General features: G+C 44.4%; 4 protein-coding genes across 5 annotated transcripts; 3 read left to right on the top strand and 1 right to left on the bottom strand.

The window, feature by feature from the left end:
* Positions 1 to 19,476: 19,476 nt before the first annotated feature.
* Positions 19,477 to 21,232, bottom strand: LOC123187045 (glyoxylate/hydroxypyruvate reductase HPR3). Its single transcript, XM_044598808.1, has 2 exons — positions 20,663 to 21,232; positions 19,477 to 20,322 (listed from the first exon to the last, which is right to left on the bottom strand). Exons 1-2 carry the CDS (start codon positions 21,155 to 21,157, stop codon positions 19,783 to 19,785), a joined length of 1,035 nt encoding a protein of 344 aa, XP_044454743.1. The 5' UTR covers positions 21,158 to 21,232; the 3' UTR covers positions 19,477 to 19,782.
* Positions 21,233 to 26,030: 4,798 nt separating this feature from the next.
* LOC123187043 (glyoxylate/hydroxypyruvate reductase HPR3-like) lies at positions 26,031 to 27,198 on the top strand. The gene has a single exon (XM_044598805.1). The coding sequence runs from the start codon at positions 26,073 to 26,075 to the stop codon at positions 27,045 to 27,047; it is 975 nt and encodes a 324-aa protein (XP_044454740.1). The 5' UTR covers positions 26,031 to 26,072; the 3' UTR covers positions 27,048 to 27,198.
* A 687-nt stretch (positions 27,199 to 27,885) lies between these two features.
* Positions 27,886 to 29,822, top strand: LOC123187044 (glyoxylate/hydroxypyruvate reductase HPR3). Of its 2 annotated transcripts, none has more exons than XM_044598807.1 (2): positions 27,886 to 28,416; positions 29,174 to 29,822. In XM_044598807.1, the coding sequence occupies exons 1-2, from the start codon at positions 27,988 to 27,990 to the stop codon at positions 29,693 to 29,695; spliced, it is 951 nt and encodes a 316-aa protein (XP_044454742.1). In that variant the 5' UTR covers positions 27,886 to 27,987; the 3' UTR covers positions 29,696 to 29,822. The 2 variants fall into 2 exon arrangements, with proteins under 2 accessions (XP_044454742.1, XP_044454741.1); XM_044598806.1 differs by lacking the exon at positions 27,886 to 28,416 and adding an exon at positions 28,449 to 28,994.
* Positions 29,823 to 33,430: 3,608 nt separating this feature from the next.
* LOC123184336 (sodium/hydrogen exchanger 8-like) lies at positions 33,431 to 69,998 on the top strand. The gene is made up of 23 exons (XM_044596482.1): positions 33,431 to 33,663; positions 33,753 to 33,803; positions 33,891 to 33,982; positions 34,563 to 34,640; positions 34,716 to 34,873; positions 35,165 to 35,266; positions 35,345 to 35,462; positions 36,661 to 36,713; positions 36,792 to 36,857; positions 37,613 to 37,657; positions 37,820 to 37,875; positions 56,232 to 56,416; positions 56,549 to 56,599; positions 56,676 to 56,783; positions 64,341 to 64,572; positions 66,263 to 66,565; positions 67,012 to 67,109; positions 67,465 to 67,596; positions 67,714 to 67,932; positions 68,057 to 68,263; positions 68,854 to 69,112; positions 69,223 to 69,449; positions 69,541 to 69,998. Exons 1-23 carry the CDS (start codon positions 33,513 to 33,515, stop codon positions 69,892 to 69,894), a joined length of 3,345 nt encoding a protein of 1,114 aa, XP_044452417.1. The 5' UTR covers positions 33,431 to 33,512; the 3' UTR covers positions 69,895 to 69,998.
* The last annotated feature ends 1,775 nt before the right edge of the window (positions 69,999 to 71,773 follow it).

Here is a 71,773-nt window from a genome sequence, read left to right as displayed (position 1 = left end):
GAACCTTGAGAGGTTGAACAAAATGAAAGAAAGAAAACAACGAAGATGAACAAAGTTGAAAACACTCCATTAGAAAAGAGGAACATGGGATACGACGAGAACCAAGAGGTTTAGTGATAAGATAGATATTGAAACCACTCCGGTTAAAACTAGATAGAGAAGGAACAAGATTGATAAAATCTGGACAGCACTCCGACTGAAAATGGAAGGAATTAACATGAACTTGAGAAGATGGGATGATACTTGATGAAATCAAGGACACACTGCCTCCGGAACTATTGAAAAAAAATGGCACAAGGGGTAAGAACGATTTCAGACCGCACTCTGGTTGAGGAAGGAGGCAAAACTTGATAAGAACAGAGAGCTCGAATGAAAACACGACACCCCGGTTAAATGGATAAGCAAGGAAAAGAACATGAACTCCAAAATAAGATGATGGGTCGAAGAAAACATCACAATGCCTTCGGGACAAAAGAAAGAGTGGAATCAAGAGAACAGAGAAGAGAACAACAACTTCTATCACAATTGAATTTGAAAGAGCCTCCTTAAAAAGAAGGATTAAACGGAGTTGTTGGAAAACCAACAACAGAAAGAATAAGCTTGTAGTGGACTTATGGAAACATCTCAACATTTTGAGGTGACAAACGGCCACTAAAGGAAGCCATTGCTTTGAGTGAGAGCACCAAGGCGATGAAAAAAACTTCTTTCACCAAGAGGATAGGAGAAAACTTGGATCATTGATAAGCACCATCATAGCAACATTCCTTAGGGAAGGCTTTAGGTGAATCATGACACAAGATAAATCCAACGAGGAGATTGGTGGATTTAAAATATCTCATTCTTGACAACTTGGATCACGAAGGGAAATTGTCAATAATGACATAGCACCACCTCAAAAGATAAGATAGAAAGAATTGCACTTCGGAATGCAAGATGAAGAAAGCTTGAACTCCTCAAACACGAATAAGATTTACTGTATGTTTATCCTTCATCAACTTAAATTGATGACAAGCAAAGAATTTGGCATACTACTTATTCTCGTAGAAAGGATTAAGATAGATATGGCGCAAACTTAGTAAGGTCTTCAAGGAAGCACCGGTAAGATTTGGAGAACGAGAGCTGAAAGCTGGATTGAATAATTCTGAGATGATGGGCTCTGGAGGAAAGAAATGGGAACAACTCATGAAATGCTCCGGATGGGTGAAAATAATTCTCACAATCTAAAACAATTATGAGAGGATGGCATCAAGCTAGAACAATGAATCTTGAAGAGAATGGAGCAAAATTTAAGAGAAACTCTTCTTCGGTCTTCAAATGTTGAGAATGACGATGAGAAACACCACCATGAATTGTTGAGATACTCCTAGATGAAAATTGGAAAGGTTGAACCAACGATGAAAAGAATATGAAAGCTCTTGGGGAAAAACATTTGACTGATGGCAATTCATTCTTACGTCAAACTTCGAAAAGAATTTGGGAATAGCTTTGGGAAAATTAGAAGAGTCAGGTAAGATCCTGGGAAAAGACATGTGGGTTAGGGCCCACTTAAAAGATACACCATTGAATGATTAAAAGAAAGATTGCACCGGTAGAATTAAATGGCTCAAAAGAGATAACAACCTTGAGATAGCTTGAACGGATTGAGAATGGAAATGTGAATCTTCTGAGATATCTTCAGCAGAGGTGAATGATTAATTGGTGCACCGGAATGGGAAAGCATTGTGAAAAGATGAAAATGGATAAGATCAACACCGAAATCTTGAATTAAATCCACCTGAGAAGAAAAAAGAATGAAGAATGATAAACTTGAAGCACCGTTAGTATCTTCATGGGAAATCACCGGATAAGAACATTGAAAGAAAAGAATGACGAGACTTCTCACAAATAAAGGATACATGATTGAGAAATCTGAGTCCTTGAGAAATGGTGGGAGGGTGGGAAAACAAAGGCAACTTCGGACGGATGAAGCAAACACCGTTGCAAAGAACTGAGAATTGATATCGCGAATGTTGAAATGATCGGATCCACTTGAAAAAGAGCACGTCGGTTGGAAAAGAATTGGCATGATAATCTCGATGATCAAGAAGGATTGGTATTCACATAGAAGTATGAGAACACCGCTTAGGAAAGGTATGGAATCAACACTTGACTTCGAAGCAACTCGAATACCACAAAACAAAACAAAAACAAAGGATTTGGCTTGCAGAATAAGCCGGAACAAACGCATGATAGAGATTTCACCCAAAGTGTTCGTGGTGGGGCCCACACGGGCACGACGTACAGCGGACGTCACGAATGACAAACAAGACGTCCCCGAATCAGCATAGCCAAGGATTCTTTAAGACGCCTCGCGACCACTTTAAATTGACCGTGGATGGGCGGACCACTAGACGTTGGACCCCAATCTCAAATCATACATCAGTCGGAAAGATATCCTATAAGCTACTAGAATTCCCACTTATAAACTCCCGAAACTTTCTGGTTATGCAATCAGGTGTTGGGGATACAGGGGACACAAAATATATCACCCAAACTAACAATACCTAGATCCAGCTGTATCCATCCTTCAACACATAACCAAGAAACCTTCGGAAATCGTTTACCTCAACCTTCGAAAAGCATCTGTTATACGAGTTATGGCAATACTCCCGCACTCGCCTCAGTACTGGGCTATCAGGGTTATCTCAACAACAAATGTACAAAAGAGATTTTCGATGTCGGCGAAACTCAGGTATTCCAGAACTGCAACGATAAAATTGTGACGACAACACCTCAGAGCTCAACTCCCCGGGACACCTCCACTAAACCCCTGCTGACAGGAGGCACCAAGACAATGTTGTCATCACAAAACCATCAGAACGATTCTAAGATACCCGCGTGATCCTAAATTTTTTTTAGTGAAATTTGAGTAGAGGAGAGTCAAAACTCTACGTCAGGAGGCCTCACCAGAGCGACGAAGGGACTGGGGAGTAAAAAGAATCCTACTCTCTGATATATATAATTCTAAGACTCAAAATATTTTTCTAGACTCAACAACGCCAGCGATTCGATCAAGCAGGGGGGGCTCCTAAGTCGGGGAAGGCTCTAATACCAACTTGTAACGCCCTCGATGCGGCTATATCTCCCACGTGTTGAAGCAGGACTTAGAGGCATAACCGCATTGAAAGCAATGTCGCAAGTGAGGTAATCTTCACACAACCCATGTAATACATAATTGAAAGAGATACATAGTTGGCTTACAATCGTCACTTCACGCAATACATGAGTAAAGCATTACATCAAACAGATACAATCAGGGTCCGACTACGAAACCAAAATAAAAGAAGACTACCCCAAATGCTACACAGATCCCCGATCGTCCCAATTGGGCTCCACTACTGATCAACTGAAACGAAACAACACAATGAACAAGATCTTCATCGAGCTCCTCCTTGAGCTCGGGTGTGTCACCTGCACGGTTTCATCTGCACCTGCAAACTGGTTTTGGAAGTATCTGTGAGTCACGGGGACTCAGCAATCTCACACCCGCGAGATCAAGACTATTTAAGCTTAAGGGAAGGGTAAAGGTATAAGGTGGAGCTGCAGCAAGCGACTAGCATATATGGTGGCTAACATACGCAAAAGAGAGCGAGAAGAGAAGCAAAGCACGGTCGAACAACTATGATCAAGAAGTGATCCTGAAACTACTTACGTCAAGCATAACTCCAACACCGTGTTCAATTCACGGAATCCGCCGAGAAGAGACCATCACGGTTACACACGCGGTTGATGTATTTTAATTAAGGTCAACTTCGGGTTTTCTACAACCGGACATTAACAAATTCCCATCTGCCTCATAACCGCGGGCACGGCTTTCGAAAGATAATACCCTGCAGGGGTGTCCCAACTTAGCCCATTATAAGCTCTCATGGTCAACGAAGGATATTCCTTCTACCGGGAAGACCCGATCAGTCTCGGAATCCCGGCTACAAGACATTTCGACAATGGTAAAACAAGACCAGCAAAGCCGCCCGATGTGCCGACAAATCCCGATAGGAGCTGCACATATCTCGTTCTCAGGGCACACCGGATGAGCCAGACGTCGGGTTGGCATAGACCCTGGTTGCCTAGGGGGCGCCGGACATCGCTCGGTTTGGACCAGCACTCGAAGGAGAACTGGCCCGGGGGTTAAAATAAAGATGACCCTTGAGTCTGCAGAACCCAAGGGAAAAAGGCTTAGGTGGCAAATGGTAAAACCAAGGTTGGGCCTTGCTGGAGGAGTCTTATTCAAAGCGAACTGTCAAGGGGGTCCCATAAATCACCCAACCGTGTAAGGAACGCAAAATCCGGGAACATAATACCGATATGACGGAAACTAGGGCGGCAAGAGTGGAACAAAACACCAGGCATAAGGCCGAGCCTTCCACCCTTTACCAAGTATATAGATGCATTAGTTAAATAAAAGGTATTGTGATATCCCAACAAGTAAACATGTTCCAACAAGGAATAACATCTCCATGTTCCAACAAGGAACAAACTTCATCTTCACCTGCAACTAACAACGCTATAAGAGGGGCTGAGCAAAGCGGTAACATAGCCAAACAACGGTTTGCTAGGAAAGGATGGTTAGAGGCTTGACATGGCAATATGGGAGGCATGATAAGCAAGTGGTAGGCATCGTAGCATAGGCATAGCAAAAGAGCGAGCATCTAGCGAGCAAAGATAGAAGTGATTTCGAGGGTATGGTCATCTTGCCTGAGATCCCGCAAGGAAGAAGAACGAGTCCATGAAGAAGACAAACGGACGTAGACGAACGAATCCTCACAACTCCGGAACGAAACCGAAGCTAACGAGAGAAGCAACCCGGAAAGAAACAAGCAACATAGTAAACAACCACCACATACACATGGCATGATGCACAAACAAGTATGATGCATGTCCGGTTAAAATAGGCATGGCATGGCAAAGTGCAACAAACAACACTACAAATTAAGTGGAGCTCAATATGCAACAAGATGCATATTGACAAACACCACATTCAAGTTATTTAGTTCTCTCTCGTTTATGTACTCATCAAAATTAAATGTTGGTTAGCATGGCAAGGGGCGAGGCAGAAGTAAACTACACAATCTAAGCAATTTAAATGGGGCCGGAAACATCAAACAACAATTTCGGTAAATCCCCATATGCATTTAGCAATTTAATGCAACAACAATTTAAAATATTTTAAATGGTATTATCATGATGCGGATGACATGGGCAAGTTTTATGCAATTTTTATGAAAAAGTTGATGTGAGCTTATTATGAAGCATTTGTCATCGTGGTGGAAGAAAGGGGTGCCACGGCAACGAATCTGAAAATGATGCCACGGCAACATATCGGTTCCGGTAGCTCATGAAGATACCAGTGCAAAAGGAAGCGTGCGGATGTGCGAAACATGCTAGAGATGGTGGGGTGCTCCCGACTACCGGGTTCCCACGGGTTAGTGGCATGGAAACGAGTGACAACTTGGACACGATGCAAACATACGGTGCAACTCATACAACACATGCATTAGGTCCACGGCGGTCGTCTCGGCGGTTATACCTTCGAAGCGTGCAAAAGATGGTTCTCGTTCGGTGCAAAGTAGACGAAGTAGATGTTCACGGGTCGTTGTGGGAAGTAGTCGTTCTCGGGCGACGGTAGTCGTACATGTATCGTCGTGGTACTTGGCGGATCCGTGTAGTCGGTCTTGCCTGTCCCGGTCTCGGCAACCTAGTTGCACCAGAGCATCATCGAACTTGCCGAATCCAAACTCTTCAAGGGCCGTCGTGGAATTTTGCGCTTGCGGTCTTGACAGCTCGAAGGGGTTGCTTGGTGTCCTCTGTCATGCGGGTCGTGGTACTTGGCCTGGAGGTAACCATCGGGTTGCCGTTTGTTGGAAACAAGCTGCACCAGGGAAGATCAAAGCAGCGGCGGCAGCAACAGAGTTGGCCGAAAGGGACGGCTCAGGCAGGAGCTCCATAGCACAGCAATGGTGCCGACGGAGATGCAATAGGGGATGGGCGCGGAGGAGGCAAGAAGGCGCGGTGGCGACGGGCTTGGGGTGCAGGGGTGCGCGGGGTCTGCTGGCGAGGTGCAGCAGGACAGAGCTCGACGGAGCAAGGTGGACGCCATGGGGCGAGGCGGCGTTGGAGGTGGCCAGAGGAAGCGAGGAGGAGGCGGACTTGACGCGAGCTCCCGGCGACGGGGAGTGATGTAGGGGAGGCAGACGAGGTCTCGGACGGCAGCTGGGGTGGATCCGGGCGGCGGCTGCGCGGCGAGCTTGAAGATGACGACGGGAGGGAGCAGCAGCGGATGTGGACGGGGAGGTTGCGGCTACAGGCGCGATGCAGGAGGCGTCGGCAGCAGGACCTGGCGCAGGGCCTTGGCAAAGGCGTGGCCATGGACGACGACGAGATGGGTCGAGGGCGGCGGCGCTCCTGGCTCCTGGACTCCGGTGACGAGGAGGAGGCAGAGGGGAACGAGACGAAGGCGCGTCGCTTCTCTCTCTCTCTACGACGGTGCATCGAGGGAGGAGGGGATCGAGCAATGGGTTCTGGCGGCGGGCACGGGAACGAGATGGAGAGATGGGGAACGAGTGAAGGGGATCGGGGTAGCTAGGGTTAGGAGGGAACTGGTGGGGCGGCTGGGCCTTGGCCTTGGGCCGACGCGGGAGGTTGGGAGGCCCAGGCTGCTGGGCTCCTTCTCTCTCTCCCACTGTCTTCCTTAACCGAAAGAAATAGAGAAAAAGGAAAAAAGAAGGGGGGGTTAGGGAAAAGAGTTTGAGCAGGAGGACAATTTTCCTGGACTCCTAAAAATAAGCAGGACCACAGAAAAAATAGAAGTGGCAAGATTGCAGGAATGAAATTCAAACTCATTTGAATTTAATTCAAATGGGTTTGAACTAGGACTAGGTTTGGTGTAGCCAAAAATGTTGAGAATTTTGGTAGAGCTCCAGAAAAAGGATGAAAGAATAAAAGACAAGGTTAGAGGTCGAGAGTTGTGATAACAAAGGCATTGGGATTATTTTGCAAGTGGGTTATGGTTAATTCCAAATAAATGGAATAATTTTATTATAGCTCCCTAATAATATTGAGGGGCTTTAATATGTTATAAAGAGAAATCACGAGTGAATTCCCTCGATTTAAATGGACCAAAGATTCATGCAATTTATTTAGTTGAGTTGCAAAAGATTTATGAGATGATGGCATGATGACATGATGCAATGCAAAAATAAAAGGGCAGGCACAAATGAAACACACGGCGAAACCCGGAATAGCTGGAAGTCTTCTGGAGCGTCGGTCTCGGGGCGTTACACATCGGAAAAGAGTTAGAAGATGTCGGCGACAAACAAGAAAAATGCTGCGAAGAAGAAGCTTCACCATCGCACGGGGTCAGGTGGCTACCTCGTAGCCCGGCCTAAGTGGGCCAAGGCTGAGAATGATCTGGTTGCAAAAGGGATCGAACCAGAGACAATGAGCTGGCCAGACCGTTGTCGGACTTGGTTCTTCGGGGCCGGCGGAACCTTGGACCCTGTAACAGGGAAGTGCATTTGGACGGACGAGCAACTTGACATACCCTTGAAGAAGCTTCAGTACTATATCGCTGCAGCGCAGAAAGGGACGTTCCTTCCAGACAGAGAGAACGACGAGCTCACATCGGCCCTCGGGAATCCTGAGCACCCTGGACGGACACGAGGCACGCCAGGCTCCATTCCATGGAGGGCTGGGTTTCCGGACGCAGGCGGTTACAAAAGCCAGGAGAGGAGGAAGAAAGTGCAGCAGTCCGAACTGCAGGCGCTTAAAGCAAGGGTACTCGGGATAGAGGAACGAGAAGCAAATCGTAGCAAACGAACTGCTGAAGCTTCCCCTGAAGCTACCCCGCCATCTCAGCGGAGAAGCAGCGTGGCTTCCACCGAGCTGCTTCAGCCGGAGCTTGTCTTGACGGCTCCTGCCAGCTATCCCGTGGATGCTATCACGGAGGCTCAAATTTGCCACCTTATGACGCAATGGATGAATATGAAGGTCAAGGCGGCTGTTGGCTCTGTTTTTCCTAATGAACCCGACACAACTTTTCACTGCCAGCCGATTCCAGAAGGATATGCTAAGGTGATGGTGGATGAAATAACGGAGGGATTTGAGGACCTCCCGGTTGACCACCCTACCGGAGAAGGGGAGACTCGGCTGGGCTCTGCTCTGAAGACTCCATGCCTATGGCAGAAAGAGCTCATCAACCTTCCAAACTGGACGCCTCTGCCTCCTCCTCCTCCTCCGGCGAGTCAGGGCACTCCGCCTCCACCACCGCCTCCTCCTCCGGCGAGTGACGATCAGGGCCCTCGGCCGGCTCCTTCTCCGGCGTGTGGTGGCACTCCGCCTCCTTCTCCGCCTGTGCCAGCACGCCCGAGCAACCAGCCTACTCCTTCTCCGCCTCGTAAGCAAGGGTGGAAGAGACCCGCCGCCGCTCCGGCAGCTGCTCCGACGCGTCGTAGTACTTCTCCTCCGCCTCGTAAGCAAGTCAAGAAGACTGCCGCTCCATCTGCTCTGCCGGCGTCTAGCAGTACAGCCAGAGGCGGGAGGAAATACAGATTTGGTTCTTCTCTGAAGACTCCAGAGAAGTTACCATACGAGAGGACCCCGGAGGAGAACGCGAGGATCGCGCAAACCGAGGTGGATGACTGGTTTCAAGGGTTGAAAGCAAAGATACATCCACCTCCGAAGGAGAAGGTAGATCCGGTAAAAGTGAAGCGCACTCTGGCTGCCCTGGCAAAACCACCCAAGTCTCCGCCGAAAGGCAACTATGAGCGCATTATTGGAAAGGCATTTGCCGAAGCGGAGCGGTCGGGAAGTACTGTCAGTGATCAAAGGATGAAAGAACGACGAGCTAGGAAACAAATTGCCCAGCTCCGCGAACAAGCAAAGCAATCGTGCCCCCCGCTCAAGGTGCCTAGCGTCGATCCGAGGATGGTGCCCGGTTATAACAATCTTGACGATTACCTGCCCGACGATGTACATTATGATTTCCTGGACGTGCAGATACACAGATACGAGTACGGGAAGCCTCTTGTCAAAGATGAAAGATCTCTATCAACGATGATGCGAAGATTGCATGATTGGTACATGAAAACCTGCAGAGAGTCTGGGGGGAGGAATACTTTGTATATGAGAGTTAAAAAGGAGCATGACCTCGTTGGAATTGAACTGTTGCATGTTCCATTTGAGGAGTTCTTTCAGTTTTTCAATCAATTGGCCCTCGATAAAGCAATGGTCACCTGCTACTGTCTGTAAGTACTACTAGTTCTGTCATTAAGTCTCTCTATATAGCTCAGCTCTTTCATTGCATGTATTTATAATTATCCTCACTATATTATGCAGATTGAAGATCACCAAATTGAAGAAAAGACAAATCGGTGATATTGGGTTCATTAACACAAATCTCATAGATGCAGTTCATGTTAAAGATCATGCTGCAGAAACCGAGGCCAACTTGCTACGGTCATTCAAAATAAATGAACACAAAGATATAATACTCTTTCCTTACAACTTCAAGTGAGTGTTGTCTTGTGCATATTCGGTTTCCCTTATATATTAGTCCAGGTTATAGTAATGTAATTGATGAGTTATGCATGCGTGCGCAGTTTACACTATATTCTCCTGGAGATTAGGCTTGAGCAGGGAGTAGTAACTGTCTTGGACTCGAGACGAAAAGATCCCCAGGAGTATGCGGACATGACTGAAATCCTCAAGAAGTAAGTTAAATCAATCATTATCCACCATATCAGCAAATTTGTTCATTTCCTGATATCAAGTAATTGTTTTCTTTTGTCTGGCAGGGTTTGGAGAAAATTCAGCACAAAATCCCCGGGACTCCCGAAGGAGCTGGAATTTAGATACCCGAAAGTAAGTACTATAGTACCATGTTCCGCGCGTCTCCTAGCTATTGATTCAAGCGCTAGTTTCATCAATACCATTTGGCATTCTTGCTTATCTGTTTGATTGACCTCTATTTCTTGTAAAGTGGTTGTGGCAGGAACAAGGGAATGATTTCTGTGGATACTACGTCTGCGAGTCCATCCGCCACACGACCTGTGAGCGGGGCTACTCTGACAAACAATATGAAGTGCGTAAGAAATAATATTCACAATTTTTTTATTACCATCATTTGTGTTGAGTTTCATTCATTCATATATATATGTATTGACCCCCTTCTTCAAATTAGATGTTTCGGCAGCGGGATGAACTCCTAGAACCAGATCGCATGCGAGCAATTCAAGAGGAATTGGCGGCATTCTTTCTTGACCACGTGATCACTGAAGACGGAGAATACTATGTGGACCATGCGTCCATAATTTAAGAGATTATATTTGTAAAATATAATTATTGTATATATGTAGCCGGTAGTGTCGGACGATAGATATACGAGAACTTGTTGTTCGACCAATCTCTCGGAGAAGGAGAGGTGGTCGATATCACTTCTCTCTGTATGCATATATGTTCATGACGATCTTCTGTTTCCTTCGTTTGCTTACTAGCTAGTTAGCGTGCCTAGTCCTCTCTATACGTATGTATAGTACGTAGCGTCGACCAAGTACGGACATAAGAGAGGACACTTCTCTCTATTAATTAGCTATCTAACACAATATATGAAATACCTAAATTAACCCCCCAAACCCCCCCCCCCCCCTTCAAAAAAACCAAAAATCCCAGCCACAGAAATGCTAACGTGTGGAGGTCTATTGGTCCCGGTTGGTGCCACCAACCGGGACCAAAGGTCCTCCTGCCTGGGCTCGGCGCACATGCCACGTGGATGCCCATCTGTCCCGGTTCTGGTTTGAACTGGGACTAAAGGGTGAGGGTATTAGTAACGACCCTTTAGTCCCGGTTCAGGAACCGGGACTAAAGGCCCTTATGAACCGGGACAAAAGGCCGGTTTTCTACTAGTGCGTCCTCGTACACTGCAGAATTCGACACCCGTTCGCCAGGGCCTGCGTCCCTCTCGGCCACTCGAGTGGCAACTCCAGGCCAATGCCACCAACGCCATCTCCTACAATGCATCCTCCCCTTGCGGTGGATGGCGGCGAGGCGCGTTGGATTCTTCTAATCTCGGCAAAGACCACCATGGTTGCAGATCGGAGGGGGGCGGCGGTTTTGGTGGGTCTGTGTGATGCGGCGGTGGCCTCGTTGCAAACTGAAGTGGCCATCGAAAGGATTAGCTGAGGGTTCCGACCTCCATATCCGGTGGCTGGCTTCGGCGGAGAATGCAAACTATAGATGAAGGCTTGACGCAGAGGAACGGTTATGCAGCTTGCACACCGCATGTGGCTGCTGGGATCGTGGAAACGTGGTGGCGACAACACATGAGGGACTTTGATGGTGGTGCTACTCGAGCACCCAGTCTCGAGCTTCGGGGTGAAAGCCTAGGTACGACCCATGTTGGTTATACCTGGCAATGGCGATGTTTTTATATCGTTACCTTGATGAAGGCATTGCTCGGACATACTCGGCCTGATTCTTTAGGGTGAAAACTTCGATTCTGGCCTTGGGTGGTTGAATCCGGTGACGGCAGTGCCGAGCATCAATTCCTTCTTGAAGGCGTTGCTGTTGAAGAAACATCTTTGTCCGTGTGGTGTCATAAGATGGTTGGTGCGGATATGGTCATTCTTGTGTAGTTTGCCGACCGCGGATTAGGTTTTTTTTTGCCATCATGGTCTTATATGACTTTGCTTTTTTATGGCATTTTTTGTGTGCGTGTTGATGTTGGCTGTGTGCATCCTAACTATGCAGAGACCGGGTGTGGGTTCATTGTGTTTTGTATCCCCTTGATGCTTCATATTGAGTCAATAAAATCTGCCCTTTATCGAAAAAATCTAAGTGGAATTTTGAATGGCCAAATAATTTTGGCGTTGGGAAGAGCTAATCCCCGTCTCAACTTATCATATACTCACTCCGTCCCATAATATTAAAGTTTGACACTACACTATCAAGCAGACCAACAAGATATTTTTCTACATTGTGTTTTCGGCTTGGCAAGATGAGGAAGTGAGTGGTTTTCATTTTGGCCCCAGAAACTGTCTTTAGCACACGTTCTTGGGTGCATGTTGGTGAGAAATTCCGTGTTGGATACAAATATATACGAGGTTCATATTGCGCCGGAGAGTTATGGTTTCCACAGATGCGGATTCGATGTGGTCAAAAAATATCTGAGATATACAACTATTAACCCGGCCGGTTGCTAGTGAGCGGGTGTTCCTTGTTTTCTTTTTTTTGAGGGAGGGTGCTCCTTGTTTTCACATGCATGGTAACCAGTCAATTGTTTTCGGAAAGAGCCTTGCTTCATTACATCCTCTTCACAAACCGTATAAGGGCAATATGGCCCTTTTTTGTTTCTTTTTTAACATTCAAAAGGTATGTGCAAGAGGTGGGATTTGAACTCCCAACCTCTTCTTGTACTTCCACCTGAAGTAACCTACTGACACGGCTCACTTGTTATGTCTGGTTACTTTTTTTTATTCTACTTGTTGTGCATCTTCTCACTCTAGTTTTCTTTTTTCCGGTATTGTTTGACCTTTCTTTTCTACGGTTTATTTTTCTTTATTTCTTCAATGTACACACACCCGTGACCTCACCTCCTATGTCTAAGTCCTTCTTTTCATTTTTTCTAGTGCATCAAATATAATACTTAAAAGAGAGACTCTAGTTTTCCTTTTCTATCGGGCTGTCTTGGTCGATTTTTTGTTTTTCTCGGGTTTTCATATTATTTTTCTTTTTTTCGAGTTTTTTTCAAATGTATGACTTTCCTGAAAATTTGAAATTTTCCAAAAATCGTGAACTTTTCTTAAATTTGTGAATATTTTTCAACTTCGTGAACTTTTTTAATTTTTTCACATTTCATGAACTTTTTTTCAGTTTTTTTCTAACACTTTAGTGAAATTTTCAAAGCCATGAACCTTTTCAGTTTATTTTGTACTTTTTTCTGAAACCCATGAACATTTTAAAAATTCAGGAATTATTTTTTAAATTCATGAATATTTTTCAGATTATTGAATTTTTTCCAGAACAACAGCGTCTTTTTCTTTTTTCTGCTCACATTTTGTTTCTTTCTCATTTTTCATTGTCGCTTCTTTTTTCTTTTCCAAAAAATGCTCGTGCTTTTAAAGATTTGTTCAAAATTTCAAAAAATGTTCATCTTTTAAAATTTTGTTCAAAAATAAAAATTATTTATATTTTAATAAATTGTACATACATTCCAAAGAAAATGTATGTGTCTTCAAATATTGCTCAGAGTTACAAAACATGACCATTTTGAAAAAAAAAAGAGCAAACAAATTTTTAATCATGAAGATTTTTTGAATTCTTTTGATCATTTCTGAAAAATATTAGTAAATTTGGAATTTCAAAACAAATCAGAAAATATGAAAAAGAAATTGAAACCATTTTGCTATGAATTTCCGTGAACATTTTAAGTATTTGTTTAGAATAGCTTTGAAAACAGGAAAAAAATTCCAAACGAATATTGAAAGCCCGATCATTATTTGAAACTGCCCAAATATTTTTTGAATCTTTGAACAAGTATTGAAAAAAGGAACATTTTGTGAATTTGTGAACTAATTTGAAAAAGGGGGAATTATTTTTGAATCAGTGAACTTTTTTCAAATCCGCGAGCGCTAGGCCGGCCCAACAAGTGACCGATGGGAGCGATGTCGTCGCCTAGATGGGCCAAGCCCTAAGCGTTTTTTCTAATTTTTTTTCAATTTTAATTATGTTTTTAGTTTTTTTCTTCAAATATTTATTAAATTCTTTTTAAAAACATTTACTATTTAAAGTATGGTTTTAAATGCTTTTATAAATTTGGGGTCATTCTACGAATGTAAAAAAAACACCATGTTCAACGTATGGTTTGTTGGTAGGCTAGAAGGCTCCGTTTAAGAGCATGTTATTTATCAACATCCGTCAAATGTCTCCAAATTTTTCAATATGATTTTGTGACCAATTCAAGGCACCATGCCAAGTTATTTTTGTTTTCGGCAAATTTTGCATTTTCTGAGAGCACGTTGGGGTCATTTGAAGGATGTCCAAACATAGACCATGTTCAATGGAGGGTGTTCGCGTCTGAGAGCACGTTGTTTTTCAACATCCTTGAAATGACCCATTTTTTTCCATGGCCTTGTGTGACCAATTCAAGGCACGATGCCAAGTTGTTTGGATTTTTGCAAGTTTTATATTTTCTGAAGTTTTCCTGGTGAAAAAAGGTCGATAAATGGTCGGATGTGTCGCAACTTGCATACGTTGTGGAAAATCGTTCAAACTTGACATGGATGCCTACCATGGCTGTGCTCAACTTTCTGCAAAAGTTGGATTCATTTCATGGATGTTCAAAACTAGACCATGTTCAACAGAAGGGGTTCGAGTAGGCAGGAAGACTCCGTGTGAAAGCACGTTGTTTTCAACATCCTTGAAATGGCCCCAATTGTTTCCACTAGCTTGTATGAAAAATTCAAGGCACCATGACAAGTTGTTTGAGTTTTTGACAATTCTTTCATTTTCTGGAGTTTTCACAGTGAAAGAAGACCGATAAATGGTCAGATGTGTCGCAAGTTGCATACAGTGTCAGAAATCGTTCAAAGCTAACATGGATGCCTACCATGGGCATCCCCACCTAATCGCAAAAGTTGGGGTCATTTGAAGGATGTCCAAACATATGACATGTTCAAAGAGTGTGTCCGGGTAGGTTAGAAGGCTCTGTCTGAGAGCACGTTGTTTCTAGACATCCTTGAAATGGCCCTATTTTTTTGCATGGCCTTGTATGACTAATTCAAGGCACCATGTCAAGTTGTTTTGTTTTTGATAACCTTTGCATTTTTTGAAGTTTTCTCGGTCAAAAAGGCCGATAAATGGCCGGACGTGTCGCAACTTGCGTACGGTATCGGAAATTGTTCAAACCTATCATGGATGTTTACCATGTGCAAGCCACCCCCTTGAAAAAGTTGGAGTCATGTAAAAAATGTACAAAACTAGATCATGTTAAACGAAGGGTATTGGGGTAGGCTAGAAGAGTCCATTTGAAAGCACGTTGTTGTTAACATCCATCAAATGGCCCCCGATGTTTTCCACTACCTTCTACGACCAATTCAAGGTACCATGCCAAGTTATTCGAGTTTTTGACTTGCATTTTCTGGAGTTTTCTCGGCGAAAAATGGTCAAACGTGACGTAACTTGCATATGGTGTCAGAATTCGTTAGAACCTGGCATGGGTGCATATGAACATTTTTTTTGAATTCCAGAGCATTTCTTAAATTTGTGATCAAAAATATAAAAAGGGCACATTTTTTGAAATTCCTAAACAATTTTTAAAATTGTAAACAATATTTTAAAGCAACAATTATTTTTGGTATATTCAAATTTTTGAACAGGTTTCAAAAAGAATGATAAAGTTTCATTGGTTATGCATGCAGGCCGCGTATCACGTTCGCGCGGGCGACGTACTTTAAAGAAAGACCATCCTACCATTTATTATGAAAGGGTATGAAGAGATCTACCATTGATATGTTTCGGGGGGTGTACCGAAGCTTTCATACCAGGAAACTATGGTGACCATCGCCCCAAGTTCAAGAAGTTTTAGTATGATGACCGAACTTAGCTACCTCATGAGCCACCACATTTGTTTCCCATCAACAATGCATGAACTTCAGTGTCATAGTGGTCATTGACGTGTCCACACAATCCGCATAAATAGCAGTGGCCGCATTCCACCAGCTTGCCTGCCCTGTGCACAAGTTAATAACCTTTGTCAAGTCGGATTCTGCCCGTAATCTTTCTAAACAAAGTGCATACACCAAATGGAGTCCCTTTTTCATCGCTAGAGCTTCCATTCTTGTTGAATCTGCTACGTTGGGGTAGAAAACACATTGTGTTGCTACAAACAATCCAAATGAATCTCCCGGGATCGCGGCCATAGCTCCCACCCCATCATCCTCATGGAAAGAGGCATCAAAATTAATTTTCATGAACCTTACTGTGTTTTTTTCCCATTTTACCTATCCCATGTTCCATGGGGAAGACGTTCAACCCATGAAGCATTTGCCGCAATGGCAAGAATAGAAGAAGTCCATCGCCCACAGGGCGGAATGCGCTCAGCTCGAGTGGTTTGTCATGAACCACCATAGGTACCAAGGAGCCACAACTATAACTTCCGAAACACTCACACATGGGGTGACATCGGCTACGTTGGTCCATTGAGGAGAGATTCCAACATTGCTGATCCTGGTCGATCCGCCACAAACACTAAATTTATAGTCTAAAAAATCCCCAGTCTACACCATAGATTTGATGCTTGACCGCAGGTTAACAGAAGGTGTGAATGCCCTCAGGCCCTTGTTGGCAAACAAACATTGATCATCCATACCTATGTGGCTATCAACAATGATCACTTTATGTGGGAGGGTGTTATGGAGAGCTCTCCAACAAAAGCTTTGCACTTTGCGTGGTATTTTCATTTTCCATAGAGCACTCTAGAGTGGGTTGTTCATAGATGCGTATGGTGCATGCATATTGATGGCACCAACATGCTGGTGTTTCCATTCCACATGATATATCGTACGAACTAAGAAGACACCCAGCTTGGAAAAGTGCCATGAGATAGAGTCAAAGAAGGAATCATAATTTGATGGAATTTGCTTGATCCTTAATGCATCCACCAAGAAAAAGATGAATTGGACCAGGGCCTCACCAAGAAAAAAGATCAATGAGGTCCTCAACCCTGGAGATAAGAACTTGTCGGTGCACCACGATAATCATTCTGCTTGGGCTTGAAGGGGTCCAAGGACCCTTCTAGATGTTTATGTTGTGTGCATTCCCTAATCTCCAAATACGACTTTGCTTAAAAGTTTGAATCCCAACCACCAAGCTCTGCCAAATAAGTGAGGGGACCTTCTTGGGACCATCCTGAAGGATATCTCCATCCAGATAGTACTTTGCATGAAGAACCTTTGCACACAGGGGCTGGTATCGTGACAAGGCGTGATACTTGCTTGGCTAACATAGCTAAGTTGAAACAGTGAAGGTCAAAACTCATACCTCCCAACTATTTTGGTATGTATAATTTCCATCGACCATGCCAATGCATTTTACTTTCTACTCATTATCACCTCACCAAAACCCAACAATAATTTTCATGATGTCCTTGCAAATTTCTTTTGGAAGTTTGAATGCTCACATCGCAAGTCCCTCATTAGGCCCTGCTTTTTGTATTTCTCTTCCCATCAAAATTCTTCATAGATGCTAGTAAAGCGCCGGGAATCCATCACCACCTTCCACTCAAATATCAATATAGTTTCTGTCCGAGAACAAGAGAGATAACTTTATTTCCTTTCTCCAGAATAAAGCAACTCCTCCTTTCCTTCCATCACTAGGGTTAACCATCACAAAATCTATTTTGAGAAGATGTCACAAACATATGGGGGATTGCCACCCAAGTGAGTCTCCGAGAAAAAACAATACCATGGGAGTGTGTCTCCATTGGACATCCAACATATAGCTTGAACTGCCGAGGCATTCCCTAGTACCCAACTATTCTAGGGTAGAGCTCTCATTGTTCCCTGCACAACTCCTCGAAGGAGCCCAGCAATTCTGAGTGTGTAGTTAAAATTGAGTTACCACTTTCTGTCTTATGCCTCCTTGATGCCTCACTATTCTTCCTCATATCATCCTCATTACATGCATCAAGTCTATGAGCATCGGGACTGTGGGAGTCAGGTCCCTCATAGCTGGGTCAGTGTCATCAACCTCCTCTAGAGCCGGTCGCTTCTTGGCATTCTTAGTCCTTGTACAATGCAAGGTGCTTAGGGGAGGTGCTTTTAGAGAAATAAACCAGGCTTTCCTTAAGCACCGGTGCTTACTTGTACAGGATAGACAATTAGTTAAGCGTCTCTCCTCTAGAAATAGGCACCGGTGCTTCACAAAAACCCGATTTATTTTTCTAAGCACCTCCCTAAGCACGTAGCATTGTACAAGGCCTTATCCGCCTTGGCACATCCCTAGGCTTCACAGGGCTGCTTTGTGTGCCATTAAGTTCCCTTGTACCATTGTTCTGACCACCCTGGTTCTGCTTGGGGCAGGTATGCTCCTGGTGTAATCGCCAATCAAAGAACTCAGCATGCCCGTGTCCTCTACCTGCATCATCATAACCCCACTACGACCTCTAGCATCGAATCCTCTGCCCCTTAAAGGGCATCTCCAATGGTTGTTGGTAGACTTTGCCACATAGGATTTTTGATGATGTGTTATACAATAAATGAGGGAAGAGAGGAAGGTTGTATGTACATGAACCAACACCCCTTGCACAAGCTCCAATGTAAAATGAGAGAGCACCTCATTTATTATCTCACATCCTATTGGGCAAACTAGATACAAATCATTGGAGTTGTCGTATGTTAAGCTATTGATTGATGACATGACATATTTTACCAACAAGCTAATATACAAACTGTTGGAGATGCTCTAAGACGGCTCCTCAACCCTACCATGTTTCATGACCAGCGTTAAGCCATGGCACCATTTGAAGTCCTTCGTCTCACGCTCGTCTGTTCCACATTCAAGGTGTGAATGTCCGCTTTGCCCGCCCGTCTCGCAAAATCACGGAACGTTTTCATACTTCACTTGAAAAATATTATGTTCCCTTCCACAAGTGATAGTAACAATTTTGTGAGGGCTTTAGGTACACTAAACTTAACACGAGCCCACATATAATTTCCAATTCCACCTTATCCTCGCGCCTAGAGCCTTCGACTGGTAACCATCTAACAAGGGGGAAACTTGTCCAGGACTTGGGAACAGTGAGTGAATGATGACCACCCCCACAATGTACCCAGACTACAGATCACTCTACCTCCTTGAGCAATGAACCAGAAGCAATTTGCAAAACTTACCCTACAATTATTTCTGAAATGGCACGGTTTTGCTGATAAGGGGCAGAACCAGGCAGGGTTCAGAATCTGCTGCTTGAGCAGCGACCACCTAACCTTCGTCCTTCGCCTGATCATAAGTTCACCATTCATCCCCGATTGGCATGTACATATTTCTGAGCGAGAAATCCTCGCCTTCAGAGAGTCATGGCGATCTTTTGTCGGTCGAGTTTTGTATCAGATTACAGGAACATGGAAATCCCATAAGGGCAGCGAGCTCATTTACTGCATACCTGGGCAGCTAGCCAGTTACCACCACCTGACCAGGGAGGTGTTCCTTGCTTTTATCCTGCCACATGGATGGAGTTCAACTTTAAATTTCATCACAAGTTTCTGCCAAATTTCACGGGCATGCATGATGTACATGGCTCCGCAATCAAAATATCTGTGGGCTGCTACGTACATGTACACACCTGGTTCTTCAGAGATGCAGCAGCTACTGGAGCGAACCAGACGTGACATTCATGTTCAGCTACATGGGATTTGCATGCATGGTAGACTGGTAGTGATCAGTAAAACATTGAGCAGTCAAGTACTTCACATACTTATAGACCAAGATATTGGATATTTGGATTTCTCCATCATCCTTTTCTAATTACAGACCATGCACATTTCTTATAAATGTCCCTTGCTGCATTTTAAGAACCGACACTAATAATGCTGGCGCGGCCCTTGCTTACTCAGAGGAGGAGCAATATATACTACTCCCTCAGTGTCAAAAAAACGTCTTACATTATGGGACGGAGGGAGTACCTACTTGTCGCATGTAACATCAATCACAAATGTCATATGAAACCTGACGTGGTCTGATCTGTTGTTGTATCATCTACAGCATTTGCTCCGGAAGCACCGGCGTGAGCAATGGCTTACCTTGGAAGAACGCCTCAAGGTTTCCGATCATGAGGTCTGAAAGATCAGAGGCCGACTCCACAGTGAAGACGGCCTCATGCGCTGTGAGCACCACATTTTCCATGGAGAGTAGCTCTGCCGGCACCTCAGGCTCCTTCTCAAAGACATCGAGGCCCGCGCCTGCTATCCCCCCTGCCTTGAGTGCGCGGATCAGCGCCGCCTCATCGACGTTCCCTCCGCGGGCAATGTTCACGATGACGCCGTCTTTCCCTAGCGCCTCCAGGACTTCCTTGTTGACAATGTGCCGTGTCTGATCGTTGAGAGCGCACGCGACGACCAGCACGTCGGATTCGAGAGCGAGGTTGATGACAGTGGGGAAATATTTGTAAGAGATGGTTGCTGAATCCTTGGCCCTTCTGGAGTGATAGGAGATGGTGCAGCCGAATGCCTGGAGCCGCCTCGCGATCAATGTACCGATGCTCCCCAAACCGATGATGCCTACTCGCTTGCCACTGAGCTGGTGCACCACAGGAATAAGTATTGACATCAGTTTCTGTTTGAGATAAATAAAAACATATGTATGATGCAAAGAACAGAACTTGGGGGAATCAATATGAGGTACTCTGAATTCTAGCACTCTACTGTTGTTCTCGTTGAGCAATTTGTAAAACAAATGGCAAGATGTGGATTCAAATCTTGTCAGTTCAATCAAATACTCTGGTTGACAAGGACCAAAATTTGTTGTGATTTTCAGTTGAATATAAAATTTATTGTGATTTCCGGATCAAGAAAAGTGAAGACTTCAGAAACAATGTGTCTGCTGCTACAGTATTTCAGTAGAGAAGGAAACCACGGACCTTGGAGCCAAGCGGGTAGTCCCCGCGGGCCGGCCAAAGCCCGCGGCGGACGAACCGGTCGGCCGCCGAGACGCGCCGGAGCACGTCCACGAGGAGCCCGACGGCGTGATCCGCCACGTCAGTGGAGAATGTCTCGCCGGCGCCGGCCACGGCGACGCCCCGCCGCGCGCACTCGGCGAGGTCGACGTGGTCCAGGCCGGCGGCGGTGGTCACGACGCAGCGGAGGCACGGGGCCGCGTCGAGGAAGGCGGCGTCGACTTGGATGGCGCCTCCGCCGACGACGACGGCGGCCCTCGGGGGCTCGCCGGCCCCCGGGGCGGCCGCGGACGCGGCGAGGAACGCCAGGAGCGGAGCGCCCGAGTCGTAAAGGCTGTGGACGCGGTAGCGCGCGCGCAGCGCGGCGGCGAGGCCGTCGTCGGCGCGGCGAAGGTAGAGGACCGAGGGCTTCCCGCCGGTGGCAGGCCCCCGCGCCGCGGCGCCGACGGTCGATGCCATCGGCCGTTGCTCCGAGGGGAATTTTGCTGATCCAGAGCTGAACTGATTCTTGTGGCCAGCGACTTGGATAACCAACAAAACTTGTGTCTTTTTTTTTATCATGTCTTATAGTGAACATATACAAAGGTGAACATGGCACGCGCACCCACGTGAATAGTAAATTTTAAAAATATACTAGAAAAATTGAAAAATCTGAAATTTTGGGGTAACAAATTTGTTCGACCGTTCTACTCACGTGTGAAGTTTCATGAAGTATTGACATGCGTGGTATTTTTAGTGGAGAAAATACAATTAAGACCTTACAATTCATTAAACAGTGTTTTTTTCTAAAAAAAGTGTATTTTTAATATAGTTTTGATTTTGTCATTTTTGCCCAAAATAACAAGGATGTAAATTCTTTGTGAAACTTCATACGAGGGTATATCGATTGATTAAATATGTTACAAAAATAATTCAGATTTTTTTGTAGTAATCTTTTTATATTTACTATTCATAAAAGGTGCGCGTGGAACCATGTACACAAAATCCGCGTCCCATGTCTTAGAGCAACTCTAGCAGACCCCGCAAAATCCCGACCCGCAAAACGTGTTTGCAGTTTGGCGAAGATCTCGTTCGCGGGTCGAGAACGAGCGCGGCCGAACAGAAACCGTAGATGAAACAGCATAATTTGAAAAAACAGTTTCGCAGGAGAAATTGCTCCATAGTAGTTCATCACGTACTACATATATTTACATGGTCAAACACTACAAACACTAGTTCATAGTACATATTACATCAGTACTAGTACTAGAGGGGTGGGGATCTCCCGGCGGCGACCTCGCGACCATGGACGACGCCGTGGAGGAGCTCAATCCTCCTCGCCGGAGCTGCCGAGGTCGATGTACTTCGCCCTCTGCTCCTCGCGGATGCGCCGCCACTCGTCGTCCTTCTCCTTGGCGGCGAGGTTGGCCACGACCGCCTGCCGGAACTCGAGGTCTTCGAGCTCCTCGTGGTGGCGCCGGCGCTGCGCCTCGCGGAGGAGAAAGACGCGACAGAGGACGGGGTACGGCCGTGCCGACGGTCGTACTCGTCCGTCTCGCGGACGCGGAAGCTGGTCCACTTCCTCGCCCCGCGCTTCCTCGTGCCGTCCGACCGGACGCGCCGCTCGCGCTCGGGGTCGCTGCCGCCGCCGGATCTGCTGCCAGAGCTGCGTCCGGAGCTCCACATGCGGCCCCACATGGCGGCTGGAGGCGGAAGGGGGTCGCCGGCGGCGAGAAAAGTGGAGAGGGGTGGGGAATTGCGTACCTCGGCGGCGGCGGGGGGATAGGGTTTTGACCCGCAAACGCGTCGCGTACCCGTAGATATACTAGTCGGGGCGTGCGGTTTGCGGGCCGCGGCAATTTTTTTACGGGCCGGGTGAGTATGCAGGGTCTATTCTGGCCGGAAAATTGAGTTGAGCCCGCATACTCGCCGAAATTTTGCAGGTTCGCGGCTTTTGCGGGGTCTGCTAGAGTTGCTCTTAGTCGTTTTTTTGTATCACTTTTTGAGACTTGGATGAACAGAACTTTGTTTTCTGAAAATACTTCATCTGCCACTGACAATTTGTGTCTTTGCTATTTCTCTCACCGAGTTATTTAAAAAAAAAAGTAGTTTCGCGAGATTGGAAAATCTCTTTTTTGTAGCCAATCAATTGATAGCCACATTTTTTACTTACAAAACATTACCTGGCCAATGTTTGACAACCAACTAGTCATGTTCATACTCGCGGCATGTTACCCTCCCTTTTTATTTTTGTAGATCAACAATCATGTTTTTGTAAAGCTGGCAGAAGAAATGATTTATTATGAAGCCTAAAAATAACGGTAGCAAATTTTATCTCACTTTGATTTGTCAATGAAGTGGACATTGTATGTACATTTAAAATACAATTGAGATGTATGAATGAAAAAAATGATGCTTGTCTACTGGCAAAGTCGAGGTTTTGGCTACCCTACTACAATATCAGACATATGCCTTTCAAGTTTGGAGAGTATCTCACAAGCCCTTCATCAAGGTTGCTTCGGCCTCTTCTTACCATGATGAGGTCTGATTCGGCACTAATGAAGGGCTTGTAATTGTCGCGTCGTCATATTTGTTGGCTCTCTTCTGATCTTAGCAGTTGGTGTGTCTATCAAGAAGAACAATTAGCTATTGTATTGATGCTTGAATTTTGAATCTTAATGTACACACTGTGAAAAGGTATTTTTATCCATATATCGGTGCAATGCGTGATTGCTGGAAGCATTGAACTTTGGGGAATGAGTACTTACATAGACATTGGACTAATCTAAGCTATGGCCTTCATTAGTTTGAAGTCGCATAATGTTGTTAGTGTTTTGGCGGATGTTTCTCTTTTGCTTGGCTCCATGTTTTCTTATAAACAGTAATACTATAAATGGTATAAAAATATATGGCCCTTATTCGACACCCTGCTGAGAGATATCCTTTCATAGTTCAATCTAAAATTAGATGAACATGTTCGGCACTACCTAATTTGTTCTTGAGCTTTTGCTAGGGAGAACTGAAGAATCACAACTGAGCAGCAAAGTGAAGTCAAAATTGGTCCTTTGTGGTTTATCAAGCAGCATGACGAAGCTTTCTCATCTCGAGCTCAACATGCTCCGGGCATGAATAGAACAATCAAAAAAAATTTACTCCCTCCGCCCATAAAATAAGAACGTTTTTTACACTAGTGTGAGTATATACTCCGCGTCTGCAATATGATATAAAGCATCCTGAGTATGTATTGCTTCCTACACAACTTAAAAGCATATTTGGTTTGGAGGAATTTGATAAGAATTCCACATGATAGGATTTCTATAGAAAAATTACCTTTAGATCCCTTTGGTTTATAGGAATGGATTTCTATTTCTCTATAGGATTGATTCCTCTCATCGACATTTTAAAAGAAAATAAACATTAGCCTAGGCTCAATGGAAAAAAAATATCCCTTGAACCAAATGACACCTCTTTTCCTATTCCTATTCATAGGCTTTGAAATACATCATACATGATTAGGCTCGGAGAGGTGACCCATGCGCTATGACTTGTGGCCATGGACTTACGATATGTGTCTCTTATTTCCAGTGTACTCTTTGCACTCCATGTATGTCATGTTTCTGTTATGTATGTGACATTCAATTTTGTTTGTTCAACTCAATTTCGATGGATGTTTGATAAGGACCCTGCAATTGTTCAGCTGCAACACCTCACGAAGTTCCGCATTTGGTTTTATGACACTGAAAGAACGAGAGCCAAATGGTCTGCAAAACAATCAACCAACCTAATACACCCCACCTCAATACACACTTTCTTACATGAACCAATTTTTGATATAGCTTTTGCCATGTTTTATTCTTTTAAATATGAGTTAGAAATATAAAGAAGAAAAAAATATACGAATATCTCAGTTTCAGGGTGAAATATACCATTTACTTTAATTATTTCAAATGATTTATTTGGAACATTTTCAGAGGTATTTTTTTTACTTTTTAAAAAGTAAACTTCTTTTTCGAAAGATTACCCATGTCTTTGTTTATGCTTCGTATGAGAGCAAATGACTCTAATTCATCCACGCCTACGAATTGGTCGGCATTTTGTACAATTTTTACAAATGAAAGCTCTTATTTTCATATTTTTGTATCTTTCTTAAACTATGAATCTAATCTTTTGAAAAAAAAGTCTCTTCGGTAGTTACAAGGTTAAGAATGTAGTTATATGGTGTGCTAGTGTGGAATTTTGGGACATGGGTGTAGGCGCACCTGACTAAGCAAAATTATTTTTCGAAAATAGTAAAGAAATTTGAAAGAATGTGAAACTTTTTTTGCGACAAACATAATCTAGCATAAAATTCACGTTTAAAGTTTCGGCACAAAATGAGCTATGTATTCTGAACGGAAAAACAAGAGTGTAGTTATAAAAAGTGTGAATAGTAGCATTTATATAGTACTCCCTCTGCCTTGAATTACTTGTCACCGAAAAAATTAGTAATGGATGTTTCTAGTCTAAAATACGCCTAGATATATCCATATCCGCGACAAGTAATTCGGGCCGGAGAAAGCATTGATTGTGTTGCATTTTTCCAATATGGTGCAAATGATTTTGTCCCAAAACTTTTATCGTTAGTATTATACTAGATCATGTATGTTGTCAAAAAAATAAAAAATATTTGATTATTAATTCAAAATTTTAATTCAGGTACGCCTAGAATAAGATTCCACAGGGTATTTTCCGATGGAATGCCTTTTGCAAAGTCCCATATGTGCGTATGATTACATGTGTTTATTTATTGCTGGTATTTTGCAAGTTTGTTGGCCCCATGTGTTATAGTATTAATATAAAAGTAAAAGTAGCTGGAGAGAGTAAGCTGACCTTTGTTTTTACTCTAACTAAAAGAAAAGAAAACCACTCCATCCATTTCACATAAATTGTGCCTAAAATAGATGTATCTAAACGTATTTTAATGCTAGATACATTCGTTAAAATGGATGTTTTGACGAATTTTAAAAATCAAATGTTATCTGGAGCACATGCTCCCATATGTTCAATACGTAATTATCGGTGACAAAGTCCTACTCTAGTTTCTTTCGCAAAAAAAAGTCCTACTCTAGTTTTCTTGTCAATTTGGAATCAAATTTTACAAATCAGACGTTGATTTTGAATGGAGAGAACATGCTCCCAGATGCCCAATACGAAATACAGTAATCAGTGACAAAGTCCTAGTTTTCTTGTACATAAATTTGGAAAAATACGTTTAGCCGTTGGATCCACTCGGCTTTCCTCGTCATTTCCGCATTCTTTATCGCAACAGAAATGGAGTCGGTTCCTAACAGCAACTGCAGCTCCAGATCAACTACTTGGCCGCCCTTCACGCCCTCTTCTCGCGCGGCAACGTACGATGGCAGCGACGCGGCGGGTGCTAGTGCTCTGCCGCCTCTCGCCGGCCTCCCTCGCCGCCCTCGCCGCCCGCTTCAGCCTCCTCGACCGCCACGCCTCGCCGCTCTCGATGGAAGCCTTCCTCGCCGCCGCGGCCGCCGCCGCCGACCCACCGCGCTTGGCCCTCGTCCCGGGCGGGGGCGTCCGCGTCGATGCGGCTTTCCTGGACGCCCTACCGTCGCTGCGCTGCGTCGTCACGGTCAGTGCAGGCCTGAACCACATCGACCTCCCCGAGTGCGCGCGCCGCGGCGTCGCCGTGGCCAACGCGGCCGGGGTCTACTCCTCGGACGTCGCGGACCACGCCGTCGGCCTGCTCATCGACGTGCTCCGGCGCGTATCGGTCGCCGACAGGTACGTGCGGCGGGGGCTCTGGCCGGAGCGCGGCGACTTCCTGCCCCTCGGGTCCAGGCTCCGCGGGAAGCGCGTGGGCGTCGTCGGCCTCGGCAGCATCGGGTCGGCGGTCGCGAGGAGGCTGGAGGCATTCGGCTGCGTCGTCTCCTACCACTCCCGCCGCCGGAAACACGACGTCTCCTACTGCTACCACCCCGCGGTGCGCGACCTCGCGGCGTGCTCCGACGTGCTCGTCGTCGCGTGCGCGTTGACGGCCGAGACCCATCACGTCGTCGACAGGCGCGTGCTGGACGAGCTGGGGAGCGGCGGCGTGGTGGTGAACGTGGCGCGCGGCCCGAACGTGGACGAGGCGGAGCTGGTGAGGGCGCTCGCGGAGGGCAGGCTCGCGGGCGCCGGGCTGGACGTGTTCGAGGACGAGCCGGACGTGCCGGCGGAGCTGCTGGCCATGGACAACGTCGTGCTGACGCCCCACCGGGCCGCGTTCACCCCGGAGTCCATAGCCGACCTCGACCGCCTCGTTGCCGGCAACCTGGAGGCCTTCTTCGCCGGCGCACCGCTGCTTACGCCCGTCGTCGTCTCCGGCTGAGCACAAAGAATGTCGATCGTCACTGACCGCGAGCTCTTCACAAAGAATAAAACTGGCATCGATTAGTCCACCACCAACCGATGTCTGCTGGTGGCTTTGTCCCTCCAAAGCAGCAGGTACGATGAGACCATGCACAAATCTAAAAGCAGCAGGTCCCTCCGGTTCGTCTTGGTCGTCGACGCTGATTCCTCGACCTCTAGCGCGAACCAGACCTCCCGGTTGGCCGGAGAGTCCGACACGTACGCAGGGAGCCGCCGCTGCTCCGACGTCAGTAACTCACGGCGTCTACGCATCTCCTCGGCGCCGACCGGGGCACCGCCGACATTGAAATACGGTGCGGGTCCAGATGCCAACAATGGGGCAGGTTGACAACTGGATAGGCCAGCGGCTACCGGTACTCCCAGTGCCACCGCGCCTGTTGCATCGGGATGTATAGCGCGCTGCCTTTTTTGTGGCGGCCCACCGCGCCAAGGACTCGGTTGTGACAGTGACGACCCCGGGACGATATGGCGCCGGGTCAGAACTTTCGCTTGCCCTTGCTGAAGAACCCCATGGCGAGCTAGGTTTTGCCTGTCACGGGCGAGGGGGCAAGCTTGGTTAGATGTGGACGGGGTAGGGAAGTGGATGCGGTCAGCACCCCGCATGCGAGCGGTGATTGGGCGGCCGACAGGTGGGACCGAGGTGGTTTTGCCGTCTATTTCATGTTCATGTGAATGCAAATAAGGTGTAAATTTGCGTCTGAAATACGTCTAGACGGACATTGATGACATCGCGATTGGTCCGCGGGTTAGGCCGGCACTTGTCCGTATCGGTTGGAGTTGTTCTTAGGAATAGCCATATTTGGTCCAGGAACCGATGTCTGCTGGTGGCTTTGTCTCTGTCCTCCAAAGCAGCAGGTACTCCGTAGGCGATAGCTTACCATTCCCTCCTCCACGGAGCGATGGAGAACACGACGCCGCCCGCCGACGAGAGGCCGCTGGTGCTCCTGGGCCAGCCGCTGTTCCCTGAGTTCGCGGCCGCGCTGGCCGGGCGCTTCCGGTTCGTCCTGGTCGCGGACGCCGACGCCGCGACCCTGGCCCAGGGGAGGGCGCTGCTCATCGGGCTCAACCCGGTCACGGACGACCACCTGGCCGCGCTCCCGGCGCTCGGGCTCGTGGCGGGCATCTCCGTGGGCGTCAACCACGTCGACCTCGCCGCCTGCCGGCGCCGCGGGATCGCCGTCACCAACGCAGGCGCCGCCTTCGCGGTCGACACGGCCGACTACGGCGTCGGGCTCGTCGTCGCCGTGCTCCGCCGGTTGGCCGCTGCCGAGGCCCACGTCCGGGCCGGCAGGTGGGCGGCCGACGGCGACTATCCTCTCACCACCAAGGTAGATACTCCAGTAGTAGTTAGTTGTCTAGTTCTTGGCCACCACTGCTCTGGACGACTCTGTTTTTTTAGTAGTACTCTGTTCTTCCCCTTCGCTTGGCTCACTACCTACCGAACCCACCGCCGATTGAGGAGATGCGACCGCCGGCGCGAACCCAAGCCGATGCCTCCAACTCCAAGCCTGTCGTGCTCCTGGCCGACCCCATCATCCCGGAGTATGAGCTGGAGCTCTCAGCTCGCTACAGTCTCCTTCCTCTCGCTGATGTTGACGCGGACACAGCCGCCTCGGTGCGGGCGCTCCTTACAGTCGAGCTCCCGGCGGTGACCGCGGAGCTGATGGGCGCGCTCCCAAAGCTGGAGCTCGTACTCGCCTCGTCCGTCGGCGTTGACCACGTCGATCTCGCCGCCTGCCGCCGCCGCGGGATTGCCGTGACCAACGCAGGGGGCGCGTTCTCTGACGACGCGGCCGACTACACCGTCGGGCTTGTTATAGCCGCTCTCCGCCGCGTCGCCGCTGCAGACCTGTACGTCCGACGCGGCGGCTGGCTGGCCGGCGGGGACTATCCCCTCGCCTCCAAGGTTAATTTAGTCGCGGATCCCCATCAATCGCGGTAGCTAGAATTAGTTGTTCTTGGTCATCCGAACATCCCCGCAAAATTTATCCAATTGCAACTTTTGAACGCATCCAAATTATTCCATAGAACGCGCACATGAGGAGAATTTTGATCAGCAGAGTCTAATGATGCAATCGATGGCAGGTGAGCGGCAAGCGGGTGGGGATCGTGGGGCTGGGCAACATCGGCTCCCGCATCGCGCGGCGGCTCGCCGCCTTCGGCTGCGCCGTGTCTTACAACTCGAGGTCGCCCAAGCCGTCGTCTCCATACTCGTTCGTCCCCACCGTGCGCGAGCTCGCCGCCGGCAGCGACGTGCTGGTGCTCTCCTGCGCGCTGACGGAGGAGACGAAGCACGTGGTGAACCGGGAGGTGATGGAGGCGCTGGGGAAGGACGGCGTGCTGGTGAACGTCGGCCGCGGCGGCCTCGTGGACGAGCCGGAGCTGGTCAGGTGCCTGCAGCAGGGTGTCATCGGCGGCGCCGGCCTGGACGTGTTCGAGAACGAGCCGGACGTGCCGCCGGAGCTCTTCTCCATGGACAACGTCGTGCTTTCGGCGCACAGGGCCGTGGCCACGCCGGAGTCCATCCGCGGCACGATCGAGCTCGTCGCGGCCAACCTCGACGCCTTCTTTGCAGGGAAGCCATTGCTCAGCCCCGTGGAGCTCTGAAACAAGGACACCATCTGTCTGCGGTTCGATGTCCTCTGAATAAATTTGCAGAATTCGGTCATGTATATGTAGTTCAGTGTAACCCAGTCTCTTGAGTGAATAAAATCTATGAGCAATCGGTCAGTAATTCAGGTTCGTTAAGAGCAAGTGTTACTATTACATGACCATATCTTTATCAATACGGGGAAAATATCATATGAAACCAACATTTGATGGAAACGAGTGAAAACCACGCGAAAATGATGTTTCAAAGTCCTGAAAAAATCTAAAAAAAATACGGGATGTTAAGAGAGTGATGTTCTATTGAATTGCAAAATTTTATGTTCAAACACATTACTAGATATGAGCTGTGAAAAAACAAAAACAAAATCAGCATTGAATAGTGCTGAACAGTAATGTCACTTCATTATGATATTCTCCCATCAACACGAGACCATGAGGGTCCGTTAAATTGATGCACTGTGCCTCAAATAGCTTTTATTTGTGTGTCTTTAATTTATTGTTCCTGGGGTTTCTTGTGTGTCGATTGAGAATCTTGCTAAAGTTTCTACTCTACATGTTCCTAAATCTACTTTATTTCTTGTGAAACAGTTTGTTCTTACTCATCCATGTTTAATTCCTGCAATTGACACAACTTGTAGACACAATGTGTCGAGGTGATGATGTATTCAACATTTTCCTTCTGTGTAAAAGACTCTCATTGTGTTCGAAAGAAAAATATTTTCCTGTGTAGCACGCGATAGCCCCGGCCGCTCACTTGGGCCGGCCTGTTTAGCATGGTGCTCTCGCCTCGTCTGTGTTTGTGTGGTTTCAGATTTTTTTTGTGCTAGTCCAGGATTGCAGAGAGCCCTTATTTGCTGGGAATGTATCCAGTGCACCCACACTTAGAGTGTTACAGGTGTACCGGATGCCGTAGGACATTGAGAAAACCCTGAAAGCAAATCTAGCACATTGACACAACATCAATCTATGTTGTTGCAAAATTCATATCAAAATCAAAATATTTTTTAAGATACAAAAATGAATAATTTAACATGAATGTGATAATGCGTCAAATCTAAAGCCCAACTTATGTTATGTACTATTCAATGTTGAATTTGTCATTTTTGTTTTTCGGGCTCTGCTTCAAATTTTGATTGAAATTCCATGACAACCTACATTGTGTTGTGTGAATGTGCTGATTTTTTCCAGAACTTTTTGAATATTTTCAAATGTGTAACGTGAATTCCGTGCACTGGTAGCACCAGAGGCATCGTACACTAGATATTCTCCCCTTATTTGCCACCCGCAAGCGGTAATAGTGGAGGCTTCGCTAAATCCTGGAGGGAATGGGTGCGGAGGTCGCCAAGTAGCGACCTTGTACGTACCACCTGATCCCCGTTACATACGCTAGATCCGCCTACCTACATCTGTCTCGGTTTTAGGAAGGTCCTAGACCTTCCTAGACCGGTTTTTGTGTGTGCTTTTCTTTCGGGTTTTCCTACTATTTTTCATTTTCGTTCTTTCCTTTCTTTACTTTTTTTGTTTTTTATTTTTTCTACTTTTTTGTAGTTTCCTATTATTTTACTTTAACTTGATTCATTTTTTATTTTCGTACATCTTTCAAATTCATAATTTTTGATAGAATCGTAAATGTTTCTTGACACCATCAAATGTTTTTGAATTTATGAATTTTTTCAAATCATGAACATATTTAAATTTTTTGAATATTTCTTTTAAATTAGCGAACATTTTGTTATTAATCATGAATAGTTTTTGAATTCTTGAACATTGTTTGTGAACTCATAAACATTTTTTGAATCGATGATTTTTCTTCAAAATTTCCAACAATCTTTGTAATTCACTAACATGTTTTGGTTTTGACAATTTTTTTGAATCAGTGATCATTTTTGAAACTGTGAACTTTCTTCGAATTTCTGAAATACATGTACATTTTTAAATTCTGAGAACTTTGTTTTAAAATTTTCATGAACATTTCTTTCATTTTTAAACATTTTTTTAAATTAAGGAATATGTTTGAATACTGGAATTTTTATTTTCAAAATCGTGAACATGTTTTGATTCCCAAACATTTTTCTAAATCATGAACATTTTTTGAATGTGAGAATACTTTTACAAAATCATGGAAAAGAATTTAACTCCCGCAAATGTTTTTTCAACATCGTGAAGATTGTTTTATATGCTATTTTTTTTTTCAAAATAAAGAATATTTTTTTAATCCACAAACAGTTTTGAAAATCATGAACATTTTTAAAATTCACTAGAATTATGGTTTCTCAAGTTTTTTTAATTCACATTTTATAAAAATTTCATTAATAATTTAAAGAAGAAAAAACAAAAAAAAAGAGATCTCAAAAAACTGAAAAGAAAGAGAGCTTTTTTTAGACAAGAAAAAAATAGCTAAAAAATGAAATGAATGAAACTGGTGTTCCTACCATACACATGGGCCAGCCCAAAATTGCGCACGGGAAGCGATGGGGTGCGTTGGCTGGTTTCCCAACACACATGGTGCCAAATAGGAGCTCCCGTCTGGGATCACTGCGACCCAGTACAGATTTGTGTTTTGTAATTTCGATGAAAATTATAGATTACAATATGTTTAAATAATTAAAATATTCATGTATTGTAAAATAATGTTCACGTATTAAGAAAAATGTCCACATAATTTTAAAAAGCTTGCGTAGGTTTAAAAAATGGTTCATGTAATTTTAATTACACAAACAGGTTTGTCATTTCCTCCAAGCTAGTATGCATGTGTCCTCCTCGGTCCAAACAAGGTCGTCGACTCCTCCAAGCCTCAGCGCATCGCAGACTGACCATGGTGGAACACGTTGGGAAGAATAACAGTTGAGAGAGAAGATGAAGAAATGAGCAATTTTAGAGGTTAATTTGTCAAGTGTCTTATAATTGGCACCCGGCCAAGATTGCGCGGCATTCTGAAAAAGAAAGAAAGAAAGAAAACCTTTGGTGAGTCCCGTCTTTTAGACACGCAACACTTAGCAAACAAGACCACACCGTAACCCCCCGTTAACCGAGGTGAGCAAGGACACGTCTCATTGCGTTTGCCGAGTGCCCATCTTTTTGCCGAGTGTTTTCTGGCCTCCACTCAACAAAGCACAGGCTTTGCCGAGTGTGCATATTTTGCTGAGTGTTTTTGAACCGCACTCGGTTTAGGTTTAAAAGGTCCTTTCGCGATTACCTGACAAAAAACACTTAGCAAAGAGTTGTGCACTCAATAAACTCGCCGATTCCAGTAGTGACTAAGCGGTATATAGTTTTCCGTGGTTACATAGAGGCAATTTGACGGCCAAAGTAGAGCTAGCCAAGTGGATCGATTCCCGGCCGGCAGCTTCGATATGGAAAGAATGGTCCATTTTAGCGTGCTACCAGCACCGTTGGAATAGCAAAGCATGGTATGCACACCATTTTCAAGGGAGAGTTCAATCTGTCTGATCCATATCAACATCGTCCCACCATTAGATAGCAAAGCATCATATGCACAGCATTTCCGAGGGGTAGTTCAATTTGTATGATCCATGTTACCAAAGCATCGTATGCGGTCTGTCTCCAACGCGCACATGCATCATTCACTAAGCATAACGAAGCAACGGTCGTGAGCGATACGTAAAGCAGTGCGATTCCTCAGTTCCAAGGGGAGAAGAAAACAAAAGCGTACAAATGATCTATATATGCATGAAGCCAGCTCGTACGTGTTCTTCTCCAGGAACTGTGGAAGAGCACTAGAGAAAAGAACGGAAGTGGCAGTGCTGCTCTCCTCTCCTCGGTTTGCTTCTCCTTCCTCGGCGGCGAGGCGACGATGGAGGAGCCCGGGTCCAGCCCCGACGACGCCGTGCTGTTCTTTGGGGTGTCCCTCGTGCTGGGCATCGGCTCCCGCCACCTCCTCCGCGGCACCCGCGTCCCCTACACCGCCGCCCTCCTCGTCCTCGGCGTCGCCCTCGGAGGCCTTGGTCTGGCCCCTCTTCCTTACCCTTCCCACCTCCCGACCTCCGCTTAACGCCAGCGTTTAACTTCTTTTCTCCCCTCGATCGATGCTCAGAGTACGGAACGAAGCATGGCCTGGGCAAGCTCGGAGCTGGCATTCGTATCTGTAAGCCCACCCTGGACTGGACTGGACTGGATGTATATATAGTATTTTCTCTTCTACGGTTACCACAAGTGCTGATCGTGCCTGCAGGGGCTGCCATAAATCCTGATCTTCTTCTGACTGTTCTCCTTCCCGCCCTTCTCTTCGAGAGCTCCTTCTCCATGGAAGTGCACCAAATCAAGGTATATCCATCCAGTTGGTGTCATCAGCTTGCTAGCTGGTGCTTTGTTACGTGAGTTTGGGCCTTGATGGCTGACCGCGGGCACGGTCACAGCGCGAATTGGATACAGGCCACTGCCGCGACTTGGGTGGGGACTCATGCATGCGATTTCTCCCTAGAAAATGTTGTAAATTTTGAAAGTTAAAGCTGAATATTCTAAAAGTTCAACATTTATGAAGCATGCATGCTTTTCTTTTGGCTGCTTTTGCGCTTGCCAAAGTGATACTGCTCCACGCGCCAGGTGGAATACCGGCACTAAACCAAAAGGGAATAGAGAGGAATTTTCCCAGAATGGAAAAAAGTGTCGTAGGGTGACCCGCCCCTTAGTACGTCCCTCGATGCAGATAATCTTTGATAATCCTAATCCACACCTCATTCTTTGCTTCTCTAATTTTTCTTGCAGGCAAGATCTAAAACGTCCGTAGTTTTGGTAGTATTATATACCTACCTCTTGCCTGCCAATTATTTGTTCCAAAATTGTTATATAGCACTACAGTTGTGTGTATGTTTGTTCAGCGTATGCTAAAATATTTACTTTGCAGAAATGCATGGCGCAGATGGTGTTACTTGCTGTTCCTGGTGTGGTGATCTCAACAGTTTTGCTTGGAACTGCTGTAAAGGTATGTACATGGATAAATAACGGACTAAGGCCATTGCTTTCATTGTTCTGAGACTAGCCACTCAATTTTCCACAGCTTACTTTTCCATATGATTGGAACTGGGAAACATCATTCCTGTTTAGTGGACTGCTTAGTGCAACCGATCCCGTTGCTGTGGTTGCACTTCTAAAAGACCTAGGAGCAAGTAAAAAGCTCAGTACAATAATTGAAGGAGAATCCTTGATGAACGATGGGTATGGTACTATGACCCACGAATTGTTCATCTTTTGATTCTTAGACGGCATGCTTTTTTCCAGTTTGTCTCTCTGTTCCTCTATGTTTTACTAGGAGCAATTCCATTCGGGAGAACCAAAATAGAATGAGTTACTCAATATACAGATTACAAGTTTTTGTGTTATGTTAGATGTGTCTAGAAATTATTGGGAGAAACATTTTAGAATGTATGCTTCACACCAAATTTTGAAGTATTTATTATACAAGTACAATTGCATGTGAGATTACTAAATGACCTTGCATTTTCATAGGACTGCTATTGTTGTCTATCAGTTATTCTATCGAATGGTGCTTGGAAGAACTTATGATGCAGGGTCCATAATAAAGTTCTTGTCAGAAGTTCCATTTGGAGCGTATGTGAAAAGTATATAAGTTTGAACTAGATGATACAAAGCCATGCTACTATGCTAATCAATATTTTCTTTGACCAGTGTTGCTCTGGGCCTTGCGTTTGGAATTGCATCAGTACTATGGCGGAGCTTTATTTTCAATGATACAATCATAGAGATTTCACTTACTCTCGCTGCCAGCTATATTGCTTTCTTCACTGTAAGATAATCTGATAAGAAACATCTCAAACTCTCATATTTATCTAGCAGGACATGATTTGCTCATTGTTATGAAATAGTTCACTGCCTGAAAAAAAATTCTAGTTCCAGTCATGGAATGATTGTCAAGTAGTTATTTTTGCATGGAATGTAATTTTGCCTATAAACTGATCTCTCTCTCTCTCTCTCTCTCTCTCTCTCTCTCTCTCTCTGGAAGTTAACACCCCCGGGCTCCGCATCAATTGATGCATTTTTATAGGGTTTGAGGGGGGGGGGTGGTGGTGGGAGGGGGAGCTGAAACTCTGAAAAAGAATGTTGGCTTTTCCTGTAAAAATCACGAGGGATAGAGTTCTAGATTTTTTATATACCAAGAGATGGTTCAGTTGTCATTTCTAACCTAGTCCAATCAGTTTACTTTCTTCCTAGCTTTTGGACTCATTGACTGTGTACCATTAAACTGAAGTTATCATGCTTAAATCCATATATGAGCTGTCAAGTTTGTCTAGGATAAATAAACATCCGTATTCTTGATTGGAGCTTTTCATTGCTTGTGCATGATTGTTTTTCCTTTGGTGTCTACTGCAAGACAAATTGGAGCATATAGACAGTTCATCCATCTCTAGTTCATGCAATCAAGAGATATATGCATACTGGCCATCATCTTGCTTCTGAGAGTGCCATGATCCTTTCGTTGCCTCCGAAAGTTGGTTCTATCAAGTATTGAGGTCCAAACACCTAGACCATCACAGTAGAAAATCCGACCATGGTTTTTTCGTATGTGCTCTCAGATATACGGAGGTACTCGACCCACGAATCTATGGTTATGACATATGCATGCGTTTGCAATGTAGCCGTGCATTTCTGGTCACCAGATAATTCAACTCTTCCTATGACATCCTTCTTCGGGATGAAGTAGTCATCGTAGGCCGAACGCCATTTTAGAGGCAAACAAACACATTTTTCCGTATTCGAAAGCACTGGCGAAAATTGTCCATGAATAGGGCATCAGGGGCAAAGTAGTCACCCATCAGAGTCAAATGCCACCTTGCCCAATTTTGATTCAACACTCGATGATCCTTAATCGATCCCTTAAAATTGAGAGCATGCTCTTCCGCATGCTCCGCGTCTAAAAGGACCGCCTGCATCAGACCTCCAGTTTTTTTGAACTATTTTATGTTACTTATATTTGTTGGTATCAGGCGCAAGATGCATTGGAGGTCTCTGGTGTTTTGGCTGTCATGACCTTGGGGATGTTAGTAAAACTTGTCTTTACATTCTGATTTGCATATTTTACACCTCCCCTCCAATATTAACTTTGTTAGGTTGACAGGTTGTATGCTGCTTTTGCACAAACTGCTTTTAAGGGTGACAACCAGCAAAGTTTACATCATTTCTGGTATGTTCAGGCAATATATGTCACTCTCTATTGTCATCAAAGATGAAAGTTCTCAACATATTATCAACTTTTATACTCCTAGTCAAATATATTAATTTTTCCATTGTTCGTCATGTATGAAATCAGTTCCATGAAGCTGTTGATCCTGTATTTCTATGAGCATAGCCTGGAATTCAGTAGATTTATATTTAAACCATCTGCTCTCATAAATATAGTAAATGAGAGTTGACTAGTAGAAGCTTGTTATTTGTCTATGTATTGTCAAACTTCAGATTATTATAAATAGTTGTTAATTACCATGTAATTTCATCATTAATTGCATGAAATGGCATTCACAACCTATAGCCGAGTCCCTAAATACCAAATTAAATTGCATGATTTTTTTAAATGACACCCAGAAGCATCAACAACAAATTTTATTGTTTACTGGACAATGTTGGTATTATATTGTTGTCTCTTTCTTTTCATAGAAAATTTGGATATAGACTGTACATTGGGATCTTTCAGTTCATAGTAAATTAGGCAGTACTACAAATTCTCATTCAAGACAACATATATTTGACTTATTAATTCTTTTGGAGTGTCTTTGTAATGGTAACTTCTATGAGGGCCAAAGTGCAAACCTATGGTAATAAAGATGTGTGCTCTCCCTGTTGGAGGGACACAAGATTTCCCAATTAATGCTAGATTTTATTTCTATGTTTTATGAGATGTGTGAACTTCATGTCTGATTACTATTTTGTACTTGTATTCAGGGAGATGGTTGCTTACATTGCGAACACACTTATTTTCATACTAAGGTATCAATAACTTTTTTGAACTTTTCTACATGTCTAAAACATACTTTCTGATATTTATGTTTCTTCCTAGCTAAACTAAACCATGTTTGCTTTTGTTTGGTATGATTAATGTTTTTAATATGGATATTTCCATAATGTTTAATACATCTGAATCCCCTCCAGTGGGGTTATTATTGCAGATGGTGTACTACAAGATAATATCCATTTTGAGAGGCAAGGTATGGATATTCATGTATCTGTATCTACTTTTCGTTGTTAATCAAAAGGCACTATGTAAGCACTTCCACTAGACTTTCACAAGATTTTTGTTGTTTTCTACTGTCATGTGTGAAATCATTTAACCATTCATCACGATATTGCAAACAAATAAATACATGACACATATGTTTGGAACTTGGGCTTTTAAGACATGTGAGGTTTTTTGAGCTTCTCCACCATGGGACAAAACTGTTGGGGAACGTAGTAATTTCAAATTTTTTCCTACGCACACACAAGATCATGGTGATGCATAGCAACGAGGGGGAGAGTGTTGTCTACATACCCTTGGAGACCTGAAGCGGAAGCGATCACAACGTAGAGGAAGTAGTCGTACGTTCTCCTCGCGATCCGACCGATCCCGGCGCCGTTACTCCGACGCCCCCGAGTTCTTGGCACACGTTCAGCTCGATGAGGCTCCTCGGGCTCCGATCCAGCAAAGCTCCAGAGAGAGAGTTTCGTCAGCACGACGGCGTGGTGATGATCTTGATGTTCTACCGGCGCAGGGCTTCGCCTAAGCACTGCAACGATATATTCGAGGTGTAATATGGTGGAGGGGGGCACCGCACACGGCTAAGGAACGATCACGAAGATCAACTTGTGTGTCTTGGGGTGCCCCCCTGCCCCCGTATATAAAGGAGCAAGGGGAGGGGGCCGGCCGGCCAAGCTAGGCGTGCCAGGGGAGTCCTACTCCCACTGGGAGTAGGATTCCCCCCCCCCCCCCAATCCTAGTCCAACTAGGTTTCCCGGAGGGGGAAAGAGAGAGAGAGGGCGCCGCCCCCTTCTCCTAGTCCTACTAGGACTAGGGAAGGGGGGAGAGGCGCGCGGCCACCTTGGCCTGGCCCTTCCTCCTTTTCCACTAAGGCCCATGAGGCCCATTATGCTCCCGGGGGGTTCCGGTAACCTCCCGGTACTCCGGTAAATTCCCGTTTTCACTCGGAACCATTCCGAAGTCCAAACATAGGCTTCCAATATATCAATCTTTACGTCTCGACCATTTCGAGACTCCTCGTCACGTCCGTGATCACATCCGGGACTCCGAACTCCTTCGGTACATCAAAATACACAAACTCATAATAACCGTCATCGAAACCTTAAGCGTGCGGACCCTACGGTTCGAGAACAATGTAGACATGACCGAGACACGTCTCCGGTCAATAACCAATAGCGGGACCTGGATTCCCATATTGGCTCCTACATATTCTACGAAGATCTTTATCGGTCAGACCGCATAACAACATACGTTAGTTCCCTTTGTCATCGGTATGTTACTTACCCGAGATTTGATCGTCGGTATCCAATACCTAGTTCAATCTCGTTACTGGTAAGTCTCTTTACTCGTTCCGTAATACATCATCTCACAACTAACTCATTAGTTGTAGTGCTTGCAAGGCTTATGTGATGTGCATTACCGAGAGGGCCCAGAGATACCTCTCCGACTATCGGAGTGACAAATCCTAATCTCGAAATACGCCAACCCAACATCTACCTTTGGAGACACCTGTAGTACTCCTTTATAATCACCCAGTTACGTTGTGACGTTTGGTAGCACCCAAAGTGTTCCTCCGGCAGACGGGAGTTGCATAATCTCATAGTCATAGGAACATGTATAAGTTATGGATGAAAACAATAGCAACACACTAAACGATCAGGTGCTAAGCTAATAGGAATGGGTCATGTCAATCAGATCATTCAACCAATGATGTGACCTCGTTAATCAAATGACAACTCCTTTGTCTATGGCTAGGAAACTTAACCATCTTTGATTAACGAGCTAGTCAAGTAGAGGCATACTAGTGACACTCTGTTTGTCTATGTATTCACACATGTATTATGTTTCCGGTTAATACAATTCTAGCATGAATAATAAACATTTTATCATGAAATAAGGAAATAAATAATAACTTTATTATTGCCTCTAGGGCATATTTCCTTCAGTCTCCCACTTGCACTAGAGTCAATAATCTAGATTACACAGTAATGATTCTAACACCCATGGAGTCTTGGTGCTGATCATGTTTTGCTCGTGGAAGAGGCTTAGTCAACGGGTCTGCTACATTCAGATCCGTATGTATCTTGCAAATCTCTATGTCTCCCACCTGGACCAAGTCCCAGATGGAATTGAAGCGTCTCTTGATGTGTTTGGTTCTCTTGTGAAATCTGGATTCCTTCGCCAAGGCAATTGCTCCAGTATTGTCACAAAAGATTTTCATTGGACCCGATGCACTAGGTATGACACCTAGATCGGATATGAACTCCTTCATCCAGACTCCTTCATTAGCTGCTTCCGAAGCTGCTATGTACTCCGCTTCACATGTAGATCCCGCTACGACGCTTTGTTTAGAACTGCACCAACTGACAGCTCCACCGTTTAATGTAAATACGTATCCGGTTTGCGATTTTGAATCGTCCGGATCAGTGTCAAAGCTTGCATCAACGTAACCACTTACGATGAGCTCTTTGTCACCTCCATATACGAGAAACATCTCCTTAGTCCTTTTCAGGTACTTCAGGATATTCTTGACCGCTGTCCAGTGATCCACTCCTGGATTACTTTGGTACCTCCCTGCTAAGCTGATAGCAAGGCACACATCAGGTCTGGTACACAGCATTGCATACATGATAGAGCCTATGGCTGAAGCATAGGGAACATCTTTCATTTTTTCTCTATCCTCTGCAGTGGTCGGGCATTGAGTCTTACTCAACTTCACACCTTGTAACACAGGCAAGAACCCTTTCTTTGCCTGATCCATTTTGAACTTCTTCAAAACTTTGTCAAGGTATGTACTCTGTGAAAGTCCAATCAAGCGTCTTGATCTATCTCTATAGATCTTGATGCCCAATATGTAAGCAGCTTCACCGAGGTCTTTCATTGAAAAACTCTTATTCAAGTATCCCTTTATGCTATCCAGAAATTCTATATCATTTCCAATCAGTAATATGTCATCCACATATAATATCAGAAATGCTACAGAGCTCCCACTCACCTTTTTGTAAATACAGGCTTCTCCAAAAGTCTGTACAAACCCAAATGCTTTGATCACACTATCAAAGCGTTTATTCCAACTCCGAGATGCTTGCACCAGTCCATAAATGGATCGCTGGAGCTTGCACACTTTGTTAGCTCCCTTTGGATCGATAAAACCTTCTGGTTGCATCATATACAACTCTTCTTCCAGAAATCCATTCAGGAATGCAGTTTTTACATCCATTTGCCAAATTTCATAATCATAAAATGCGGCAATCGCTAACATGATTCGGACAGACTTAAGCATCGCTACGGGTGAGAAGGTCTCATCGTAGTCAATCCCTTGAACTTGTCGGAAACTCTTTGCGACAAGTCGAGCTTTGTAGACAGTAACATTACCGTCAGCGTCAGTCTTCTTCTTAAAGATCCTCTTGTTCTCTATTGCTTGCCGACCCTCGGGCAAGTCAACCAAAGTCCACACTTTGTTTTCATACATGGATCCCATCTCAGATTTCATGGCTTCAAGCCACTTTGCGGAATCTGGGCTCACCATCGCTTCTTCATAGTTCGTAGGTTCATCATGATCTAGTAGCATGACTTCCAGAACAGGATTACCGTACCACTCTGGTGCGGATCTTACTCTGGTTGATCTACGAGCATGTAGTAACTTGATCTGAAGCTTCATGATCAACATCATCAACTTCCTCACTACTTGGTGTAGATATCTCAGAAACCGGTTTCTGAGATAAACTACTTTCCAATAAGGGAGAAGGTACAGTTACCTCATCAAGTTCTACTTTCCTCCCACTCACTTCTTTCGAGAGAAACTCCTTCTCTAGAAAGGATCCATTTTTAGCAACAAAAGTCTTGCCTTCGGATCTGTGATAGAAGGTGTACCCAACTGTCTCCTTTGGGTATCCTATGAAGACACATTTCTCCGATTTGGGTTCGAGCTTATCAGGTTGAAGCTTTTTCACATAAGCATCGCAGCCCCAAACTTTAAGAAACGACAACTTTGGTTTCTTGCCAAACCATAGTTCATAAGGTGTCGTCTCAACGGATTTTGACGGTGTTCTATTCAACGTGAATGCGGCCGTCTCAAGAGCATAACCCCAAAACGATAGCGGTAAATCTGTAAGAGACATCATAGATCGCACCATATCTAGTAAAGTACGATTACGACGTTCGGACACACCATTACGCTGTGGTGTTCCGGGTGGCGTGAGTTGCGAAACTATTCCGCATTGTTTCAAATGTAGACCAAACTCGTAACTCAAATATTCTCCTCCACGATCAGATCGTAGAAACTTTATTTTCTTGTTACGATGATTTTCAACTTCACTCTGAAATTCTTTGAACTTTTCAAATGTTTCAGACTTGTGTTTCATTAAGTAGATATACCCATATCTGCTCAAATCATCTGTGAAGGTGAGAAAATAACGATATCCGCCACGAGCCTCAACATTCATCGGACCACATACATCCGTATGTATGATTTCCAACAAATCTGTTGCTCTCTCCATAGTACCGGAGAACGGTGTTTTCGTCATCTTGCCCATGAGGCACGGTTCGCAAGTGCCTAGTGATTCATAATCAAGTGACTCCAAAAGTCCATCAGTATGGAGTTTCTTCATGCGCTTTATACCGATATGACCTAAACGGCAGTGCCACAAATAAGTTGTACTTTCATTATCAACTCTGCATCTTTTGGCTTCAACATTATGAATATGTGTATCACTACTTTTGAGATTCATCAAAAATAGACCACTCTTTAAGGGTGCATGACCATAAAAGATGTTACTCATATAAATAGAACAACCATTATTCTCTGATTTAAATGAATAACCGTCTCGCATCAAACAAGATCCAGATATAATGTTCATGCTCAACGCTGGCACCAAATAACAATTATTTAGGTCTAATACTAATCCCGAAGGTAGATGTAGAGGTAGCGTGCCGACCGCGATCACATCGACTTTGGAACCATTTCCCACGCGCATCGTCACCTCGTCCTTTGCTAGTGTCCGCTTAATCCGTAGTCCCTGTTTCGAGTTGCAAATATTAGCAACAGAACCAGTATCAAATACCCAGGTGCTACTGCGAGCTCTAGTAAGGTACACTGTTGGGGAACGTAGCAGAAATTCAAAATTTTCCTACGTGTCACCAAGATCTATCTATGGAGAAACTAGCAACGAGTATTCAGATTCATCTACATACCTTTGTAGATCGCGTGCGGAAGCGTTCAAGTGAACGGGGTTGATGGAGTCGTACTCGTCGTGATTCAAATGACCGATGATCCTAGTGCCGAACGGACGGCACCTCCGCGTTCAACACACGTACAGCCCGGTGACGTCTCCCACGCCTTGATCCAGCAAGGAGAGAGGGAGAGGTTGAGGAAGACTCCATCCAACAGCAGCACAATGGCGTGGTGGTGGTGGAGGAGCGTGGCAATCCTGCAGGGCTTCGCCAAGCACCGCGGGAGAGGAGGAAGATGTGTCACGGGAGGGAGAGGGAGGCGCCAGGGCTTAGATGCGGCTGCCCTCCCTTTCCCCCACTATATATAGGGCCAAGGGAGAGGGGGGGGGGGCGCAGCCTTGGCCCTTCCTCCAAGGAAGGGTGCGGCCAGGGAGGTTTCCCTCCCCCCCAAGGCACCTAGGAGGTGCCTTCCCTCCTTGGGACTCTTCCTTAGGGTTCCCCCTTCACCCCAGGCGCATGGGCCCTAGGGGAAGTGGCGCCCCAGCCCACTTTGGGCTGGATCCCTTCTCACTTCAGCCCATGGGACCCTCCGGGATAGGTGGCCCCACCCGGTGGGCCCCCGGGACCCTTCCGGTGGTCCCGGTACAATACCGATAACCCCGAAACTTGTCCCGATGGCCGAAATAGGACTTCCTATATATAAATCTTTACCTCCGGACCATTCCGGAACTCCTCGTGACGTCCGGGATCATATCCGGGACTCCGAACAACATTCGGTAACCACATACAAGCTTCCTTTATAACCCTAGCATCATCGAACCTTAAGTGTGTAGACCCTACGGGTTCGGGAGACATGCAGACATGACCGAGACGTTCTCTGGTCAATAACCAACAGCAGGATCTGGATACCCATGTTGGCTCCTACACGTTCCACGATGATCTCATCGGATGAACCACGATGTCAAGGACTTAATCAATCCCGTATACAATTCCCTTTGTCTAGCGGTATTGTACTTGCCCGAGATTCGATCGTCGGTATCCCGATACCTTGTTCAATCTCGTTACCGGCAAGTCTCTTTTACTCGTTCCGCAACACATCATCCCGTGATCAACTCCTTGATCACATTGTGCACATTATGATGATGTCCTACCGAGTGGGCCCAGAGATACCTATCCGTCACACGGAGTGACAAATCCCAGTCTCGATTCGTGCCAACCCAACGGACACTTTCGGAAATACCTGTAGTGTACCTTTATAGCCACCCAGTTACGTTGTGACGTTTGGCACACCCAAAGCATTCCTACGGTATCCGGGAGTTGCACAATCTCATGGTCTAAGGAAGTGATACTTGACATTAGAAAAGCTTTAGCATACAAACTACATGATCTTGTGCTAGGCTTAGGATTGGGTCTTGTCCATCACATCATTCTCCTAATGATGTGATCCCGTTATCAACGACATCCAATGTCCATGGTCAGGAAACCGTAACCATCTATTGATCAACGAGCTAGTCAACCAGAGGCTTACTAGGGACATGGTGTTGTCTATGTATCCACACATGTATCTGAGTTTCCTATCAATACAATTCTAGCATGGATAATAAACGATTATCATGAACAAGGAAATATAATAATAATCAATTTATTATTGCCTCTAGGGCATATTTCCAACAGTCTCCCACTTGCACTAGAGTCAATAATCCAGTTCACATCGATATGTGATTAACACTCAATGTCACATCCCTATGTGACTAACACCCAAGAGTTCTGGGTTTGATCATGTTATGCTTGTGAGAGAGGTTATAGTCAACGGGTCTGAAACATTCAGATCCGTATGTACTTTGCAAATTTCTAAGTCATCTTGTAGATGCAACTACTACGCTACATTTGGAGCTATTCCAAATAACTGTTCTACTATACGAATCCAGTTTACTACTCAGAATAATCTGGATTAGTGTCAAAGTTTGCATCGCGTAACCCTTTACGACGAACTCTTTTAACACCTCCATAATCAAGAAAATTCCTTAGTCCACTAGTTACTAAGGATAACTTTGACCGTTATCTGGTGATCTACTCCTAGATCACCTTTGTACCCTCTTGCCAATCATGTGGCAAGGCACACATCACGTGTGGTACTCAGCATAGCATACTATGGAGCCTATGTCTAAGCATAGGGGACGACCTTCATCCTTTCTCTCTGTTCTGCCGTGGTCGAGTTTTAAGTCTTTAACTTCGTACCTTACAACTCAGGCAAAAACTTCCTTCTTTGACTGATCCATCTTGAACGCCTTCAAGATCATGTCAAGGTATATGTGCTCATTTGAAAGTACCATTAACCATTTCGATCTATTCTTATAGATCTTGATGCTCAATGTTCAAGTAGCTTAATCCAGGTTCTCCATTGAAAAACACCTTTCAAATAACCCTATATGCTTTCCAGAAATTCTACATCATTTCGGATCAACAATATGTCAACCACATATACTTATCAGAAATGTCGTAGTGCTCCCACTCACTTTATTGTAAATACAAGTTTCTAACAAACTTTCTATAAACCCATAAACTTTGATTACTCCATCAAAGTGTATATTCCGACTCCGAGATGCTTACTCCAGTCCTTCGAAGGATTGCTGGAGCTTTGCATATTTGTTAGCATCTTTCAGGATCGACAAAATCTTCTGGTTGTATCACATACAACCTTTCCTCAAGAAAATCATCAAGGAAACAATATTTTGACATCCTATCTGCAAGATTTCATAAATAATGCAGTACCTGCTAATATAATTCTAACAGGCTTTTAGCATCGCTACGAGTGAGAAAGTCTCATCGTAGTCAACTCCTTGAACTTGTCGGGAAACACCTTAACGACAAGTCAAGCTTTCTCAATGGTGACACTTACCATCATTGTCTGTCTTCCTTTTAAAATCCATCTGTACTCAACAGCCTTACGACCATCGAGCCGTTCTGCCAAAGTCTACACTTTGTTTTCATACATGGATCCTCTCTCGGATTTTATGGCCTTGAGCCATTCATCGGAATCCGGGCCCACCATCGCTTCTCCATAGCTTGTAGGTTCATTGTTGTCTAGCAACATGACTTCCGTCCTACGAGGTTTGGGAGTGACTTGATCCGAAGTCTCATGATCACTATCATAAGCTTCCACTTCAATTGGTGTAGGTGCCATAGGAACAACTCCTGTGCCCTGCTACATACTAGTTGAAGTGACGGTTCAACAACCTCATCAAGTCTCCACCATCCTCCCACTCAATTCTTTCGAGAGAAACTTTTCCTCGAGAAAGGACCCGATTTGAGAAACAATCCCTATTGCTTTAGGATCTGAGATAGGAGGTATACCCAACTCTTTTGGGTGTCCTATGAAGATGCATTTATCCGCTTTGGGTTCGAGCTTATCAGCCTGAAACTATTTCACATAAGCGTCGCGACCCAAACTTTTAAGAAATGACAGCTTAGGTTTCTCCAAACCATAGTTCATTCGGTGTCATCTTATCGGAATTACGTGGTGCCCTATTTAAGTGAGTGCGGTTGTCTCTAATGCCTAACCCATGAACGATAGTGGTAATTCGATAAGAGACATCATGGTACGCACCATATCCCATAGGGTGCAACTATGATGTTCGGACACACCATCACACTATGGTGTTCCAGGCGGTATTGGTTGTGAAACAATCTCCACAATGTCTTAATTGTATGCCAAATTCGTAACTCAGATATTCGTCTCTATGATCGTATCATAGACATTTTATCCTCTTGTCACGATAATCTTCAACTTCACTCTGAAATTACTCGAACCATTCAATAATTCAGACTTGTGTTTCATCAAGTAGATATACTCAACATCTACTCGAATTATCTGTGAAGTAAGAACATAACGATATTCACTGTATGCCTCAGCACTCATTGGGCCTCACACATCAAAATGTGTTACTTCCAACAAGTTGCTATCTTGTTCCATCTTACTGAAAACGAGGCTTTTCAGTCATCTTGCCCATGTGGTAAGATTTGCATATCTCAAGTGATTCAAAATCAAGTGAGTCCAAACGATCCATCTGCATGGAGTTTCTTCATGCGTATACACCAACAGACATGGTTTGCATGTCTCAAACTTTTCAAAAACGAGTGAGTCCAAAGATCCATCAACATGGAGCTTCTTCATGCATTTTATACCAATATGACTTACATAGCAGTGCCACAAGTAAGTGGTACTATCATTATTATCTTATACCTTATGGCATGAAAATGTGTATCACTGCGATCAAGATTCAATAAACCATTCCTTTTAGGTGCAAGACCATTGAAGGTATTATTCAAATAAATAGAGTAACCATTATTCTCTTTAAATGAACAACCGTATTGCGATAGACATAATCCAATTATGTCTATGCTCAACGCAAACACTAAATAACAATTATTCAGGTTTAACACCAATCTCGATGGTAGAGTGAGCGTGCGATGCTTGATCATATCAACCTTGGAAACACTTCCAATACATATCGTCCGCTCACTTTTAGCTAGTATCCGTTTATTCCGCAGCTTTTATTTCAAGTTACTAACACTTAGCAACTGAACCGGTATCTAATACCCTGCTGCTACTAGGAGTACTAGTAAAGTACACATTAACATAATGTATATCCAATATACTTCTATCGACAGCCTTCTCATCTACCAAGTATCTAGGGTAATTCTGCTCTAGTGGTTGTTCCCCTTATTACAGAAGCACTCAGTCTCGGGTTTGGGTTCAACCTTGGGTTTCTCCACTAGAGCAGCAGCTGATTTGCCGTTTCATGAAGTATCCCTCCTTGCCCTTACCCTTCTTGAAACTAGTGGTTTCACCAACCATCAACAATTGATGCTCCTTCTTGATTTCTACTTTCGCGGTTTCAAACATTGCGAATATTTCAAGGATCATCATATTTATCCCTGATATGTTATAGTTCATCACGAAGCTCTCGCAGCTTGGTGGTAATGACTTTGGAGAAACATCACTATCTTATCTGGAAGATCGACTCCCACTCGATTCAAGTGATTTGTTGTACTCAGACAATCTGAGCACAAGCTCAACGATTGAACTTTTTCTCCCTTAGTTTGCAGGCTAAGAAACTTGTCGGAGGTCTCATACCTCTTGACGTGGGCACGAGCCTGAAATTGCAATTTCAGTCCTCGAAACATCTCATATGTTTTACGACGTTTCAAAAACGTCTTCGGTGCCTCAACTCTAAACCGTTTAACCGAACTATCACGTAGTTATCAAAATGTGTATGTCAGATGTTCGCAACATCCACAGACGACGTTCGAGGTTCAGCACACTGAGCGGTGCATTAAGGACATAAGCCTTCTATGAAGCAACGAGGACAATCCTCGGTTTACGGACCTAGTCCGCATAATTGCTACTAACAACTTTCAACTAAATTTTCTCTAGGAACGTATCTAAACAGTAGAACTAAAGCGTAAGCTATAACTTGCAAAGTTCTTTTGACTATGTTCAGGATAATTAAGTTCATCTTATGAACTCCCACTCAGATAGACATCCCTCTAGTCATCTAAGTGATTACATGATCCGAGTCAACTAGGCCGTGTCCGATCATCACGTGAGACGGACTAGTCAAATCGGTGAACATCTTCATGTTGATCGTATCTGCCATACGACTCATGCTCGACCTTTCGGTCTTCAGTGTTCCGAGGCCATGTCTGTACATGCTAGGCTCGTCAAGTCAACCTAAGTGTTTGCATGTGTTCCGAGGCCATGTCTGTACATGCTAGGCTCGTCAACACCCATTGTATGTGAACGTAAGGATCTATCACACCCGATCATCACGTGGTGCTTCGAAACGACGAACTTTAGCAACGGTGCACAGTTAGGGGAGAACACTTCTTGAAATTTTAATGAGGGATCATCTTATTTACTACCGTTGTTCTAAGCAAATAAGATGCAATAACATGATAAACATCACATGCAATCAAATAGTGACATGATATGGTCATCATCACTTTGTTCCTTTTGATCTCCATCTTCGGGGCTCCATGATCATCATCGTCACCGACATGACACCATGATCTCCATCATCATGATCTCCATCATTGTGTCTTCTTGAAGTTGTCTCGCCAACTATTACTTCTACTACTATGGCTAACGGTTAGCAATAAAGTAAAGTAATTACATGACGTTTATGTTGACACGCAGGTCATAAATAAATTAAAGACAACTCCTATGGCTCCTGCCGGTTGTCATACTCATCGACATGCAAGTCGTGATTCCTATTACAAGAACATGATCATCTCATACATCACATATATCATTCATCACATCCTTTTTGGCCATATCACATCACATAGCATACCCTGCAAAAACAAGTTAGACGTCCTCTAATTGTTGTTTGCATGTTTTACGTGGCTGCTATGGGTTTCTAGCAAAAACGTTTCTTACCTACGCAAAACCACAACGTGATATGCCAATTGCTATTTACCCTTCATAAGGACCCTTTTCATCGAATCTGTTCCGACTAAAGTGGGAGAGACAGACACCCGCCAGCCACCTTATGCAACTAGTGCATGTCAGTCGGTGGAACCGGTCTCACGTAAGCGTACGTGTAAGGTTGGTCCGGGCCGCTTCATCCCACAATACCGTCGAAACAAGATTGACTAGTAACGGTAAGCATATTGAACAAAATCAACGCCCACAACTACTTTGTGTTCTACTCGTGCATAGAATCTACGCAATAGACCTAGCTCATGATGCCACTGTTGGGGAACGTAGCAGAAATTCAAAATTTTCCTACGTGTCACCAAGATCTATCTATGGAGAAACTAGCAACGAGTATTCAGATTCATCTACATACCTTTGTAGATCGCGTGCGGAAGCGTTCAAGTGAACGGGGTTGATGGAGTCGTACTCGTCGTGATTCAAATGACCGATGATCCTAGTGCCGAACGGACGGCACCTCCGCGTTCAACACACGTACAGCCCGGTGACGTCTCCCACGCCTTGATCCAGCAAGGAGAGAGGGAGAGGTTGAGTAAGACTCCATCCAACAGCAGCACAACGGCGTGGTGGTGGTGGAGGAGCGTGGCAATCCTGCAGGGCTTCGCCAAGCACCGCGGGAGAGGAGGAAGATGTGTCACGGGAGGGAGAGGGAGGCGCCAGGGCTTAGATGTGGCTGCCCTCCCTTTCCCCCACTATATATAGGGCCAAGGGAGAGGGGGGGGGGGGCGCAGCCTTGGCCCTTCCTCCAAGGAAGGGTGCGGCCAGGGAGGTTTCCCTCCCCCCCAAGGCACCTAGGAGGTGCCTTCCCTCCTTGGGACTCTTCCTTAGGGTTCCCCCTTCACCCCAGGCGCATGGGCCCTAGGGGAAGTGGCGCCCCAGCCCACTTTGGGCTGGATCCCTTCTCACTTCAGCCCATGGGACCCTCCGGGATAGGTGGCCCCACCCGGTGGGCCCCCGGGACCCTTCCGGTGGTCCCGGTACAATACCGATAACCCCGAAACTTGTCCCGATGGCCGAAATAGGACTTCCTATATATAAATCTTTACCTCCGGACCATTCCGGAACTCCTCGTGACGTCCGGGATCTCATCCGGGACTCCGAACAACATTCGGTAACCACATACAAGCTTCCTTTATAACCCTAGCATCATCGAACCTTAAGTGTGTAGACCCTACGGGTTCGGGAGACATGCAGACATGACCGAGACGTTCTCTGGTCAATAACCAACAGCGGGATCTGGATACCCATGTTGGCTCCCACACGTTCCACGATGATCTCATCGGATGAACCACGATGTCAAGGACTTAATCAATCCCGTATACAATTCCCTTTGTCTAGCGGTATTGTACTTGCCCGAGATTCGATCGTCGGTATCCCGATACCTTGTTCAATCTCGTTACCGGCAAGTCTCTTTTACTCGTTCCGCAACACATCATCCCGTGATCAACTCCTTGATCACATTGTGCACATTATGATGATGTCCTACCGAGTGGGCCCAGAGATACCTATCCGTCACACGGAGTGACAAATCCCAGTCTCGATTCGTGCCAACCCAACAAACACTTTCGGAAATACCTGTAGTGTACCTTTATAGCCACCCAGTTACGTTGTGACGTTTGGCACACCCAAAGCATTCCTACGGTATCCGGGAGTTGCACAATCTCATGGTCTAAGGAAGTGATACTTGACATTAGAAAAGCTTTAGCATACGAACTACATGATCTTGTGCTAGGCTTAGGATTGGGTCTTGTCCATCACATCATTCTCCTAATGATGTGATCCCGTTATCAACGACATCCAATGTCCATGGTCAGGAAACCGTAACCATCTATTGATCAACGAGCTAGTCAACCAGAGGCTTACTAGGGACATGGTGTTGTCTATGTATCCACACATGTATCTGAGTTTCCTATCAATACAATTCTAGCATGGATAATAAACGATTATCATGAACAAGGAAATATAATAATAATCAATTTATTATTGCCTCTAGGGCATATTTCCAACATACACATCAATAACATGTATATCACAGATACCTTTGTTCACCTTGCCATCCTTCTTATCCGCCAAATACTTGGGGCAGTTCCGCTTCCAGTGACCAGTCTGCTTGCAGTAGAAGCACTCAGTTTCAGGCTTGGGTCCAGATCTGGGTTTCTTCTCTTGAGCAGCAACTTGCTTGCTGTTCTTCTTGAAGTTCCCCTTCTTCTTCCCTTTGCCCTTCTTCTTGAAACTAGTGGTCTTATTGACCATCAACACTTGATGCTCCTTCTTGATTTCTACCTCCGCAGCCTTTAGCATTGCGAAGAGCTCGGGCATAGTCTTTACTAACCCTTGCATATTATAGTTCATCACGAAGCCTTTGTAGCTTGGTGGCAGTGATTGAAGAATTCTGTCAATGACACAATCATCCGGAAGATTAACTCCCAGCTGACTCAAGTGATTATAATACCCAGACATTCTGAGTATGTGCTCACTGACAGACCCATTCTCCTCCATTTTGCAGCTATAGAACTTATTGGAGACTTCATATCTCTCAATCCGGGCATTCTGTTGGAATATTAACTTCAACTCCTGGAACATCTCATATGCTCCATGGTTCTCAAACCGACGTTGAAGTCCCGGTTCTAAGCCGTAAAGCATGGCACACTGAACTATCGAGTAGTCATCAGCTTTGCTCTGCCAGACGTTCATAACATCTGGCGTTGCTCCAGCAGCAGGCCTGGCACCTAGCGGTGCATCCAGGACGTAACTCTTCTGTGCAGCAATGAGGATAATCCTCAAGTTACGGACCCAGTCCGTGTAATTGCTACCATCATCTTTCAACTTTGCTTTCTCAAGGAACGCATTAAAATTCAACGGAACAACAGCACGAGCCATCTATCTACAATCAACATAAACAAGCAAGATACTATCAGGGACTAAGTTCATGATAAATTTAAGTTCAATTAATCATATTACTTAAGAACTCCCACTTAGATAGACATCCCTCTAATCATCTAAGTGATCACGTGAGCCAAATTAAACTAAACCATAACCGATCATCACGTGAAATGGATTAGTTCTCAATGGTGAACATCATCATGTTGATCATATCTACTATATGATTCACGCTCGACCTTTCGGTCTCCGTGTTCCGAGGCCATATCTGCATATGCTAGGCTCGTCAAGTATAACCCGAGTATTCTGCGTGTGCAAACCTGGCTTGCACCCGTTGTAGATGGACGTAGAGCTTATCACACCCGATCATCACGTGGTGTCTGGGCACGACGAACTTTGGCAACGGTGCATACTCGGGGAGAACACTTCTTGATAATTTAGTGAGAGATCATCTTATAATGCTACCGTCAATCAATGCAAGATAAGATGCATAAAAGATAAACATCACATGCAAATCAATATAAGTGATACGATATGGTCATCATCATCTTGTGCTTCATGATCTCCATCTCTGCAGCACCATCATGATCACCATCGTCACCGGCGCGACACCTTGATCTCCATCGTAGCATCGTTGTCGTCTCGCCAATCTTATGCTTCTACGACTATCGCTACCACTTAGTGATAAAGTAAAGCATTACAGGGCGATTGCATTGCATACAATAAAGCGACAACCATATGGCTCCTGCCAGTTGCCGATAACTCGGTTACAAAACATGATCATCTCATACAATAAAATATAGCATCACGTCTTGACCATATCACATCACAACATGCCCTGCAAAAACAAGTTAGACGTCCTCTACTTTGTTTGTTGCAAGTTTTATGTGGCTGCTACGGGCTTAAGCAAGAACTCATCTTACCTACGCATCAAAACCACAACGATAGTTTGTCAAATAGACTCCGTTTTAACCTTCTCAAGGACCGGGCGTAGCCACACTTGGTTCAACTAAAGTTGGTGAGATGTCTCCCGCAAGCCATCTATGTGCAAAGCACGTCGAGGGAACCGGTCTCGCGTAAGCGTACGCGTAAGGTTGGTCCGGGTCATCTCATCCAACAATACCGCTGAACCAAAGTATGACATGCTGGTAGGTAGTATGACTTGTATCGTCCACAACTCACTTGTGTTCTACTCGTGCATATAACATCAAACCATAAAAACCTAGGGTCGGATGCCAGTGTTGGGGAACGTAGTAATTTCAAAAATTTTCCTACGCACACACAAGATCATGGTGATGCATATCAACGAGGGGGAGAGTGTTGTCTACATACCCTTGGAGACCTGAAGCGGAAGCGATCACAACGTAGAGGAAGTAGTCGTACGTTCTCCTCGCGATCCGACCGATCCCGGCGCCGTTACTCCGACGCCCCCGAGTTCTTGGCACACGTTCAGCTCGATGAGGCTCCTCGGGCTCCGATCCAGCAAAGCTCCGGAGAGAGAGTTTCGTCAGCACGACGGCGTGGTGACGATCTTGATGTTCTACCGGCGCAGGGCTTCGCCTAAGCACTGCAACGATATATTCGAGGTGTAATATGGTGGACGGGGGCACCGCACACGGCTAAGGAACGATCACGAAGATCAACTTGTGTGTCTTGGGGTGCCCCCCTGCCCCCGTATATAAAGGAGCAAGGGGAGGGGGCCGGCCGGCCAAGCTAGGCGCGCCAGGGGAGTCCTACTCCCACTGGGAGTAGGATCCCCCCCCAATCCTAGTCCAACTAGGTTTCCCGGAGGGGGAAAGAGAGAGAGAGGGCGCCGCCCCTTCTCCTAGTCCTACTAGGACTAGGGAAGGGGGAGAGGCGCGCGGCCATCCTGGCTTGGCCCTTCTTCCTTTTCCACTAAGGCCCATGAGGCCCATTATGCTCCCGGGGGGTTCCGGTAACCTCCCGGTACTCCGGTAAATTCCCGTTTTCACTCGGAACCATTCCGAAGTCCAAACATAGGCTTCCAATATATCAATCTTTACGTCTCGACCATTTCGAGACTCCTCGTCACGTCCGTGATCACATCCGGGACTCCGAACTCCTTCGGTACATCAAAATACACAAACTCATAATAACCGTCATCGAAACCTTAAGCGTGCGGACCCTACGGTTCGAGAACAATGTAGACATGACCGAGACACGTCTCCGGTCAATAACCAATAGCGGGACCTGGATTCCCATATTGGCTCCTACATATTCTACGAAGATCTTTATCGGTCAGACCGCATAACAACATGCGTTAGTTCCCTTTGTCATCGGTATGTTACTTACCCGAGATTTGATCGTCGGTATCCAATACCTAGTTCAATCTCGTTACTGGTAAGTCTCTTTACTCGTTCCGTAATACATCATCTCACAACTAACTCATTAGTTGTAGTGCTTGCAAGGCTTATGTGATGTGCATTACCGAGAGGGCCCAGAGATACCTCTCCGACTATCGGAGTGACAAATCCTAATCTCGAAATACGCCAACCCAACATCTACCTTTGGAGACACCTGTAGTACTCCTTTATAATCACCCAGTTACGTTGTGACGTTTGGTAGCACCCAAAGTGTTCCTCCGGCAGACGGGAGTTGCATAATCTCATAGTCATAGGAACATGTATAAGTTATGGATGAAAACAATAGCAACACACTAAACAATCAGGTGCTAAGCTAATAGGAATGGGTCATGTCAATCAGATCATTCAACCAATGATGTGACCTCGTTAATCAAATGACAACTCCTTTGTCTATGGCTAGGAAACTTAACCATCTTTGATTAATGAGCTAGTCAAGTAGAGGCATACTAGTGACACTCTGTTTGTCTATGTATTCACACATGTATTATGTTTCCGGTTAATACAATTCTAGCATGAATAATAAACATTTATCATGAAATAAGGAAATAAATAATAACTTTATTATTGCCTCTAGGGCATATTTCCTTCAAAAACAAACTGGGTGGAATGTAGCAACCCTGTTGAAACCCCCATATAGTAGACCTTTTCTTACTTGAATAAAACTAGACTTTTGACCTTACAACACTAACATGTCAGAGATTCAGTGTTTAAAGATTATTTCGAATAGTGAAAGTAGTCGCGTAAGTCCATCAGGTTATGCTTCTACCATTTAGGATTTGTGTATTTCTTGATTTTGGGGTATTTTTGGGGATTCAAATTTGGGTAATGTGATGATAGTTATCTAATACTAGACTTACTAGTATGAAAGGCCTTGATAATTTAACTTCATAAATTTATCTTATTGCTAATTTGAGACATATCCATCTGTTTCTGTGAAATCTGGATTTTGTTATAGAGACTTGTTCGAGAGTTATCAAAGATAAACCACTATTATTTTTCATTAGCATACATAGATCAATTCACATTTGTTCTTAGATTGGCCTGTGTTAATATGTTTGTATCCAACGTGGGCTACTTACAATTATTGTGGATTACATCTGAGCATTAGCAATTGTTTTTGTTAAAGTTTACGAACTCTTTCACAGATGGGTTACAGAGCATTTGTTTTATTTATCTATTCATCATGTGCGACTATTCTAACACTTATGATGGCGCATGTGTAATCTTCCTAATCATTATGGCCACGAGTTGTCAAAAGTCATTGGCCCAAATCCTCTGACAACTGCACACAACTGAGCGTCTGATACATTTTATTTCCACATGGCATTATGAGCTTGGTTCTAACCCATATTCGTGTCGTCCATATAAATATCTTGTCTCTTGCTATTTTAGGCCCTCCATGGGGGTTCCTTCTTCTTCTCTATGTGTATGTGCAAATATCGCGTGCATTGGTTGTCATTGTCTTGTATCCATTGTTGCGTCACTTCGGGTATGGCATGGATGTCAAAGAAGCCATAGTTCTTGTTTGGTCGGGGCTGCGAGGGGCAGTTGCTCTATCACTCTCTCTATCTGTTAAAGTAAGTTATTTTTCTTGCGCCAATGCCATCTACCGTCACTCATCTGTTGTTGCCATTATGTGTGTCTACATCTTTTCTTAAAGTAACACGTTGTACAATTTTCTAATATATTTACTGGAATACTTTTACTAGCAAGCCAGTGATGCAGTTCAACCTTATCTGAACCCAGAAGTTGGAACAATGGTATATGCCTTTTTTTCCTAGAAAGTACGTACGAAATATTCATTCGAGCTTTCTTGATATTATAAATGTTTTGCAGTTTGTGTTCTTCACTGGTGGCATTATGTTTCTGACATTGACTTTAAATGGTTCTACCACACAACTTTTGTTGCACCTACTTGGTCTCAGAAAATTCACAGCAACTAAGGTTAGCTTTACAAATTATCATATGTGACTTGTTTTCTATAATATATGCATAGCATGATTCTTATTTTACTTAAAAATGCATATATCCATAAAAGAGGCCTTTCTTAAAATTCGGAAAAAATAATACATGTAGAATGTGTATGGTATATATATTTAAGGGACCGACTAGTGGACATGTGACTAAAATTTTCTTTTGGCTCAACCACTTTTCAGCTGCTGTTCAATTCATATCAAACAACCATATACAACAAACCAACTGACCGCAATTTTGAGACAGTTGATTTCCCTCGCACAACCTAACCCATGAATTTACTCCGAAAAATGACCACAATACTAAAACAAATACCAATTAGGCTGAAATATTCATATCAAACAACCATATACAACACAAATATCAATTTCGCTAAACCAATGAAGACTTCAAAAAGGCACACAAAAAATGACAAGGTTCTTTCAATAGAAGAAAACTCTAGGAATGGTGTTAGAAATTTGAACAAATGAAAAAACAAGGTGAAAACGATAAATTAATCATGGGAGTGGATTACCCCTAAATTGAAAAAATACAAATCTAAAATAAAATGAAACTATGTGTACATAAAATCTCCAGCATTCTTAATCCCACTACACTTGCATACAACAACAAAATTAAACAAGAGAGAAGAATGAAGGAATAAAGAAATGGTACTTCCTATGAAGAAGAAAGAGAATGAAATAAATCTAAAAACAATGACAAAATCTGCACATAATTTATGCTTTTTATATCATTCATCAAGAATGAGCATACAATGGTGGAATTATTCAAAACATAATTTGCAAATAAGGAATGAATTAGTGGCATTTGTTTCTCCCTTTAAAAATAAAGAAATTTTTTTGTACACAATGTACACATAAATTATTATTTTATAATATGGAAGAATAAGCATCTAATAGTGATTTCGCAAAAAAGAAGTTTTCTTAGAGAGAATGAAGTAGTGGCATTAGTATTTGTACTTAAGAAGAAAGAAAAATAAAAAAATAATGACAAATGTTACACATAAATTTATTTTCAATAATATGCAATAATAAGCATATAATTTTGGTTTTTTTGCAAAAAAAATCTAAAAATGAATGAATTAGTGACATTGGTATTACCCATTAAGAAGAAAGAAAATGAACAAAAAATAAAAAATGAGAAAATTTACACATAAATTATGCTTTTTATAATATGCCAGAATAATCATATAATAATGGAATTTTCGCAAAAAAGAAGTCTTCTAAGAAGAAGTGAATTTGTGGCATTGGTATTACCCTTAAGAAAAGTATATGAAATAAAAAGTAAAGCAAAATTTAGATAATGAAATCTTTGTAGGAAGAATAAATTAGTGTCATTGGTATTCACCTTTAAGGAAAGAACAAAATGAAATTGTTTGCACATAAATTGCACACTTTTAGAATTTCCGGGGATAATCACATAGTTGTGGTATTTTTGCAAATAAGAAGTTTCATGAGAAGAATGAATTAGCGACATTGGTATTACCCTTAAAGAAGAAAGAAAATGGAACTAAATCAAAATCAGAAAATGAACATTTTAAGTAATAATGAATTACTGACATTGGTATTACCCTTTAAGAAGAAAATAAAAAAGATTTTTTTTTCAAAATAATGATCTTTTCTAAGAATGAATGAATCAATGTCATGGGTATTGCCCTTGAAGAAGAAGAAAATTGAAAGAAAAAACATTGAAACAAATTACACACAACTTTGCACTAAAATTACACTTTTTGTAATATGCAAAGAATAAGCATATAATATGAAAATTCGAATCTAAGCCCGAGTCTAGTAGTATTTACGCACACATTGTATAGTATGCACATATAATTACACACACACACACACACACACACAAATCAAAACAATGAAGTTTTCCAAGGTAGAATGAATGAGTGGCATTGTTATTACCCCTTAAGAAAATACAAAATTAAAAAATAATGACAAAATTTTCACACCAGTTACACCTAAATTGCCTTTTTTTATAATACCAAGAATCAACATACCATAATGGAATTTTCTCAAACAAGATCTTTGCTAAGAAGGAATAAATTGGTGGCATTGGTATTACCCTTAAAGAAGAAATAAAATAAAATAAAACTGAAGCTAAATCTGAAAAATGTTTTTTCCGAGAAATAATGAATTAGTGGCATTAGTATTATCCTTTAAGAAAAAATAAAAATAAAGTAAAAAAACAAACTAGCACACACGTTTGTATTGAAATTGCATTTGTTAGTATGCAATAATAATAATTTAATAGTGCAATTTTCGTGCAAAATTTTTGTGTTTGTTTATATAAATTTAGTCTCACCCAACATCACAAAATACCTATAAAATGAAAATGGAAAACCTAGAAAAGCAAAAGCATATGAAAACAAATTAAAAAATTGGAGAAAAAAAGGAAACATGTAAGGGGGCTTCATGCCCGATGAGAAATTCTACTAACCCCAGACGGGGGCAAGTCAAAAATTTAAACCCAAAAAGGCATGAAACAAAACAAAGGGAAAAAAGATAACATGAATCTTGACAAAAGAATCAATGATGACAAAATCAACTTACTTAGATTTAAAAACCAGACACTTAGACAACACGACCCGCTAGAAAGGGGCTGTCCTCAAATGAAGGGGTCTTGTCTGCCCGGCTGCTCGCTCTAAGGAGGGCACTCCATAATGTTCTTGCACATACACAACAACTAGCCACCGTTTCGTACATCGTGCTAATCGCAAAATGGGCAACGAGTTGGTCTGGGAGTCCATGACAAGCCAGCTTATCTAACGTCCAACGTCTAAGTTTAGCGACGGTCGTGAATCTCAGATGACCGATGATGCACATCATGTTATCCTAATGGGCCGCAAACAGAACCACATACCAAGAGTGGGAAGAATAGGATCCATCCTGCTCCCAAGGCTAGCGAAAAGTGTCTTCCACAGTTCCACGCCTGGCAAAAGTCAGTGGACGGTCTAATTAACCTGGTGTTCCAAAAGGGATGGAACCAGTTGAGAGACTCGACATGCTCCACATCACCCTGGGCCATCGCCTACACTACTGAACCCTTGATGGCTAATTGAGTGCATGCAATCTCCTAGCCAGGAATGAACTGCCCGACCATAAAGTTGTCATGTAAGCAACGACCAGTCTTTTTCTCGATAATGGGTTCTTTCTGGGAGGGGCTGGAAAAATAGTTTCCAAGTTTTTTTGGATATTTTTCTAGAAGTTTGTGAATGGTTTTCGAATTCAAAAAATCTGACAAGCAGAATGTACTGAATTTGATCCATTGTATACATGAAGTATTTCCCGTGCTAGTCAACACGTCTTGTTCAGTCAACTCAGATTTGAGTCTTTGTTTCCTCACCTTGAACTATAACTTTTTTGCTAAGGTTGAGTACCTCTAAAAAAATAGTTTACAAATGAGGACTCGACCCAGTGACGTCCAAATGATAGGTTGTTTCCGCACCTCAGACTATATGTTTTTGCTAAGCTTGAATACTGCTAAAAAATAGTTTGCAAACGGGGACTTGATCATGCAACGTCTAGATGATAGGTTGTGCGCCCTAATGCTAGACCAAGAGCAGTGTCGCAATAGAATATGGACACAAACCCTATTTGACATTATCTAGTAGTTTAACTTCAAATTGTTTCAAACGATACCAAATTATCTCCGGGGTCACTAGAATTTCCGGTAACAGGTTTGGTTAGCAGAAATTTTGACGGAAAAAAAAACAAACCCTAGCAATGTCCATGCGCGCCGACACTCTGGTGCATGCCAATGAGCTTGGAAAGACTCGTTAGTCCATTCACCATGGCTCTAGAGAAAATTTTGATTGGTACATAGACGAGGCTTGTTAGTCTAAGCTCCCACCGGCCTAGCAATGAACACAAAAAGGACAATCCCAATTGGGATTTTGCACCGACCAAACTCCTCACGCGAGAGAGTCCTCGCTTCCACATCCATGTCTATGTGGTGGATGACTCCAGGGTGATGATGGTCGATAGCTTGATATTACAGGTCCACCAACCACTCCAGGTAGCCAGACACTTATTCTTGGCCCCGAGCTAGGCACCCAACATGAGGAAGGGGTTACCAGTCAAGGGCATTGATTGCCAAGCAACAGCCACAGTCTGTTGGAAACCATCAGTGCTGGGCCAAAAGCACTCAAACCTAAAATACTTACCCCGTTGCATGTTTGCATGGAGATCGAGGAGGGCTGGGTGCAGCTCTTCCCACTACAATGTGGAGAACACCCTATCAAGTTTCTCTAGTCATGTGATCATGCAAGTTAGACCAAGTACACCACACCCATTGAGATACACTGCCGTGAGCTCGACCGCATTAGGGCATGGCGAAACCTAGCCATCATCCACCACTTTATTGATTCCATTTTTGTCTTATGGGTTGACAGTGAGGTTAAAGTCCCAAAAATAGTCCACGGTTCGAAATCAAAATCAAAGGCACCATTAATCTCCTAGAGAAAGAGATCGTCCTGTCATCGTCCTGGAGATCGTCCACTCCTGTGAGCCACCAATCAGCACCCTTGACTAGGTAAACTATAACCATTATTGTGTTATCACTGGTATGTAGATTAGTGAACGCGACTTAAGGAAAATCCCTAGGAAAAGGGGGATATGTCTACGCATACCACAAGATGAGGCAATGTCGCACAATTTGGGAAAACATAACCTCCAATTTGGTTTCCTGGAAGCATATAATAGTAGGGTTGGAAGATTATATGACTTGAAAGATAGCCATGCGATGGGACGGAGAATTGAGGACCCACATATTGCACACTAGCAGCCTGGTAGGTGTAGAAGCCATCGAAATGTCTAGCACCAACAACCAGGGACGCTGAGCATCAATGTCACTGCTGCAACTAGAGGTGACAGCCCCGAGAGCGTGAGGACAATCAGCTCATAGCCATAGAACGCTAAGATTGCGGTGAAGTGTGAGGATACCAATGGCGAGGAGAAGATGGAGATATAATCCTACAACACGTTGTCTCCAATGGTCCCACCTTGGTGCACTAGGTTTAGGCACCAAATTAGCACACGATGTTGTTTGTTGATCGGCGATCCTCTTGTTGTTCCTAGGAAGCAAGCCAACGAGCTCCTGGTTACCAAAAAATTGGCCTCGTTAAGACTGTATCGAGGTCTTGGTGAAATGCCGCCACACTGGAAATGGCGAGGACCTGAAAGGGGTGGGTGTACATGTTCTACTCGAGGACCCCATCGGCTAGTTTGAACATGGCTCATAGAGAGGTAACCAACACAACCGATCCCATGGTTGGAGACCTCACTTCTGAAGTTATCAGCTCCTGGGAGGGTCGGCCAAAAAACAAGATGGAGATTGGATTGGCCGACTCAAAGTTCATCCCGTAGGCCCCACAGTCATCAGCACCAAAGCTGCATCCACGCTGCCTGATCGGAGTTAGAGAGCAATGGTAACAAAGGCCAGAGGAGCTTCTCATAGGTAATTAGTCTTGCGCCAACGATCAAAGATACACATGAAGAGGTACACACCAAGTCCTCCAGGCAAGTCATATCAATATGTACGAATTCTCTCGATGGTGCATGGCGAGCCCAAAATGAACTCCACCATGGTGCAACTCCAAGCCAATGGTGGAATTCCCTCTAAATACAATAACACTTGAAAGTGCATGGTCCTACAAGTACCCTAATGTACCTTTTTCTACAGTGAGAATCTCAAGGTGAAGCCATCGCCGTCAAGAGTTTACTCATCCAGAACCACGCTTCATGGCACCTTTGTCGGAGACACCACGAGTAACTGTTGAGAAAGCCACGTTCCCTACGCCCCAAACGTTGGAGCACCACTACCCTGACTTGCTAGAGGGAGACTCAATACTTGTCATAGGGAACCACAACTATCAGGCTCCACTATTGACACTTTTGCGTCTCGAATAGCCACTGAGCGATGGACGATATAGGTCTCCACCTGGGGCCAGAGGGAAGGATCACCCGACAAAGGTTGTGGCACTGCCTGCATGTGAAGGAGCACTAATGATTAGGACGGTGGAGCAACATGCGCGGAGATTACCAGAAAACGTTGAGTAGCCTCAGAGGTATCACGTGGCGTGGTGGGACAACGATCAAGGGGCACCAAAAATGCCCACGCCAACTGGCAAGCTGGCTCCTCGTGGCGCGTATGAGCAACGATGGTCAGGCGCCTTCTGACTGGAGTCGCGGATGCTGCCAACACAGGGAACGTGCAATCCGGGCTACGGGCATGATGCAACAGACATGTTGTCCTCCTCAAAGGGATGCGGCAGCGGTTGCACTCACAGGCCACATGCCTAGGGCTTCCACAACGAAGACAGTTCATCCCGTTGGTGCACTCCACAACGATGTGATCTTCCTCCAAGCAGTTGAAGGGTTGAAGCACATGCCTTCTAGGTCTTGTGGGAGCTCTAACCGAATGAAGATGGAGGGGAGGGGGGCCTGCTATCGGCGGGAACAACTCTGACTAGGGTGGTTACACTTCATCTGCGAGGGGTCCCCATTGGCTGCGCGAACGAGAGGCAACGTGTTTGGACAAACCACACTGAAGTGAGTCAAGCCGACAGCTGCACCTCCATGGCCACTAGATGAATTGATGTGGCAGACCCGATCGTCAGAAAGCCCACATCCAACCAAGACTTAGGATCTAGAAGCAAATGAGCCACTTTGGAGGAGCTCGAACTCATGCGCATCCACATCGGGGTGCTGGGGGCGGCGTACCAGACAACATCTCATGTGCTAGGGTGGGAAGGGGGCAAAGTTGGTGGAAGTCGCGGCTGAAATGCCCACCGGCGGTTAGAAAGGGGTGTTCGCCGTAGCTGAAGTATCCGACAGGGGAGGCTAAGAGAGCTCTTAAACTATTGAACTAAATGCGATTGAGCCCCTATGATATGTTTAGATCTTGGGATTAAAGGTTTAGCTTAACTGTACATTTGCATGCTTTGGTGACCTTTTGAGAACTAACTCAAGGGGTGCTTCAGTACACATATAGTGATGAATTGAGTCATTGTAAATAAATAATATGTCTGAGAGTACTAGCACACACGACACATTATTAGATGACAACAAGGCACACATGTTTATTTTTCCCACATAATATATCAACAATATTTGCTCTCCACTAGGATCAAACCTATGTCGGCACAAAGATGCACTATTCTCAAGATGTTGGTTTTGTCTATTTGTTTCTTATAGTGTTTCTAGTTATTGACAGACATGGAGATTACTCCAAATAACTAGGCTTCATTTGTGAACTTTACATGTAAAAATATGAGAAAATAAGTAATATTCTGTATTTTGGTTGAACCCTTTGACCCCTTGTAGCTTCAAAAGTTCTTCATTGCCTTCCATTTATTATTAAGCCTCCTCTATGCTCTACTCAAGGGTGTGTGGGTTTGGTATGACTCTCACCTTGAACCAGAAACAAAACTAGTTTTGGTTTCACATATCATTGATGAATATGAAATAGCATAGTTATGTTCTTTTCATGCCTAATTTTCTAATCTGATTTCCTGCACTGTAGTTTCGTGTATTGAAGTATACAAGATATGGGATGCTAAATAAGGCATTGGAGGCTTTTGGTGATCTCAAGGATGATGAGGAACTTGGGACAGTTGATTGGATTACTGTTAAGAAATATATCACATGTTTGAATAACTTGGAAGATGTACAAGCACATCCTCATGATGTTCCTGACAAAGATGATCACACACATACCATGAATTTGTTGGATACCCGAGTGCGGCTTTTGAATGGTATGCAATTTAGTTGCATGATAACATGCTAATTAAATTTGATGTTTGGTTGATTGCTCCCCCTCCCTTTGTTTTAGGAGCTAACCATGCATTATTAATGGATGAGAGAATGAGAGAATTTTAATATACGTGAGGGAGCGGATGATAGAGAAAGATTAGATCTAGATGGCTTAAGTAGTTAGCTAGCCAGTTAAATCTCTGCCAATCCTAATTAATTAGTTAGATCTAAAAATGAGAGGTGGTGTAGGTGAGAGGGAGAGTTGGAGGAAAGAACAAGGTGAGGAGCAAGAAAGTGAAGGAGAGGAGGAGGAAAGAAGGAGAGGGCTCACATGTGTTCACCGAGCTCACTTCAATTATTTGAGTAGATCTATTAGTGGCATGCCTCATAGTGAGCACACAACGAATAAGCTATGTACTTTTTTGCGGGGGGAGTAAGCTATGTACTAACTAGTGGTGTGCCTTCAAAGAAGAATATTGTGACTAAGCGGGACCCATGCACATGTTAGTAGTGGTGTGTGTCGCCATGTAGCACGCCACTGTTATAAGGCTTATTGGTGGCGTGTCGACAAAAGGCCCCACAATTAATTAGGAAGTGGGTTTCAGAAGCTGCCCCGACGCCAGTTACTAGTGGCGTGCCTGTTACGCCACTAGTATTCCTCGTAGTAGTGGGGTGCTCCAAACACCACAATTAACTTATGCTAGGTCGGACTGTTGGGTACCACTTAATAGTGGCGTGCCCTTCTGTCGGCACGTGACAAGTGATGCTTAATTAGTGGCGTGTGCATATCCGAACATGTCGCTCGTATTTTGGACAAATACCAATGGCGTGGCACTTTTGAGGTGCGCTGCTAATGTTGTTGCTCTATAAGGGTTTCTACACTAGTGTGAGGTGCTTTGGACCTGCCATAAACCACTACCTTGTTTAGTAGGTTAGGTGTGCAATTCGGGAGTTCCAGGGAGCTAGATGGAAAATTTTGAAGATCTACAGTATATCTTATTACATAGAATAAAATGCTATGTATCTTTGCCGTCAATATCCTATCGAATATCTTGCAGTAGTAAGTACCCACATTTTTACGATACGTTTTTCCACACACACACACACACAAAATTTTACTGTACATGATTGTAACTAAACCGTAGGCTCTCATTTAGTTCTGTCTTGGTCATAATTTTGGTACATATTCTCTACATGAATTGGAATTTGGATTTTACTCGGGCCAACACATCACTCTTTGTTCTGTGGAACATATTTCAGTAGCTATGTTAGGGACTTTTGGTACATATTAGTTCTGTGTATCTTATTAACATTCTGTATCATTCTGTTTGCCTTTTTTCTTTGTTCTTGAGTTATTACTTAATATTTCATCATTGATTCTACTTATCTTGAAATAGGTATGAGAATATGCAATTTCATACTACTACATCTGTTTCATTGTATCTATCTATGGTCCACCAATGAGGCACTAAATCTGAAATTTCATGAGAAGTCTATGCACTCACAACTGTTTAACGACTTGCACTGTGTTTAAGTAGGCTCGCCAGTGAAAATATTGATATAACTACACGGTTATTTACTCAGTGTATAAAAGATTTTGAAAGAGATAATTTTGAGGCCATGTACAATTATAGAGAATGGAGGGACTAAACATGATTAGTTTAAAAACATTACAACAAATATTTTTGTCAGGTGTGCAAGCCGCTTACTTTGGAATGCTTGAAGAGGGACGAATAACTCAATCTACAACAAATATTTTGATGAGATCTGTTGACGAAGCTAAGGATCTCGTTTCTAGTCAACCATTATGCGACTGGAAGGTGTTGCGGTCCAATGTACAATTCTCAAATTACTATAGGTTCCTTCAAATGAGCAGGTTGCCACAAAGGCTTATCACATACTTCACAGTAGAAAGATTGGAGCTAGGATGTTGCACATGTGCAGCATTTCTCAATGCTCATAGAACTGCAAGGAGGCAACTACATGATTTTCTCGGTAATATCCTTCTTACTCTTTAAATGTTGTCATGTGCTAGTTTTATACTACTATTTGTTTGGCCTATAAAGTCCTGAAAAATGTACAGACAAAATTCTATCTCAGTAGTTGGTGCCTATATGAGAATGTTATGTATGAGAGTGTGAGAACATATTCTTGGTGTAGGTGTCCGCTGTTGTAGTTCATATAAGTAGGAAGAGAAAGTGGATGGATTGCTTTCCTATAGAATCAACCAGTTACGGTATTTAGTGCTCAGACTTGTGAGGTATAGCAACATCAAAATGTTTCAAGCTTATCAAGGTCGAACCCTGAACGACTTTACTTTATTTTGCAACTACCATGAAAAGGTTGTCTGAAGTCCCATTTGCACACTGTTTTATGGGTACTGGAGATAAATATCCTAATCCACTTCACCATTTTAATAGTTTTATATTCTTCTTCTTCAGGTGAAAGTGAAATGGCAAGAATTGTGATCGATGAAAGTACTGCTGCAGGGGAGGAAGCAAAAAAGTTTCTAGAAGATGTTCGTGTTACATTCCCTCAGGTTGTGGTTACAATGTGCTTCTATCATTTGACTCAAATTATTATGGGCTCATTAATCATTAGCCTCTCCAAATCTTGATAAATTCGTTCAACTAGCAATCTCCTGCAAAACTTGATGATGAAAGCACACTAGCTTTCGAGTACTTCATTTTGTATTTAAAAATTAGGTCTGTAATAATGAGAAAAACTCCATGACATGAATAAACTAAGGAATGCCATATTGATTAAAAAGAATACCCTCGGTGATCCAGATAATTCACCATTATCACATGCTATCTAGATTCTTTTATTCCTTTCTCTTATTTTTTGGCAGGACACTATTATCTAGTTTCTGAAGTTATTTCAACAATTTTCAGGTGCTTGGTGCATTAATGACTCGACAAGTAACATATGCGGTATTGACACACTTGAGCAAGTATATTCAAGACCTCAGGAAGACTGGGTTGCTCGAGGAAGAGGAAATGGTACATCTCGATGATGCTTTGCAGGTAGTTGGAATATATGGTTTCATTTCTTATTGCATGCGAAGTGAAAGTGAATCGATCTCTCTGGTTTCAGTTCACAAATTGCAGGATGTTAACCCTAGTAAATAATTCACTTGGCAGACAGACTTGAAGAAGCTTAAAAGGAATCCACCGATGGTTAAAATGCCAAGAGTTAGCGAACTTTTAAGCTCTCATCCTTTAGTCGGTGCACTGCCTTCTGCTGTTCGTGGTCTATTGTTAAGTAATGCAAGGGAAACAATAAAAGGACATGGACAAATCCTTTACAGGGAAGGCTCAAGGCCGACTGGTATATGGCTTGTTTCGGCTGGAATAGTAAAGGTATGTTTCTGCCTCAAGCTAGAGTCAAGACCGTGTTATTACATTTTAGTGAAAGTATATACATGTATGTTTCTGGCTGGTTAAATGATGAACATATACCTCCCCTTGCCTCCTTTCTCTACAGTGGACAAGTCAGAGACTAAGCAGAAGGCATTCATTAGATCCAATTTTGCCACATGGAAGCACTTTGGGTCTATACGAGGCATTGACCGGAAAGCCATATATTTGTGACGTTACTACAGAATCGGTGGTGCACTGTTTCTTCATTGAAGCTGAAAAAATCGAGCAATTGCGCCAGTCTGATCCTTCTGCTGAGGATTTTATGTGGCAGGTATCCTCGCATAATGCTGCCTACGTAAGCATGTACTCATGAACATTTTTGACGCTTGAACATTTCTCGAATTGCATACTCCTTTTTCTTTTGTTACTTCCTTTTTATTCTGCAAGTGTCAGTGAAGTAGATTTTTTCTTCTGTGGTTCTTAATAGGGTTTCAAATCCTGCTGATTACTAATTTCAAATATGTTTATTAAAAAAGCAGGGCAATCGTGCCTTTCCTCTAAAACATGTGCGATCTTACAACAACCGTTGCAAATTGGGTTTTTGCTTCTCTTCACCCAAATTGGGTTTTTACTTGGGCACATCGCTTCACCAGATTGCTATCAAGTACTCCCTCTGTTACTATTACAAGATGTTTTCAATTTTATTGAATCAGCTGTATATAGACGCATTTTAGTGTGTTTGTTCACTCATTTCAGTCTGTATATAGTCCATATTAAAATATCCAAAATATCTTATAACAGTGAATGGGTAGAGTATTCTTACTACCTAGTGTGCTCCACTAGGTCGATTTGGTATAACATTGTTACCTTTTTTCACATCTGTTAAGCCTCAAATTAATCATTCGTACATGGAAATTACAGGAAAGCGCTCTAGTTATTGCGATGATTTTTCTCCCTCAGATATTTGAGAAAATGGCAATGCGTAAGATGAGGGTTCTCCTTTCTGAAAGATCTAGTATGAACATCTACATTAATGGGGAAGAGTTTGAACTCGGGCATAATTACATAGGCATCTTACTCGAAGGGTTTCTCAAGACAACACACCAACATCTGATCACACCTCCAGCTGTGCTGCTGCCATCAAGCGCTGATTTAAACTTATCTGGCCTGCAGTCTTCAGGTTCTCAATATTTTCACCAATCGAACAGTTATTCTGTTTGTTATGGAAGCAAAACTAGTATTTTATTTTAATTTATTTTACAAGTAATTGATGAGTTCACTTGTTTACAGCCATGAGCCATATAGACTACTACTATACTGCAACCAGTTATCAGGTGGAAGCTAGAACAAGGGCCATCCTAATTGAAATAGACATGCCAGATATAGAATCCGATCTGCAAACAAGTGCATCGTTGCTGTCTCCGTCTCCGACCCTTGGACCACCACCAACGCAGAGCAAAGAGCATGTCAGTTTTTTCTTATATCCTGTTTGTCTCATAGCCAGATATGATCTCTGTGTGTGTGTGTGTGTGTGTGTGTGTGTGTGTGTGTGTGTGTGTGTGTGTGTGTGATCAACTCAACTAAAAACGTGGATCATCTCATTCACAGATGGATGACATGCACTGTGCTCAGCGACGACTGAGCCTCAATCGCGCGGAAGCGAACCACAAGCACATCGCATCCTATGCCAAGGCACCTTCAAGGATGGCATCCAGCACGCAGCCGCGTCTGCTTGTTGCGAGGTCAGAAGGTTCCAATGCGACGATGAACACAACATCTGCTCTTTATCCGGCACTTGTGCCCTTTCCGCCCCTAGAAGCAGCCCGACAACGCAGGGTGACAGTGGCGGAAGATGATAACTCAAGCGATGAATCTGCGGGGGAAGAAGTCATCGTTAAAGTGGACTCTCCCAGCATGCTCTCCTTCCATCGGACCACCAGTGTGCCGCCGCGGGGCGACTGATGGATGCATGTACCCGTATTTCCTTCTTTCTGCATAATAATTGTTGTGACCAATGGCACCATGCTGTTCCCCGCAAAAAAAGTGGCCCCATGTTGCATGTATATCAGTACACGTGCAGAAATTACGATAATAACGCTCACAAAACTTTGAGCAGCGACTTTTGTTTTGTGAGAGCTCCTCAGATGTAATTTTTGGATGAAAGTTCGCAAGAACCTCAAACACTTGATAAAGTTTGATCAGTGGCGGAGCCAGAAATATTTGATTAGAGGGGCCAAATGAGGCTAACACAGGCTGGGGAGGGCCAAACACTGAAAACATGAGCTTTTTACAGCAAATGATCACTAAACCTGTACTATACATAAGCAAATTAGTACTAAATCACTGGTGTTAGGGGGGGCCAGGGCCCCTGCTGGTCCCCCTGTCTCCGCCACTGAGTTTGATGTCGCTAAATTATACATTTGTTTGGATTTAGTATAATACCCTTTTTTTTCTCACTCGGATGTAGTACATGAGAGTTGAAAATCCTGTCTCTTCAGAAAGGTTGTGGCAAATTCAACATGCTCTATGACGAGGAGAACGTAGGTGAATTAGACAGCGAAATCATGCTACACCAGTTCCGAGAGTTCATATATTCTTATAGAGTTGTACACCAGTTCTCTGAGAGTTCATACATACTATTCATTTTCCCCTATTAATTATGGGTGTATTTTATTGACTCAAAATAAAGTATCAAGAGAATACTAACACAATGAACACACACCCGATTTATGCATGACTAAGGGCATCTCCAGCCGTTGGCCCCTCAGCAAGGGCAAAAAATCGCCCGCTGGGGGCGCGCCGGCGCAAAACCGCGCACTGGGGGCGTGATGCCCCCCAGTAGCGGCGCCCACGTTTATTTAAAAAATTCAAAATAGGCGCAAACACGACGAAATTTAACGCAAACATCGGCGAGTTCGTTCAAACTTAAACATATTTTACAAAAAAGAAAAAAAACTTCCGCGGGCTAGCCCCGACGTCTCCCTCGCCGCCCGCCTCGCCGCCCGCGCACGCGGTTTACATGCCGAGGAGGCTGTAGAACCGCGTGTAGTCACCGCCGTCGTCTCGTCGTCGTCGTCGTCGCCGCCGCCGCCCCCGCCTGCGCCTCCGCCATCCCTGCTGCATCCCTCCCCCGGTTGGCGCGGCGAGTTGGAAGGTCCAGGGGCGTCGTCGTCGTCGCTGTCGAGGACCACGACGCCGTGCTCGTCCTCGCGCCCACGCTTGCGGGCGGCGATCTCGCGGAGGTAGTCGTCCCGCGCCCACCGCTGGGCGTCCTCGTCGGAGAAGCCGCGCCGGGCTATCTCCTCGTACTCCGCGGGGAGGCCGGGCTCTGGCTTGGGCTCGACGAGGACGAATCGGCCGGTGGGTGGGGAGGCGTTGGCGCCGATGCGGACGCCGGAGCTGCGGATGCGCGCGCTGACCGGCGTGCCCTGTGGCTCCGGCTTGACGGGGCAGAGGCAGGGCGAGCCGCCGGACGACGAGGAGGACCCCCCGGTCTCCAGGCGCCTCGGGGTCCAAGAGCTTCCCCGGCGGCGTGAGAAGGAAGGGGGGCGGGGTACCCGAGACACGGCGTGTTGCCGCCCTCGATGTACTGGAGGATGGCCTCCAACGTGCGCCCGGGCATGCCCCACCACAGACGCCGGCCGGCGGAGTTTAGCCTGCCGGAGGGCTCTACACCGTTGGTGGCCTCGAGCTGCTGGTCGTGGAGGCGCCGGAAGTAGGGCCCCCAGAGCGGGCTGTCGGGGACGTACCGAGGTCCTCCCTCGCCGCCCGCGGCAGGTTTGCGCGGATGCGCGTGATCTCCGCACGCCGCATCGCGCCGGTGGGTACCGGGAGCACCGGC

The sequence above is a fragment of the Triticum aestivum genome, chromosome 2A, assembly GCF_018294505.1.
Source record: "Triticum aestivum cultivar Chinese Spring chromosome 2A, IWGSC CS RefSeq v2.1, whole genome shotgun sequence".
Classification (NCBI taxonomy): Eukaryota; Viridiplantae; Streptophyta; class Magnoliopsida; order Poales; family Poaceae; genus Triticum; species Triticum aestivum.
This window is presented reverse-complemented; position numbering and strand designations above follow the sequence as displayed.

Coding starts and splice junctions, on each gene's coding strand:
- LOC123187045 (XM_044598808.1), bottom strand. CDS start 21,157: ATGGCATCGACCGTCGGCGCCGCGGCGCGGGGGCCTGCCACCGGCGGG. Junction 20,323..20,662: donor ACTACCCGCTTGGCTCCAAG/GTCCGTGGTTTC, acceptor GTGGTGCACCAG/CTCAGTGGCAAGCGAGTAGG.
- LOC123187043 (XM_044598805.1), top strand. CDS start 26,073: ATGGCAGCGACGCGGCGGGTGCTAGTGCTCTGCCGCCTCTCGCCGGCC.
- LOC123187044 (XM_044598806.1), top strand. CDS start 28,551: ATGCGACCGCCGGCGCGAACCCAAGCCGATGCCTCCAACTCCAAGCCT. Junction 28,995..29,173: donor ACTATCCCCTCGCCTCCAAG/GTTAATTTAGTC, acceptor AATCGATGGCAG/GTGAGCGGCAAGCGGGTGGG.
- LOC123184336 (XM_044596482.1), top strand. CDS start 33,513: ATGGAGGAGCCCGGGTCCAGCCCCGACGACGCCGTGCTGTTCTTTGGG. Junction 34,874..35,164: donor GAATCCTTGATGAACGATGG/GTATGGTACTAT, acceptor GCATTTTCATAG/GACTGCTATTGTTGTCTATC. Junction 69,450..69,540: donor TAGCCAGATATGATCTCTGT/GTGTGTGTGTGT, acceptor TCTCATTCACAG/ATGGATGACATGCACTGTGC.